The sequence below is a fragment of the Stegodyphus dumicola genome, chromosome 11 (genome assembly GCF_044657685.1).
Source record: "Stegodyphus dumicola isolate Sdum_Otavi_A_Nest chromosome 11, ASM4465768v1".
In the NCBI taxonomy this organism is placed as follows: Eukaryota; Metazoa; Arthropoda; class Arachnida; order Araneae; family Eresidae; genus Stegodyphus; species Stegodyphus dumicola.
The window spans coordinates 122,655,842-122,714,071 of NC_140778.1; the positions used below are offsets into that span (position 1 = coordinate 122,655,842).

A 58,230-nucleotide genomic window follows, 5' to 3' on the forward strand; every position below is an offset into this window, starting at 1 on the left:
ATTTAAGTTTTACTGCTCACAATTTTGGCGTGAGTCGTCAAAAAGAAAAAAAGGAGTTTATAAATTAATCTCAGCTATTTCAACGTAGAACTTTCATCTTCGGTAATGGCACGTGGTCGAGTTGATAATAACGCTTCAAAGCTTCCACTGCGAGATCTCGTAAAATTTCGTACTTCATTTCTGTGTATTTATTACAGCATTATAAGTCAAAAAGCACTTGCTATCACCTTAGACTGATTTCAGCTGATCACGTGACTGGCTGACGGATATTAGAATAAAAATGCTTTCGCACCTTTTTTTCAAAGTCACATAACCTTCCGGCATTTCTTTCGCGACTTTCCCCCAACAACCTGGATTTTCGTAAGCTGTTTTCACTAACTTTTATTATTGAATTATTATTTTACGTAACATTTTTGTGACGATCAACTTTCTTTTTATTATTGTTGAAAATACCTGACAAACAGTATATTACTTTGATTATGAATAACCACCCATGTAATTTAATTAAAAATTCTTTAACAATAACTATAAAATTAAAGTGCGAAAAATTTTTCAAGCGCTTTTTATATCATTTTTTTTTTTTTTTTTTTAAGAAGAAAAATTCTGAAAGGTTTCAGATTTTAACATTCTCACAAGAGTTTGTTAAGGTTTCTTACGCTCTCTCTGATCCCACGGTCTACCAGTCTGCTGTTACAATCCCTCCTTCTAACAATTTTTTTGTCTTTTTAGCTTTATTATTAGTCATTTTCTTCGCACTTACGTCATATGCAATTCAACAGCAAAATTACAAAAATTTTAAAAGCAGTACAGTAGTATATGCTTAGAATTCCTGATGTAGCGTTTAGTGTTGGCATATATTTTTCTGCTTTTTTTTCAATCTTTTCTCATTCATCATATCAATGTTCAGTTTTCTTACTAAAACTGCTACGCAAAACTTTTTTTATCTTTTTATTATTAACGTTTTGTGTGTTACGTTTACTTATTAATTATCATGTTCGGTACTTTTCCGTTTATCGCCTGCGCCGGCAAAACGGAAAAGTACCTCAATTTCTAAAAACCTTCCATAAAATTTAATCGATTACTTAGGAAATGCGTATTTTTTGCTATTCTTTGACATTTTTTAATTTACTTGTTCCGAAAATTGCGATTTTGCATTGGTTCACTATAAATGTCCGTTTCATTTTTCAAACTGTTGCCACCAAATGTTAGAGTCCTGCATTATATTTGAAGAAATTAAATGATGAAGAATCTGCATAAATGTATGTATATTTATCGCATTTTGATAAAACAACGGTACCTAGAGCCATCCAATTTTTGAATCACGTAATCCTACTTCGAATATGGACATATGGAAGCCCAATTTGAAATTTGTAATTTGTTTTATTGTCGGTTTTATATTTTGTGAAACTTTAACCAATTTTTGATTAACAAACTCAAGGATTTCAAAGCGAGCAGTGGCAACGTTGTACAGTAAAAACATTTTTATCTCCAACGCGCGAATCTCTGTATCGGAAATTTTAATGATATGCTCATTTTAAAACTATTTTGCGATATTGCTGTTCAACTGAATTTTATGGTTTAAGTGTGAAGAACATCATATTTAATAAATAAATGTAACACACAAAATGTTAAAAGAACGCCCCTTTAAACGTAATTTAAAATCTGAAACCTTTCAGAGTTTTATTTTATTATTATTAGTCCAAAGGGATTTGAATCCCGAAGGACTATTAGTTTCGTTTTGGCATTTTGCGTCGGACGGATAAATGTCGGTTCACTTTTCAAACTGTTGCCATAAAATGTTAGAATCCTGCATTATATTTGAAGAAATTAAATAATGAAAATCTGCGTAAATGTATATATATTTCTCACATTGTCATAAAATAACGGTACATAGAGTCATCGAATTTTGAATAACGTAATCCTCCAACGAATATGAGCATGTGGAAGACCAAATTTGAAATTTGAAATTTGTTTTATGATCGATTTCCTATTTTTTAAAACTTTGACGAATTTTTGATTAACAAACTCAAGGATTTCAAAGCGAGCAATGGCAACGTTGTGCAGAAAAAACATTTTTATCTCCAGCGCGTGAGTCTCTGTATCGGAAATTCTAAAGATATGCTCGTTTTAAAACTATTTTGCGATATTGCTGTTGCACTGGATCTTATGGTTTAAGTGCGAGGAACATGATATTTAATAAAGAAAGGTAACACACAAAATGTTAAAAAACGCCCCTTTGGACGTAATTTAAAATCTGAAACATTTCAGATTTTTTTTATTATTATTTAAATTTTTTTCCATTTTTTTTCTTTCAATAAAACCCCATATCATTTTAAGCTATGTGTGCCAAATTTTGCCACTTTACCTACATTATTCCATGAATTATTGAATTTTCAAATGTTAACGGACTTTTGGGTCACCCGGTATTTATTTATAGTGCATTTTGTGAGAGTGATAGTTCAAGAGTTTCATTAATTTCTTTTTCTATACTGCTCCGTTATTCCTGTCTTCAATTACCGCAGCTGCATGACTTCGGAATACTTATTTATTAGCCGGTTGCAAAATGATAATGGCCCCTCGTAACTATTAGAAATGGCCTAACAGCGGCAGATCAGATCAGCGTGTTAAACAAAAGCTTGATCTTAGTTCCAATTCCCGCAAACTGGTGATTAAATGGATGTTTTCGTGGTGAAAGGGGGGTTAGTAGAAGTGAATGTAACAACAGAATGGTAGACTGCGAGTTCAGTGAGAGCGTAAAAAACATTAATAAAGCCCTTTTGGGCGACACTTAAAATCTGAAGCCTTTCAGGGTTTTTTTTTTTTTTTTTTTTTTTTTTTCCTTTTACTTTTACTTTTATTTTTTTGGTTAAATCCCATGTTATCAATCAAATTATTTACTTGAAAAGTAATGCTTCTATAAGCATTATCGCTGCGTTATTTCCAACAATTTTGTGACGTCAAATAATCGAACGAAAATCCATTTACTTTGCCAAAAGTTAAGAAATTACGTTAAAATCTCATATAAACAAGAGGTTCCCCCCCCCCTCTCCATCTGATACAACTTTACTCCTGCAAAGAGTAAAGTTGTGAGAGTTTTAGTTTGTTTTTGAAACAAAGATACTTACGAAAACATATTTCAATACTTAAGTTTTAAAAAAAATTAAGCCAAATAAAAAAAAAATTCTTTTCACCATACTGCATGGTTATCCACAATGAATGAATGCGCACAATGCAGTTCGATAGCTTATCAGGAAATAGTTTTAAAATGAATTGCAAATTTTGGACCATAGAGACAAATACTGTGAGTTAAATAAAAAAACTTATAATCATTCTTGTTTTTTAAAAAAATGAAAGGTTTTCTTAATAATTTTTGAAAATATCCGACCTTCATAATAGAAACATTTTTAATATTAGAATTTTAAAGTCCCATAAAAGAATATGATATTACCTACCACAATAACTTTAAGAAAATAAACTCTTAAAACTAAAATCTGAGAAAAATGTATATAAACTTATCATGTATTTCTCCCACCTTCTTAGCATTCCTTCGCAATGTAGTGGTCATCACGCTCGGCGCCTATTCGAGAGGGCCCACCAGCGGCCGAGCGGTAAAGTCGCTGAACACTGGTAGTTCGGTCTGAGGTTCGAATCCCGCGAACGGGCTGGCTGCATGGGTGTTTTCGTGTTTTTCCCCATGTGTAACGTGTATACGAGCCAGTTTCCCTTAGAAAGTTCCTCCACGAAGGCATCCCTCCCCTTAGGCAAATAGCCCTAGTGTGCTTTGCCGTAATTAAATACACATACACACAGATCCTATTCGAGAGACGCGTGGTTCGAGTCCCGGGGAAGGCATTGCTCTTTTTTCATCTCTCCTGCCTTAAGGTTGATAAGATAAACAACCAAAAAAGGTTGCTGGTGTAACGGATCAGAATAACATGCCGGACCTATAGTGCCCATTGAGAGGTGAAACAGGCGGAATAATAAAAGTAATCCCTCCTGCTTCCAAATAACGTAATGTCTCTACAAACTTATGAAACGGAAAACCAAAAATGGCTTAATAGATCATGCCTCGAAGCTTTGTTTCCCAGCCAGTGCGGAAAGTAGAAGCGATATTTCCCTTTCTGTTTCACATCGCAGCTTCTTTTAAAAAAATACATAGAAAACCACCTATTTTAAACCATTCTTGTTTTAAAAGAGGCAAAGAGTTTGTTTTATAATCTGTGAAAATTTCAAAATTTTTTAGCCAATACATGTTTAGATGTGGAAATTTTTAAATAATGGGCATCAAATAGTCGACAAAATAGAGCAATTTTCGAAAAAAAAAAACAGTTTTAAACCATTTTTGTTTTAAAAGAGGCAAAGATTTTGTTTGATAATCCGTGAAAATTTCAAAGTTTTCTACCTAGTACATGTTAGGTGTGGAAATTTTAAAATAATGGGCATTAAATAGTGGAGAAAATGGAGCAATTTTCGAAAAAAAAACAGTTTTAAACCATTCTTGTTTTAAAAGAGGCAAAGAGTTTTTTTATAATGTATGAAAATTTAAGAATTTTTTAACCAATACATGTTTAAATGTGGAAATTTTAAAATAATGGGCATCAAATAGTCGACAAAATGGAGCAATTTTCGAAAAAAAGAAACAGTTTTAAACCATTGATTTAATAAGAGGCAAAGAATTTGTTTTATAATCGACGAAAAAGTCAAAGTTTTGTAGCTAATATATAGTTTTACATGTGGAAATTTTAAAATAATAGATATCAAATAGTCCAAAAAAATTTTCGAGAATTTGGCAAGTCAGAATTGATGCTGAAATTTTGACACAAATTTTATTCAAAAGTTTTTTTCGCTCTATCCGATGATGCAAACAGCAAATTTCTGAGTTTTATAGCTCGTGATTTAAACGAAAATATGTTCGAAAAATCATTTAAACATTAAATTTCTAATTCAAAGTGGCAATTTGCCCTGAAGGACTCTTAATTTTTTGGCATTTTGCGTTGAAAACTATGAACGGCGAATCATTTTTCATATTGTTGCCACCAAATATTACCGCCCTGTATTATATTTAAAGAAATTAAATAATGAAGAATCTGCATGATTGTATGTATGTTTCTCGTATTGTTATAAAACAACGACACCTAGAGCCCTTAAAATTTGAATAACGTAATCTTCCGTAGAATATGACCATGTGGAATCCCTAATTTGAATCTGAAATTTGTTTTATTATCGATTTCAGATTTTGTAACACTTTAACGAATTTTTGATTAAACAAGTAAACGATTTCAAAGCGAGAAATGGCAACACTGTACAGAAAAGAAAAAAAATTATCTCCACCGCGCGAGACACTGTGTCAGAAATTCTAAAGAAATGCTCCTTTTAAAATTATTTTGCGATATTGCTGTTGAACTGAATTTTATGGTTTGAGTACGTAGAACATGATATTTAATAAATGAAGGTAACATGCAAAACGTTAATAAAACACCCCTTTGGACGTATTTTAAAATCTTAAGCCTTTCAGATTTTTTAATTTTTAAAAAAGTTTTAATCTAGTTTTAAAAACCTCGCTTCACGGCATTGCATTGCATTCCATAAATATTATGTGTACAAAATTTGGACTCCGTGCTAATCAGAAAGCAATTTAAAATTCGATAACAAATTTTACGCCAACAGTGAGCTAAATAAAAATGTATAATACAATAAAAAGTAATTAAATACCAGCTTGTCGATTACAAACTTGTCGTTTTATTACCTTTTTGAGTTCTGCTTAACTTTCGGTTTAATTGTCTTTTTACTCAAACATATGAAAGAACATAAATCAAAATTTATGGCAAATGAATTTGGTTATCTTCAGAGATCTTCTGTTGGCGAAACACAGAAAGATTGCCAAAGATATGTGAAGATACTGAATTTTTCCTGGAGAATTTATTAAGCTTTTTAACAATACATTTTAACCGCATTCTTAAAAGTTCGAGGTAACAGAGAAGGAGCTATAAATCTTTGTCGACATTGAAAAATGTTACTGTGCGGCAGGAACCGGCCACGGAAGAAAAAAAAAGAGAAATATGCTTTTCTTCATATCTTTATTCTCTCTCTTACTGACAAGAAATGATAACGCTTACTATCTGTGTAAAAAATATGCAATTTAGTTAAACTAAAGTTCACGACCTTCGCATTCCAGGTTTTGCATGAGCTCTGCACAATTATAAAGATCTTAAAAAGAATATACTACCAAATGCCTAGCTTCACTTCTCAAAAACAAGACAAAAAAAAAAAAAAAAAAAGACTGAAAGGTTCAAATTTTAACGGTCCCTCCAAAGGTTTCGTTAAGGTTTTTTTATGCTTTTGCTTAGCCTTTATTTTTTATAGTCCAAAGGGGCAATTTGCCCTGAAGTAATATTATTTTTGTTTTGGCATGTTGCGTTGGTTCACGCGTTTTGCTATACAGCTTACTTTCGAGGATTTTACCTTCTTTCAGATACTCTTTATACCACGGTAATTCCACCAGATACAAAGCATGATCTTTTTGTTCGTCAAATGGCGCTTTGCGACGCTGCCGACGGGCTCATCGGGAGTAGTCCAACTCCCTTTTGGCCTGTGTTCTTGTAGTAAATCCACATTTCATCACAAGTGACGATCCGGTCCAGAATTTTGTTCTTGCGTTGATATTTGAGCATATTAGAGGCTCAAACACGTCTGTCCTTATCTGCTTGAGTCAGTCCATGCGGCACACAGCGATTGAACTTGTACGTCAAGTTTATGCTATGCATAGCGCGATTAATGTACGTGGCACTAACGTCTGTTGCGTTTTTCTTTTCTGACACCAGTTGTTGCGTTATTTTCTTCCTTCACGTTCGTACGGGTTTTGTAGATTTGGAGTGAATAACGATGAAGTATCGAAACACACTTTATTTAGCCAATACTGATCAGGACAGCTCCAAAGTCACGTTTCACTGTCGTCTCGTCGAAGATCTACTATAAACATGCTGACACGATCAGCGACACAGTCTTCAGGTTATCAGGCTATCACGATGGAGACAGCTTCACTGCAAAGCACCAGAGTACAGCTCCCGACTCTGCTGGGTCGTTCTCGGAACTCCACGTACTCTCGAGACTTCACGCTACAACTTGCAATGCACTTGACGACACACAGAGCACAGCTCCCGACTCTTCGGTTCAGTCGTTCTCGGAGCTCAATACGCTCTCTCGACGATGCACTAACCGCGATACACTAAGAGACTCATTCGGTACACGCGAATCAAATGCTATCAAATACAAATCAAATACTAAATACACATTTAGAAACAAAAAGGACCATGGTCTTACACTATTTACAATTATTTACACTACGTACTATGGCCATAGTAATGAGCTAACCTGTCGTAATGAACGACTTTAGGTTTAGAGTTCGAAGACTTACGGGTCCGAACCACAAAGTCATTCAGCCTGTTTAGGATTGCGTTGGTACCATCCCAAGGTGACTGTAATTTCGGACAGATTCCCTTCCGTCGAGTCGGATTCCACAACCACACACCTTGTCTTCTTCGTGGAATTGATGTTCAGTAGCTCTTGTGTCGTATCGGGTCTTCATCTTCTCCGTCGCCAAGTTGACTCGCTCTCGTGCAAAGTTGTGCATCACTTCAAACCGGGTCTGGAGATCTTGAATATATTCCTCAGGCGATGAAGGAGCATCCGGAGGGCGACCAAACAAGAGATCACAAGGCATGCGAAGGTCACGGCCGAAGAGCATTTGTGATGGGGAACAGCCTGTAGTCTCATGGACAGCACTGCGGTAAACCAGTAAAAACAGTGGTAATTTCTTGTCCCAGTCCTATTCGCTTGTGGAAACCACTAATGAGAGTTTATTAAGGTTGGTTCGATTGAACCTGGATGTAATGGCGTCGTTTGGCTTTTGTCAATGCCGAGTAGTTTGCATAGTTCTTTGATTACTGCCGAGGTAAAATTCATTCCCTGATCGGAATGTAACTGCAGAGGCACTCCGAACCTGGAAATCCAGTGCTGTACCATCACCTCAGCTATTGTGACAGCCTCTTGATCAGGAATAGGGTACGCTTCAGGTCACTTAGTGAAGTAATCAATGACAACGAGTATGTATTTGTTGCCATCAACAGTTCGTGGCAGAGGTCCCAAGATGTCAAAGGCGATACGTTCAAAAGGCGCACCTACGTTGTAACGTTTCAGCTTGCCTCGGCTGCGTCTCTTCGGTCCTTTCCGACCTGCACAGGCATCGCAAGATCGGCACCACTTCTGCACGTCATCCTTTGCATTATTCCAGTAAAAGCGCTCACGAACTCTCTGCAAGGTCTTCATTATTCCAAAGTGACCTCCTGTAGGGCTGTTATATAGTTCTTTAAGGACATCAGGAATACAGGATCTTGGAAGTATCAGTTGCCATCGGAACGTCTTCCCAGTATTGTTTTGTTGTAGGACTATAGATAGAAATGTCCTGCCATGTAAGTTTTCTGTTTGATGACTCCATCAAATCAATTATGGGTTTAATGTCACGGTCTTCCTGCTGGTCTTTCCTTACTACATTATCACTTCACGGGTCTGGATCAGCCGATGTTGATGTCGTAATTTGTCGTGCTACCGGACTCAGCAGCTAGTATTTCGCTTCGACCCTCGAACAATATCGGCAGCTTTCTGGGCAAGGTCTTCTAGACAGGGCGTCGGCGTTTCCGTGTGATGACCCCTTACGATGACGGATAGTGATGTCATATTTCTGGAGTCCCTGTATCCACCTGGCTATTTGACCCTCAGGATTCTTGAAATTTAAAAGCCAGGTCAATGATGCATGATCAGTGCGGAGCAGGAATTTCCTGCCGTATAGATAATGATGGAAACGCTCTACTGCTTTGACTATGGCGAGCAACTCTTTCCTGGTGACACAGTAATTCCTCTCCGGTTTAGAAAGGCACTTGCTCCAGTAAGCTACTACACGTTCTTGGCCGTCTATTTCTTGGGACGAAACAGCACCGACACTTTCATTGCTTGCGTCCATGTCGAGAATAAATTGTCTGTCAAGCTGAGGATACGTCAGGATTGGAGCAGATGTTAAAGCTTCCTTTAAGTTGTTAAATGCATCATCGCATTCTTTTGTCCATAAGAACTTTTACTTGCTCTCTGTCAGCTTGTGAAGGGGGACTTGCGATGGAAGAAAAGTCCTTCACGAATCTCCTATAGTAGGTGCAAAGCCCTAGGAAGCTTCCCAACTGGTGGACATTTTCAGGAATTAACCGCTGATACCTTTTCAGGATCCGTGTGCACACCTTCTTCAGAGATGACATGTCCTAGGTAAGTCCCTTCCTTTCGGACCAATTTGCACTTAGTGGGACTCGGCTTCAGATTGGCTTCTTTCAGTTTCTGAAGCACCTTTCTAAGATTTTCTAGATGTTCTTCAAAACTCTTTCTGACGATGATGATGTCGTCCAGGTATATCAGACAGGCTTCGTAGGAAAGACCTTTCAAAACAGTCTCCATGAGGCGTTCGAATGTTGCCGGAGCATTACACACTCCAAACGGCATCATTTTGAATTGCCAAAGCCCTTGTCACGTAGTAAATGCCGTCTTTTCTTGGTCATCGGGATGTATTTCTACCTGCCAATACCCACTCTTTAAATCAAGTGTTTAGAACCACTTGCTTCCAGAAAGAGTATCTAGAATGTCATCACTTCTAGGAAGAGAGTAACTGTCTTTCTTCGTAACTTCATTCAGCCGGCGATAGTCAACGCAAAATCTTGTTGAGCCGTCTTTCTTTCTGACAAGTACGATGAGAGATGCCCATGGACTTGCTGAAGGCTCGATGACATCGCCTTCTTCCATATCTTTTAACAGTGTTCACACCTCTTCCTGTTTAGCAAACGGTAGACGTCTTGGATGTTACTTGATCAGGGGATGATCGCCGGTATCGATTCTATGTTGTGTCAAACTGGTTCGACCCACGTCAGAAGACGAGCGGGAGAAAACAACTTGAAGATCTTTAATGACGCGATCGGCAGCATTCCTCTCTTGATCGTTTAATGGAGCATTCTGCAATAACTCCGATGTAATGCTCTCTGAGGACACGGAATCTGAGATATTACTCTTTCTTTCAGCGCTGGTTACTGAAGTACATGCTGCAACCACTTCACCTTTCCTAATAACTCTCGCCTTTTCAGTTACATTGGCGACTGTCACCGGGATAACCATTCTGGATAGGTCAACGAGTGTTGAGGCTACTAGTACTCCTTTCGGGCTATTACAGTTATTGGAATATTCTATGATGCCGTAGCGGAAATTTCTATTTTCGGCTATGGATCTAGGACAGTGCTCCGCAACCGGTGTGCCGCGGCACACTGGTGTGTCATGAGTAGGATATAGGTGTGCCGCAATCAAATACATGTATCTGACATTTGGCAATTTTTTATCATGTATTTAATACACAATGACAATTTTTTTCCTTAATGTCTATTTTAAATGTTTTTATATATTTCACTGTTGTGTGGTTGTGTGTGTGATTGTAAGTGTGTCAGCATTTGAATTTTTTCGACACTTCCTTGATAACTCGGAACTCAAAAACTTTTGTGTATAAATCAATACATATATACATTAGCTTTTTGTGTGCCACGAAATTCCAGAAAGATTTTTTGTGCGTCGCAGGTGAGAAAAGGTTGCGGAGCACTGATCTAGGAAGTAAAAGCTCGGTTCTCCATCATTAGTTCCGAATAGGGCTATGTCCTCAGATGTAGAATGCAATTCGTTATTTTTAAAGTCTAAGGAAAACCTGTATTTCCTTAGAAAGTCCAATCCGAGTATAAAAGAATAGTGATCTCTGCTACATATGCCGTGTGATGGTAAGCGGCATTTCCGAACGTGATGTTTTTAACGTTTACTTTTCCGTCGATGTCGATCTTCTCACCGGACACAGTCTGGAGGGTAACGCAGGGCGGCGTCCAGATAAGTTTGTTTCCTAGTTGTTGAGCCAAATCTTTTCGGATGATGGTGACGTTGGCTCCTGTATCTATAGTCATATTGCACGGAACTCCATTAATATATCCTATTACGAAAGGTCCATTACTGCCGCCTCTAACTGCAGAAATTTGAAGCGCTTTAAACTAGGGTTTTTAATTATCTGGCAACCTCCGCCCCGCGAGATGGCCACTAATTAGTTTCCCTGCTGCTTGCTAGGAGAGGTCATAATATCCTTACCATGTCCGGTCTTAACATCCGTACGTAACGACGGAACCTGCAGTTTCGTCGTATGTATCCTTCAGCACCGCAGTTCCAACACTTTACGGTCGGTTTCTTGTCACCAATATTCCGCTCAAGGCGTTCAATTGTCTAGTTAAATCGTCTAGACGAGCAGTGACTTGATCCCCTGGGTCCTGGACTTGAGCAGTTCTGATTGGATGGCGGTCTCTACGAGTGGCTTGCTGGGCTGCCTCGAATTTCATAGCGTACACTAGAGCGCTTTTCAAATCTTTAACATCCGCCATTCGCAGTGCTTTCTGTATTTCAGGGTCCCGGATGCCATTGATGAAGTATTGCAGGGGCAGGATTTCCCTTGTTTCTGTCAGGCACTCCGAAAAGGCGTGCTATAACAGCCTTTCAACATCCGTGGCGAGCTCCTGAAGTGTTTAGGTGGGCTGCTGTTGACGGGATTTTAGTTGAAGCCTGCTGTAGTCTTTCAAACACTTTTCCCCAAAGCGCCGGATAGAGCTTCAAAGTCTAGTCTGTGATTTTCGGAAAGCGTGTGCAGGATATCCGTTGCTTCTGCTCTCAGAGAAGACGCGAGATGACAGGCCTTAACTTGGGAATCCCATCCATTCACATCCGCAACTATAGAAAATTGGGTCTTACACACTTGCCAGGATGTCTTTCCATCATATATAGATAGCTTCAGAGATGAACGAGCAGGCATCGGTAAGAATTTAAATCCCTCAGAATTGCTTCCTTCTGTCGCTATTCTCTTCTTTAAAGTGGCAACTTCTTTGGCAACAGCAGCAGAAACCCTTTCCTCAATTTGTTGTTGGACGGCAGAAACTCTGTTCAATTTGTTGCTCTACCGCAAAAACTCTTTCTTGAATTTCTCCAACTTTGTCTTCAACTGTATCTATTCTTCCTTCCATAGCTTCGAACTTGTTTTCTATAATGCAAATAATTTCTTTCTTCAATTCCTCTTGACCTACTTTCACTTCCTCTTTAACAGATTTCATCTCTCTTCTAACGGATTCTTCCATCTTTTGCTGACTACCTTCCTTCTTTTCATGACCAGATATTATCTCCTCTTTAACGGAATCTTTCATCTCCTCTTTAAATGATGCTTGGCCAGCTTCCATCTTTTCTTGGAATGCAGCAAAAGCAGTAATTAGCTGCCTCAATTGTTCCTCCATCGCTCTAGTATGGCATTCAAATCCCACCGCTGCCACCAAAAATTGTTGCGTGCGTACGGGTTCGTTACGAAATGAATTCAAGTCCGATGAAAAGTGAACAAAAATTTATTATTATCACAACAAATATGCTTAAATTTCCTAAAATATTCGCGCAGTATTACAATATCTCACAGTAGTTATCTTTTAACTACTCAAACGTTCAACAGAACTTAAACAGCTAGAGAAAGCTAATCCGCGAATTCGCTACAGTCAACAAGAGCAGTTTTCTAAACAAACTCTTAAAACAATAACAAACTAACTAATCATCGAATTGAGAGGTTTTCCTCCTTTTTATGAGATTTCAAATCGCGCGCGAGAATTTTCTGGAACTTTCTCGAAAACAAAAAGAGATATATTTATTTATTAAATGTTAAATGCACGTGCTCTTGTATTTTTAATTTTCCGCCGTAGCTTTCCTATAATATTCGTCACGCGCTACAGTGCACGGGGAATAAAACAATTTAATTTATAATTCAACTAACATTAGCTATTTAAATACCAAATTCGTAACAATATGAATTTTTAAAGTCTACTGACTTTTGGATTTCTAAATTTGCTTGCAGAAGATGGTCGTGGCTTAGCTTTGTTGTGAGAACCTATCAAATAAAGCATCTGTATTCAAATGCTAGAATAAACACATTTCTATTACTTTATTTATACGTTCTTTTCAGAAAATTGAAATTTAAAAATATTTTTGAATGAAAAATAGTAAAAAGTGATCTGACACAAAGGTTTTAATTAAAATTGATTTCTGCTTACTTTGTCACAATTTACAGTGCTTTGCATTTAAGTTAATTTGCAATGAAAAGATATTTATCAAGTATTCAAAGTAAAAACTTTTTTGACATCATTCACTCTGTTTTTTAACTTCAAGATGAAGAAGAAATTTTTACTTTTTTCTAATTCTAATGTCTGATATGCATCAACATTGGCTCAAAAAAGAAGAAAATTCAGTTCTTGATGATTGATGAAAAAATTTGCTTTGATAGATTTGGCAATACCAGACCTATCATTTGTTTTCGTTTAAGAGAAAAGGACATTCGGATAAAAGCAGTTGGGACGTTATATGATAAATACGTTATTTGTAAACAACATGGTCCTAGTTAATGGTACATTATTTATCCATTTTGTTGATTCTAATGCAAAGTTTAAAAAAAAAAAAAATCTGAAAGGTTTCAGATTTTAAATGAAATCCAAAGGGGCGTTTTTTTTAACGTTTTGCGTGTTACCTTTATTTATTAAATATCATGTTTGCACTTAAACCATAAAATTCATTTCAATGGCAATGTAGCAAAATAATTTTAAAATGATCATATCTTTAGATTTTCCGATATACAGTTCCGCGCGCTGAAGATAAAAAGGTTTTTCCCCCCGTAGAGTGTTGCCATTGCTCGCTTTTAAGTCATTGAGTTTGTTACTCAAAAATTCGTTAAAGTTTTACAAAGTATGAAATCGATAATAAAAGAAATTCCAAATTTCAAATTTGGTCTTCTACATGGTACGCGTACCACCGGTTGAGAACCCCTGCCTCAGTATATCGTGAGTTAGTGAATCGTCGAATTTTATCTTAGAGTGTGTTGAGCTCTGAGAACGACCGAACCGAGTCGGGAGCTGTACTTTGGTGTATCGTCGAGTGCATCGGGAGTTGTAGCGTGGAGAGTTTCGAGAGTACGTAGAGTTCTGAGAACGGCCGAGCAGAGTCGGGAGCTGTACTCTGGAGTTTTGCCGTGAAGCTGTCTTCACTGTTATAGCCTGATAGCTTGAAGGCTGTGTCGCTGATTGTTTCAGCGTGTTTATAGTAGTTCTTCGACTACTGTAAAAGTGGTTATAGAGCTGTCTTTGAATAATACTGGGTAATAAATTTTGTTTCAATACGTCACCAAGTGTCGTCGTTATTCACTCCGAATCCACGAACCCTTAATGTGAGGAGAAAATTGTAACAATATTAAGACTAAATTTAAATTAGCGTTCTCATCTTACTTCTGTTAAGTAAAATACTTAAATCAATGTATCTCATAATGATAGGATGGCTCTGAACTTTTTTCATCACATACTATACTGTAATTATAGTTTCATATAGCACGTTAAATTTTATGTAACATTATTGTTCTTAATTAATTTAATGATTCATTCCGTTAAAGACTTTGATTTCTTTTATTTTATCTATATTTCCATGCTACCAAAACCAAATCATGATATTAATTTTTACTACGAAGTTTTTAGCTAATAAATTAATAATGTATATGTTTTCTTTTTGGAGCTGGAAACTGATAGAAACGGAGAAATGGAAAGTACTTGTAAATGAAATGTATGCCTCCTTGTTTTTTTAACTTCCATTTGTTCCGTGTATCATTTCAAAATATTGCACGCAAGGCTATTCAGAGTCCTTTCCAAATGAATAAATCAAAACATATATGCTGGCATTTCGTCGGCATTTTAAATTCAATATCCGTTTACGAGTATTTTTTTTTTTTTTTTTTTTATCTTTTTGAGATCATGTTTCGTGTCTTCATTAAAAAGATTTGTTCTTTCCTAATCTAACTCATTACATGCCAAATTTCCAAATGACAGCAGAAGTGCTAAAAATAACTTCTCGAAATTAGCAAGGGGGGATTCGCAGAACTAGATGTCATTGATTTGAAGTGACATGATTTGAAGTTCATAACAGACAGATGGCGTTCCAAACAAATGGGCGAAGTTGTCCGGAAACAAACAGTGATTGCAAATTGGTCTGATTCAGAGTGTTGGATCGCGATAGTAAAACTTAATCTTACAGAAACTTTATCATTAAATAAGTAAGATATTTGGATTAAATACACTGAAACATTCTGCGGAATTAAGGATTCATACAATGGATATACCCGAACTTCCGGTCACAGTTTCAGACTGCTAATGGATTTTCGCTGCCTTCAGCGTAAACACTGCAAAATAATTTCCGGTAATATATTTCCTTTTTTCTTATTTATGTCTTATAAATTAATATGTTTTTCCATATTCCCTGCTTTCTGAACAGTTTCTTGTTTTTATTAGAGATAACTTTACTTGGCAATCTAATCTTCTCCGTTATTTCGTACTTTTGTATATTATAGCTTATAAATTAGGTTAGTTTTGATACTGACACTCCAAGAAAATATTAATGTTTACTGCTTATGAATTTGATTTCATTAATAATAGTTTTTGCAGTATATCTGGGTCAGTTAATGTGCTTTTCCTAGTCACAGCCGGAGGAAATTTCATACTTAGTAAGTTGTAGAGACACTGTGTAATTTCTGAAAGCATGAAAGATGAAAAATGAGCAATGCCCTCGCCGAGACTCGAACCACGGACCTCTCGATTTGCGCCGAGCGTGCTGACTACTACACCACGAAGGCATGCTAAGAAGGCAGGAGAAATACTTTATGTATTTCCCCTTTTAAACGGCGATTGGAGATTAGGGGACCCAATCGCCAAATCCTGGTAGTCATCCACCACCTTTTATAGTTCGGGCGCCACTGTAGAGTCATTAGATATTTTTGAAGCAGGAGACGTGAAATATAAGCAATGCCCTGGCCAGGACTCAAAACACGGACCTATCGAATACGCGCCGAGTGTACTGACTACACCTCGAAGGCATACTAAGAAGGAGGGAGAAATACCTTATAAAGTAAGCTTTGTTTTTACAATTCTCAAACAGTGCTGACGATTTATACAATGGATAAATGAATGCTTGAGTCACTCGTTTATTACTACAAAGTGAGTCACTCATAAGGGATATAAGTCACTCATTTTGCCTTGTGAGTGAATCATTTCGCAAGGAGTAGAGGATGTAACTTGTTCAAAATGTATGAGAATATCATGGATTGAATTCCAAAATCCCTATGCTTTTCTACTTGAAATGATTAGGTTAGTAGATCTGAGGGACACGGAGCTGTTAGCACATCCCCTCCCCCTAGAATTCATCAAATACTGCAGATATTCCCAGAATTAATCAAATATTTAACTTTCATTGAACGCAACAATTGCCCAAAAGTTGCGGCTAGAAAATTGGCCAAAAGCTGCGTATAACCAGTACTAAGAGAAATGCATTTCTCGGAAAAGGTGCTTATTGCATTGTACACCGTTTGATCTTATAAGGCTAGTAGTGTATATTAAAAATGTTCTGTAATAAAAAAAACAATGAATTAATTCATATGATAGTTTCACATGACAGCTGATTCGTGTACTTATCATGACATAAAAATATTTCTTTTTCTTTTTGCAGATCAATCTTAAAAGAATTTTGCCTTTATCAGAAACTTACAATGGACTTCGAAGATATTCTAAGCGATGTTGGCAGTTTTGGACTGTATCAAAAAATTTTACTTATGGTAATTCTCGTCCCAGCCTTCATTCTAACTCCATGGTTCTCACTGGATATCATATTCTTATCCAATACTCCAGACCACTGGTGTTACGTACCAGAGGTGGCACATTCAAATTTGTCAATGGAATTCCAGAAGCTATTAATCCGGCCTCCTAGTGATAGGTTTTGTACAAGGTACGATGTCAATTATTCCCAAATTTTACAATCTGGCAACTGGTCTGTGAATCCTGATTGGCCCACAACAGAATGTGATCATGGATGGCAATACGATAAGTCTAATTACGATGCCACAGCCAGCACCAGAGTAAGCAACACATTTTGCATCTCTGAATATAAATGGTAAAAAAGCATTTTAGTTAATTAAGATACAATAGCACGCGAACAAATATTAATTTAGAAGTCAAACAACAAAAATCAGCGTTATATTTTCAAATTTTCACAGGACTACTTTCGATGGTTTTACCGAACCATCATCTTCAGCTGCAAAAGCGCAAATCATTTGCGCTTCTGGAAACTAGTCCTGTGAAAATTTGAAAATATAACGCTGATTTTTGTTGTTTGTCTCCTAAATTAAGCATTTTAGTTATTTTGAGATCTATTGACAGCTAAATAACATAACGATTCGTATAATAATCAGATATCGAATCTTATCTAATGCCATAAATCTACGTTTTCTATTACTCTGCATCTTTCTTTGACCTTCTATAATAGGTCAGTAATATTATGTTTAAAATGAAACATTTTTTCAAGAAGTATTTATATTATTATAAATTTATTTCTTACCAATCTTTATAATTAAATAACATAACGATTCGTATAATAATCAGATATCGAATCTTATCTTATGCCATAAATCTAGGTTTTCTATTACTCTGCACCTTTCACTGACCTTCTATAATATGTCAGTAATATTATGTTTAGAATGAAACATTTTTTTCGAGAAGTATTTATATTATTATAAATTTATTTCTTACCAATCTTTATAATTGGATGAAAAATTGCAAATACATTCCTTCAAATACAAAATTATTTTAGCGATGAGATAAACAGAGAGAAAATTACCTTAGAAAAAAGTCATCCTTTATTCAGTAGATATACATCTTTAGAATGATGAATAATAAGGGTTCGTGGTTGAGATTTACACTTAGAAGAGCAGAGATAAAAATGTATTTTAACCCTTGAGAGTAGTTGACGTTCTGTATGCTTCTATAAGTATCTTTAAAAAACAGAAATTCAGGGGGAGGAGGACATAAGTCTTATGAAAATATTATCAGTGGTGAGAAACTTTCCAAGGCCGCTTACTAAATGTATAGGTCTTCTTGTATATACTTTTTATTATTATTATTAGAATTACTACTTATTTCTGCAGAAGAAATAAAAAATATGTTCTTTTTTCGGTAAAATTAAAAAATAAATTACGTTTTATTTCCATAAACACACAATCCATTTCAATTTCAACTGAAATAAAATTATATGTAGTTATCTTTTATTTACTTGGGCTCTAAACCTAAGCATATTAGCTAAAAAAATATTAACTTCTTCATGGATAAAACGTTTTTGCTCCTGTAGAAAAGGAACCCAGATAATATCACCCTTCAAATTTATAACCCCTTAATTTTAAGCAGATAATCTTTTTATTTTTGCACCAAAATTTGCAAAGGAATATCTTTTTCATTAGCTTAAAACCAGCTGCATAACCTAGCTCTGTTCAACAAACAGTAAATTAATGTATTTGCGTAGAATGTAATGTTTTACGTAATAAAATACTAAAATTAGCACTAAAATAATATCTCATATTTTTAGAAGCAGAGTACTTGTTACAGCTGATAAAAGAATTAAGGAATAAGCAAAAAACCAATTTGCCATTGTAAAGCACAGTAACCTACTTTTACAGGTTACGTAATTGCTGTACATTTTTACCAATCCAAGTGTGATTACATTCCTCTAAAAAACAGCACTAGCTTCTCCTACATATCATACCTATTCATTTAAATATCAATATAAACCAATTTTCCATTTAGGAGCTCCTCTATGTAACACTGCATACGGTGCTTTTATTTAAATTAATAGCTTCTTAAAAGCACATTCTATTTTATTATTTAATGAATGTAAAAATTATTAACAACATAAATAAATTAATAATAGGCTATTGGCTGACGAACAACAACAAACTATTCGAATAACTATGATATAAATTGCAATATGTCGATGTAAAATATCGACATCTATCGACGCTTGAATCCGAGAGTATTAACATTTATCGATGTCTAAGGTAAAATATCGATACCTGAATCCAGATAATCGGAAGTGTATTGCTGATTTCTTTCCTATGCTTATGATTCAGCGTTCCATCAATTTCTGCCTCATATTTTGCGTGTCCAATGATGCGAAATCAGATTAATGTTCAAAAAGAGTTTCTTTATTATGCTAGTTTCTTACTGAGCGATAAATCAATTGTTAATATCATTGATCTTCCTGCAAATTATCTCCTATTTTTGAGTTAATAAATCCAAATTTTGATTGTAATAAATCAAATTCTGTTACTTGAATGTTACACGATTAATTACGCACAAAATAATTAGTGAATCTGTTGTCTGCAAACAAGATAACGGCTGTAAAAAAGTGCAAGTATACAATTAATTCAAGACCATATTATAACAATCTAATTCAAATTTATTACATTAACTAAAAGATGCATAGGATAAATTGTGTAAAAGGCATACAAAAAAAAACCACTGAAATTTTTTTAATTAGTAACATTTTGAGACTAATAACACTTAACAACTATAACATTTTTTTTAAGCTGCCATTCTGTAATTTCCTTAGGGTGAGGTTTTTTTTTAATCTTCAAAGAAAAAGTAGAATATTTATAGCGCTTAAGAAGAAAAAAAAAGGTAGTGTAACTATATAAATAATTTAATTTGCTATTACTTAACGTTGCTTTTTAACTGGCTGTTGCTTACGTGCTTAAGAATATTTTATATATGTTTGAAATCTGTCATTCTATAAAATGGTTAGGCATTGTGTATAACGCCTAAAACTAGTCAGCAATGTATGAAGCGCTTCATAATTCACACATTTTGTAGACTTTCTATAGAATGCCAAATGATAAACCGGCAAAGTAAGAAATACATTTCCGATTCATTTCGAAGAACCGAAACTACTTAGTGGAAGTTAGTAAATGATGTAAAAAAGCCGAAATGACTATACTAAGAAGGAACCACGGGACTACTGGCTGCTGAATTTCTAGGATGTGATGTTTGTGGAAAATAAAATTACATTCATTTAGCCTGTTAAAGAAAGCATCAGTACTATACAGTATTACGTCACGGACGTTGAGTTATTTCCCGTACTTCACGAAAACTCATTTGAGTGCCGGACAGAGACGACGTGACAGAATGTTGAAAGAACTTTCAACCAAATACAAAAACGTTACGGGTAATGATACTGAACTGTACAACTACCTTTGTAAGCCCTGCTAGAAAAAAACAAAAAGGTATTAAAAAGGGCATTGTTTTGTGAAACATATGAGTGTTTATGAATTCTATTTCCGTTGTCAGGTAGATCTTACCGATTCTCACTCTTAGCCAGATAGAAAATACAAATTTATTATGCTGTATCAAGATCATCTCACTATACTTTTTTATGTATTTAGAATAATAGTTTTTATTGGCACTCTTTTATTAATTTTTCAAAATAACTTTGAGGAATGAACGTCGTTTAAATAATAGCCTCATCATAACCTTTCTTTTCATACTATGCATAGACAGCATCTGTCAGTCTATAGAATTCCTCTATACAATGCCTAGACAGCATCTGTCAGTCTATAGAATTCCTCTATGCAATGCCTAGACAGCATCTGTCAATCTGTAGAATTCCTCTATACAGTGCCTAGAGAGCATCTGTCAGTCTGTAGAATTCCTCTATACAGTACCTAGACAGCATCTGTCAGTCTATAGAATTTCTCTATACAATGCCTAGACAGCATCTGTCAGTCTATAGAATTCCTCTATACAATGCCTAGACAGCATCTGTCAGTCTATAGAATTCCTCTATACAGTGCCTAGACAGCATCTGTCAGTCTATAGAATTCCTCTATGCAATGCCTAGACAGCATCTGTCAGTCTATAGATTTCCTCTATACAATGCCTAGACAGCATCTGTCAGTCTATAGAATTCCTCTATACAATGCCTATACAGCATCTGTCAGTCTATAGAATTCCTCTATATAATGCCTAGACAGCATCTGTCAATCTATAGAATTCCTGTATACAATGCCTAGACACCACCTGTCAGTCTATAGAATTCCTCTATACAATGCCTAGGGAAAGCATGCAATAATTCTCATGTTTCATATTTGCCTAAAAAACGTCCAGCATTATATACAATGCCTAGGATTCTACAGATTGCCGGCGTTTCATACTTTGCCGGTAACATATATACCAGTATTTTGATCACTAAAAGACAAATTTCTTGATACTTTATCAAGAATATTGAAAAATAATATATTTCGAATTGATAAGTTTAAAATTGTTACTCTGATAGATAACATTTCAATATTTGCTAAAGCATTCCTGATCATTTATTCAGTAAGCATAAATTAATTCCGATGCTTGATAAGGCATTTGTCATATTTAGCGTAGTAATCTTATCGCGGGGAAATAAAGGCGAAGTTCCTGCTATGGTAATGAGATAACGGTTGCAAAGCTGTCTTACTCTATTATCCTTTATGAGGCGCCTTTATGAGAATATGAGTCCCATCTTTTAGGAGATGCTTTTGAAGACGCATCCAGAATCCAATAATGATTCTCGTTATCAGGTTCATAATCTGAACTTGATAAGAGAGCAATTTATTTATTTTTTCTTTGCCTGAAGATATATTGTTCTTCAAATAAAGAGAAGAATTTTGAATACTTCGCTTGGAAAACTTTCTTTTTCACAGATTCCTTTAAATACCTGTTTTTCATTCTTTTAGCTAGAAATTTTCGGGAGACACTGAACAATTAAAAAAGGGAACAGATCAAATTTCAAAAATGGTTACAAAATTAAAATAAGCAAGAACTTATATATACACTAAGATAATAAGTTTCTCATGACAGAATTAACATTTCACTATACACACTGATAAAGGCAAGTGAATGCTAAGCAGCACAGCACATTAACTATATCCCTGTTATACCAGTTTAGTAAATAATATATGTTTTGTACTGGCTAATGCTATAATGCATATATTACCGTGAAAGACCGAAATTGGAGAATGTCGACATTCACCGGAGAATATCAACATTCACCAAATACGTCGGTGAAAGACCGAATATTTCACTACATTCTTGTATATTCGGACCCTCACCGGTGTATGCCGACCATCACAGATATGCTCTGGTCAAGTCGAAAAGAGAGGTCATAAAGTGCCATAATAGTTTAAGTTGTTGCAATAAATAAGATTAGAATCACATAATTTAGTAAGTTTTTAATTACTGTTATTTTATTTTCTCATTTAGAACGTACTGTATGCTTAAGTAAGTTTTTAACTTATTTTACTTTCTCATTTTGAATGCATTGTGCGTTTTAGGTTCTCATGTTCTTAAGTTCTTATTTCAAGTCTTAAGTGCGTTTATTCGCGACTGAATTACGGAGAAGAAAATATAATATTGTTATATGTTCAACATTCACCATTAGTACATAGTGAATGTCGACATTGACCGGTGTAAGTCAGAAATAAGAGTATTTGGAAAATATTTCAGACATTCACCAAGAGACTATGTGAATGTTGACATTCACCGGCGGTGAAAGTCGACATTCTCCAGATTTCGGTGTTTGACCGCAACACATGTTTATATACGCCTGTCATCAGTAATTAACAACTCTCCAAAGGCATATTTTTCGCCTTTCATAGCAAGGTATGGCACATTAGGTATGAAATTACAAACAAAAATGTTTTAGATAATTAACGAAATTAAATTCATTGATATAGGAAGGGTTTAGAAGGGAGAAAAGGCTGAAAATAAACTACCTCTGATCCTAGTATCATGTAGACTTTCGACGGGGCGGAACAAAATGCTAAAGATTGTAATACCCGGATTAGAATTTTGACATGCATAATATTCTTATACATGGGAAAAGGGTGTTAAAGAAATCTTAATTCGTTACCACTTTTTTCTAAGGCGTTGGGTTGTTTACGCGAGATAAAATTTCATTTTCTCTACTGTAATCTTTTCTAGAGAACAAGTCTAATCGTAAGGGCAGTAAGTAATGTGTTTTGAATCATACTTTCATTAGCTTCAGAAACTGTGTATTTTATAATGCTTTTTGTTCCTAGTGGAATATGGTTTGCAAAGACAGCCACTATAGCAGTCTTGTTCTGAGTCTAGTTTTCATTGGTGACTTGGTGGGAACGCCTATCTACGGATTTTTATCTGACAGGTATGCCAACTTATATTTTGGTGAACCATTTTCAGTTGTTACACTTTGATTTCATTTTTTACTTAAACTAACTCACGAAAATGCATTCTGTGCTCAAACGTTAAGTATTTCCAAATTTTAATGAAAATTTAAATCATTTAAAAAAATTATGTGAATACTGCTACCAAAACTTCTCTTTTACTTCTTTTTATTCAACATTTTTTTTCTGTTCTTTTGATTGCTTATTCGTCTCAGTTAAATCTGAAAATTAATTTTAGACCCGCTTCTAACGAATCATGAAAATTTTTGCAAATGCGTTTCTAGGGTAGTAATAAAATATCTCATTGGAATTTTTGTTTTCAAAATTAACTACAATATTTTCTTTTTAAGAGTATATTTTTTTTCCTTTTTCTATGTTTTTTTATGTTATTAATGATCTCAGAATTTGGACATCATCAGAAAAATAAAAAATAAAAAATATTTTAATAAATGAAGTTCTTTCAAAATTACACTAGCAACAATTTATCGAAATTTCGTAATTTTTCAAAACATTTTTATTTTTATAGCTATTTTTTCAGAACTTAAATTGGCCCTAGCCCGGCTCCGGCACTTCTTAGATTTTGGGATAAATCCTAATGGTAGCCGGAGCGCACCGGAGCCCTAAATAAGAAGACTCCGGCTCTTTCCTTATGTAACTGAAGAAGAAATTGAGCAAAAATTTTATGTCTAAAATTTTATTTTCAATAATAAATTTATATTAAAAACCCATTTGAACTTCTGAATGCGTGCCTCTCTTTCCTTGGGAAACAAAAACCTTGGACAGAGTTCGAGACTTTTAAAGAAAGAAAAGCCTCTACCTACATGTTAGTTACTCCCCAGAAAGTACAATAAATTTCGGAACGAAAAATTTCCAGCGTATTCGTCCTTCCACGGAAAAGAGCGCCTGCAGACGTTTCAACGATGGAACACTGGAGGATGACATTAGTCACTTGTTACTTTTTTCTCAATTAACCCTCAGATTAGGGAAAATTTATTGCCCTGTTACATTTTGCTTCTGAACTAGAATTAATTTGACAGTAGATCGTGGTTAGAAAATGTTGGATTCTTATCTTTTTGTTTTTATACCTGGACATCATCCCTTAAAATATCCTCTATATTCTGCTACTGTTTATAGAACTCTTGTCTAATATCATTAGTGATGCGTTCATTGGTGTGCTAGAAAAAGAATAGTTTTTATTTCTGTCATCCGTTGACGTACTATATTTTAATCAGAGATTAAATTCAACCGAAGACCAGTTATGTTACATCTTAGTTTTTGAGTGAAATTTATATTCCATACGGAACCAAAAATAAGGTTCATTGTTTTGTTTTATTATTTAACTATTTACTATTTATTTAATCTTTTCTTTTCTGTTTCTTTTATATTTTATTAAATTTTAACTTTAATTATATTTAAATGTTCTATTTATTAATTATTAGTCCAAAAGGGCTTTGTCCCTGAAGGACTATGAGATGCATTCCGATGACCTCATTGATCACGTGATACCTTTTGTAAACAAGCAGTGCAGATGACCTCAGAGATCACGTGACTTATGTACAGGTAATGCAAACAAGCAGGGTCATTCTTTCTCTTTTTCTCTTGCGGAATGTATCTCGTTGTTTGCATTTTGCGATTTTGCGTTGAATCACTATAAACGGCGAATCACTTTTCAAACTGTTACCATCAAATGTTAGTCTTGCATTATATTTGAAGAAATTAAATATAAATGAAAAATCTTCATAAATGCATAAATGTATGTATATTTCTCGCATTGTGATAAAGCAACGGTACATAGAGCCCTCGAATTTTGAATGACGTAATCCTCCTATGAATATGGGCATGTGGAAGACCAAATTTGAAATTTGGAATTTGCTTCATAATCGATTTCATATTTTGTAAAACTTTAACGAATTTTTGAGTAACAAACTCAACGATTTAAAAGCGAGCAATGGCAACCCTCTACGGGGGAAAAAATTTTTTTATCTCCAGCGCGCGGAACTGTGTATCGAAAATTCTAAAGATATCTCATTTTTTATTATTTTGCGACATTACTATTGAATTGAATTTTATGCTTTAAGTGCAAAGAACATGATATAGTATAAATAAAGGTAACACACGAAACGTTAAAAAAACGCCCCTTTGGATGTAAATTAAAATCTGAAACCTTTCAGATTTTTTAAATTTTTTTCTTTCTTCCTTATTTTTTAATTATTAATTATTTTATTAGTCATTAATTTATCTATTTTTCTTATTCCTTTGGTTCTTGTTTTACTTTCGCCTTCCTTAGCCCTCGGGCACTTCTAATTTTAAAAGTTAAGCTCTGCATTATATGGTTTCTATTAATAATGGTTTTTTATGTCAAAGATGTAATGCGTCATGTTGAAAGCTTCACAAATTCAAAGGATGACAAGACTGGAGCTCAAAACCAACTGAAAATGTAAATGAATTGAATGTAAATTTACGCCATTGGGTAAATTGAAACTCGTCGAGGGGAGGGGAGATGACGTAGGGAATACTTGATAGCACGTTGATTAGAAGAAATAATTTTCTTACGGTGAAAATCAATCTATTTTCTTTCTTTATTTTTTTAATTATTTATTTTCATGCAGGATAAAAAGTATAAAATGAAATTTACAAAACTTTTAATTTATGCAGTTCTAAATTACATAGTTTTATTAATTATTTTTAAATTTTTAAAGCTAAGTGCCATAAAAATAATGCTATAGCTACTATAAACTATCAGTTACATATGACTATAAATAAAATTACGGATTGAATTTATAGCAAGACATTAACTGAATTTCAAGGAACGCTAGAAATGGCATGCAGAAGAAGCATGCACTAATTTACATTTCTTTTCAACTGACTTAAATTTCTATTCAAACCACACTGTTGTTAGCACCTATACAATTTTATTTTTAGCTACATTTTATCAAATATATTTTACAAGCTATTAAAAAAAATTCTTACTATTTTATTTTTTAGTGAATTTAACTAAAACCGTGTAACTTGGAAAGGTTTTTAATGTAATTTATTTAAATTTAAAAAATAAATAAATAAAATTCAGTCTTTAATTCTATTGACTTAGTTTTTACATTCAAAACTGGTTTCAGGTCATATAAATATTCAGGCTACCCGAAACAGATATTAGATATCGAGGTTTCAGTGTTAGTCAGATTGCAGTCACTACTCCTAATAGTGACTATTAGGTACTTTCATTCTTCGATAGAAAGTGATGTAGCGCATCACTTTCTATTGAAGGATATGTGAATTAAGTATTTACTTCGGCTGAATTACATTGTCACCCTACAATACATTTACTTGTACACCTCACTCTTTCACACCAATTTGTTAAATTCGTAGAAGTTATTAAAATCTTTACGAACTCTTGACCACCATATACGTAAGGTAAACTTTCTTAATTGTTATAATTTACGGAATGTGTTTTCTGTTTCAGATGCGGTAGGAAGCCTACGTTTTTCTTCTTGGCCTTCTTGATTGCTGTCACAGAGATCGGGTCGGTACTAAGCCCATATTTTTGGTTATTTTTAGTACTGCGAGCAATCAACGGTAGTGCCATGACCACCATATACGCAGCTGTTTATATCATAAGTAAGTATCCTCACTAACTAATATTTTGAAAAAAATAATGTTTTGTGTTTGTGAAGTTACAAAATTGTTTAGAAAATGACTTTCCTTATAAATATTTACTATCATATATAAGTAGTAAATTTAACAATATTTTTAATAACATTCAAATAGCAAAGAGATGTAACTGTTTATGCATGATACCTTATATAAAACACATTTTATACTTTAGCGTTAAGTCTATTTGAGAGAAAAATATTAAAAACGTGCATAAAAATACATGGAAAGGAAATTTAAAATAAATATTGTTACTTTTTTTACTGACACCAATTGTTACGTTATTTTCTTCCTTCACGTTCGTATGGGTTTGTGAGGATTTGGAGTGAATAACGACGACAGCACTTGATGGAATATCGAAACACACTCTGTTTAGCCAATATTAATCAGGACAGCTCCAAAACACTTTTACAGTCTTCGAAGATCTACTAAAAATACGCTGGAACAATCAGCGACACAGCGTTCACACTATCAGGCAATAACGGTAGAGACAGCTTCACTGCAAAGCACCAGAGTACAACTCCCGACTCTGCTCGGTCGTTCTCGGAACTCGACGTACTCTCGAAACTCTCCACGCTACAACTCGCGATGCACTCGACGACACACAGAGCACAACTCCCGACTCTTCGGTTCAGTCGTTCCCGGAGCTTAACACACACTCTCGACGATGCACTAACCGCGATACACTAAGGCCCATATCACACGGCGTTTGTTTCATACGAACAACTGTTTCGGACAATTTTTCTGCCTGGTTTACTATTGAAAGAAAGACGTGCGACTTTTTCCTTCCTTTCGAAAAAAGTTGCAAGTTGTTCGTTTTCAACCAATCAGCTATCAGCGCCGAATGCTGTTAGCTTGTTTGTAATGGACAACCAGTTTTCCCTGTGTTAACCCCAAAGCGAGCTATGGTGATTGGCTGTTGTGACAAAGCAGAAAAATTGTTCCAAACAGTTGTTCTTTCGAAACAAACCGACGTGTGATAGCAGCCTTAGAGACTCTTCGATGCACTCGACGACCCACTCGGCACTCGCTACCCATCAAGTCGATCGACTCCTCACGAACTGACTATCTCGCCCTCTACGAGGCACACTAACTAACTGCGGACCAGCAGGGTTTATATAGCTTTTGGCTTGTGTTCGCGAACATTCTGTGGGAAACCGGTAAGAATTCGTTCCAGAAGGTTCTCCATCCGGCCATGGTATATCGCCAATTTGTCGCCAAATATCGCCAAATAGGCGATTTTTCGCCAAATGTGGCAATTTTGCCTTCTCTTGCCATTTATGGCAACCCTAAACTGCTTTGCGGGAAAGCTATCTTACGGCGCCTGTACATTTCGTAACAATATACACGCAGACTGCTAGAGTATATAACAGACTTGATTGGTCACGATCATTAAACACAAGCCTCTATCCTTCTCGCACTACATGGTCCACCAGCGGCCGAGCGGTAAGCATATCTCACAAGTGCACATCAGCGTAGCCACTGAGGGAGGAGTTTCGAAAATGGACCATGAGCTTCTATTGCTCTTGTGAGCGTATGTTGTTTAAGTTTTAATTTTCGTTTGCTTCGCAGTTATAAATGTATTGCGTAACATTAGAAAATCTCGCTGTGCTTTCGTTTTATGAGTTTAATTAGTCGCTGACATTTCACTTTCGCGATTTTTGTCACTCATTGATATTTGGATTGATGTTCACTGCATATTATCGTTCTTTACATCAAGAAAATTACTCAGGTTACAATTAGCCTCGAATATAATGCATTTACTAACAAATGTAGATTAAGAGAATTCATGTGTATGTTATTTTGAGCTGAAACAGACTGCAAGTGTTACAATGAATCTATTGTTTTCTTATTTCAGTGCTTGCATTGTTTTGATTTTGAAAGTGCAAGACTCAGAATACATATTGTGTATGATCTGATTATATCCATTGTTAACATTAAAAGTTATATGTGAATAAATTGAATATATTCGTTGTGAATAGATAAATTCATTCTGTTTCATGAGTATTTCTTGTGTAGACAGTAGTGAGCAGTTATTAAATGTGAAATTTAACACACTAAATGCAAATTAGTGAAGTTCACTTTGAATAAAATTCTGCATTGGCTATTATTATAGAACATCTTTTTCATATAGACTGCAATAACAAGTGCTGACTTCTATTTACATATATAACTGGTGTAAATATTTTTCTCATATGCATAGCATTATGTAAAGATAGCATTTGGGCTCAGATGTTTATCACATATTTCTTTCATCTTATTTATCACTTATTAAGTAATATTTCGCATGAATATTTTTGCGGAGTATCCAACATGTGTTTGTATTTATTTCAAATTATTTCAACCAGGTATTGAAATCTTCACAATTGCTTATATTTGATCTAACTTCACTACGAAAGTTTTCAGAAGAAATAGACGATTACAGAAATTTGTACAGAAAATTGCGTGGCAAAATATTTTCAACCATCTTATTTAAATCTTAAAGCGTGCGAAAGGTCATGTGACATGACAGAAAAATGACTGGATGCTCATTGGTCCATCCTAGAAGCCTCGCCCTCGGTGGCTACACAGATGTGCACTTGTGAAATATGCGAGCGGTAATGTTGCTGAACACTGGTAGTTCGGTCCGAGGCTCGAATCCTGCTAACGGGATGGCTGCATGGGCGTTTTCGTGGTTTTCCCTATATGCAATGTGTATACGAGCCAGTTTCCCTTAGAAAGTTCTCCACGAAGGCATCCCTTCCTTTAGGCAGATAAACCCTCGAGGTTTTGTCGTTGTCACGTAAACCAAAACCGAAATCTTCTCGCACTACGATTGTTCAGTGATTTGAGTTTGACCCGGATTCGATCCCTGGCGAATAGACTTGCCGGCATGACTGGTTTTTGTAGTTGTCTCTGGTGTGAGCATTCGTGGAGATTTGCCATATATTCAGGTAGCCTAACCTCACTTTCCCACGTTGCATCTTTTTATATTTTTCAACGTTCATGTTCACACTTTCTTCATTGCTTGTATTTAGTTTAATAGGTTAATTATTGCAAGCTTTTTCTTTAAAGTAAACTATGCAAGGAAAAATCTGACTGATGGTAGATATTCATTAGTAAAACTTATAATGTAACCGCCAGAGAAAATTTATGTACGAAAGTACTGATTATGTTCGTATTGTCCTGTTGCCCATATGTGTTCTGATCAATGGTAGAAGTAATGTACAAAAAACTGCCTTAAAATACAATATTCTAATGTAAAATTCTAACATAAAATCCTAAAAATAGTCTATTATTAGAAAAAATCTTTTCTGCTGTGGCACCAGGAACTGAAGAAATCAATTATAAGTATGCTTACTATATTAAATAATACCAAAATTCTCGAAGTGCTAGTTACGCTTTCAGGTAGATTAAAAATTACTCAAATGTTGAGAGAGGAATTTATTACTTTTAATATAAAAATGTAGTACCGCAGATTTCATTGAGACTTTAAATGGTAATGAAGCGTTCAAATCCAAGTATCATCATTCTTATATTTAGTTAGCACATATTGTTTAATTATATATGTATAAAAAAATTTTTAGTATAATGCAAACCTAAGAAGATATAATTTAAAGCGGTTAATGTATTAATAACAGCTCATATTATTTTATCACTATTTTGCATAGTTTTAGAAGTAATTTTTCTTTTTCAAACAAGATGGCTTTGAGCATATTTTATTTTCATACAGTTTTGAAGATTTCTTCGTTCTGCAGATTGATCATCCTAATATTGCCTTTATATTTTGATGTTTATGCGTTTCAAAAATAGATGCATGAAAGCTATAAAAGTGATTCTTCTGCATAACCCTCAAAATGAATAAGTAGAACAGACTGCAAAATTGCAGCTGCTTTTATTCTTAATGAAACTAAATCCCTTATATTAGCATCAGTTTTTTCGTCATCAGTTTCGCTTACAAATTGCTGCACTGTAGATAAGAAATAGGCTGGGGTATAAGTGTTTTCCAAGTATAGTGCTTTAAAACAGTTGATCAAAAATTCAGCTGATAATAACCATTTTTTAGGTAAAAAAAGGTTTAAAAGGTAGTAACAGCATTTCTCTTCTGCATTCTTATCAATCTGTTCACTATTTAATCAGATTATGCCCGCTGCCCTGGATATTTCTTCGTGAAAATTTAATCTTTACTTCGCTATGATTAGTGCCATATGCAAATGAACCTGTTAATCTGTAAAATCTTTCCTTTCCGCTTTAGTGTCGTATTTATGTGCTATAAAATAAAATTAAAAAAAAAAAAACCATGAAATTAAAAAATACAAAAAAAAAGTTTAAAATCATAAAACTTCCAAAAAAATCAAAACTTTATTTTTCCTACCCCTAAACTTTCTCGAGCTAATGTAGCTCCCTCTAATGTGCATCGTGATAACCAATTAGGCAATTTTCCTATTTCTGCTCACTACTTAGATATTTTTCTGATGTGGAGGTACATGGTTTTCAACCATAGGCACTCCGTAACTTATAATCATTGGCATTGGCATCTTAGTATTCTCCAAATGCTTTCGCCCACCAGCGGCCGAGCGGTAAAGTCGCTGAACACTGGTAGTTCGGTCCGAGGTTCGAATCCCGCGAACGGGCTGGCTGCATGGGTGTTTTCGTGGTTTTCCCCATGTGTAACGTGTATACGAGCCAGTTTCCCTTAGAAAGTCCTCCACGAAGGCATCCCTCCCCTTAGGCAGATAGCCCTAGTGTGCTTTGCCATAATTAAATACACCACACCACACCACCAAATGCTTTCATTACCTCATTCTGAAAGGCCCAAAAATGGCCGAGGGGTAAATTCGCTGAACACTGGTAATTCGGTTCGGGGCTCGAATCCCGGCGAACGGGCTTGCTGCATGGATGTTTTTACAGTTTTCCGCATGTGTAACGTATATACGAGGGAGTTTCCCTTCGAAAGTCTTCCATGAAGGGTACTTAATCTTAGGCAGATAGCCCTCGAGTGCTTTGCCATGCCTAAATAAACCAAACCCAACCTCATTCTGAAGCTTTCGCGTTATGCTTTTCTTCCGAGGAATTGCGACACATTGTTCCACAACGAGGTGTGGAAGGAGGTACAAGTAAATGTTCAATTTTAAAGATGAAAAATAATGTCTGGCATATGTCACCAACAACTTTCTCTGCAGCTGCACACAGTCTCAATGAAATTCTTAATCACTTTTGACATATCTGCTTGTCGAGGTATTTAACAGCTCTTTTCATTTTCGTTTTTAAGTTATTTTCTTGCTTCTTTTTAAGTTCGGATTTTTGTGACGTGCAGTAACAATGCCAAGCATAAAAGTGGTGTTTTCAACAGAGCGGCTGGATCGAGGGGTAGTGATTGAATGTCTGCTATCGAACCAGCATCCTCGAATTCCTTTATCAATTTGAGAATTGTTGTTTCACTGGGTGCACTTTCACGTCCAAAGATTGCAGTCACGTTCTTAGCAGTTTGTACATATCACGCGCCCTTGTAATGAATGATCAAAATCAAACTCGTTGTACTTCTGTGCAGCCCTGTATGTCGACTAAGCTGCAACGAAACTGCAAAATCGACTGATATTGCTAAAATACGAGCACAGTCAGGTAAAATCAAATTCTACATACTTAAATCGGACCATATGTATGCAAGAATATTTTCATTATCTAAAAACAAAGCACTTTTTTGTGGGTAGGCACGTTAAATGTAGTGCTTTTGGTAGGACACCCTATACCTGCATTGGCATAAAGATCAGAACTTTTAATAGAAATGTCTTATTGCTAAATCAAATGACGTAGTCTAATATCTGCTGTTCATGTAGTTTGTGATGTTTGAATTTTTCTTAGAGGAAAACAAAAAGTACGTTATTTTTCAACCTTTTCACTCATCGCGTCGCTGTTTAGTAGGTTTATCGCGGACGCAAGCGAAAGCACTTAGTCATGGAAGAATATGGTGATATGCACTTCACTGTGAATGCTCAGGTCATGTGACGTTATTTCTTAGTATAACTACTGAAAATATTGAACTGCTTCCCAAGAGGCTTTCGTATCTCATTTCATGGTTTAATGCCGTATCATTATTTGACAACGAAGCTCTGTTTATGACAACTGAAGTACGTAAGCCATGTGTGAATGTAGATTAGAGGATCAGCTGACAAATTTAATTTTTTTCATTAATTTATTTTCCTAGTTCTGGAGCTCGTAGATCCTCGTATACGGGCTCGGATAAACGGAATCTCCATCACGTCGTGGACAGTGGGTCTTTGCATGCTGCCTTTAGTTGCATGGCTAACGAGGAACTGGGTTTACTTAAGCATAGTCACATCCTCTACAGCGGCATCACTTCTTCTGCTCTGGAAGTAAGAAATAGTTATATATTATAAGTTTATTTTTGTATAAATGCATTGAGACTGTAAGAGATAATTCTGGACGGGAGATTAAAATCAAGTAAAGAAGTTAATCTGCTAATGTAATCTGCACTATATGAATTTCAAAAATCCGGGTCTTTTACACTTTTATCTCAATAAAAATTTGTCTTCTCTTCTCCCCTGAAAAATCATTTCTCTGTCTTTCATTTCATTTCTCTATTTTCAAGCTTTCGTTCTTTTATCATTTTTCTTGTTATTGTGCATATTATCGAGAAATAAAAGGCAATGGAAAAAGTAAACCAAATGGTGTAAATTAATGCAACATTACTAAATCAGTTATTAAAGCATATTCTTGAATCCATTGAGAAATAATTAGACCGACCAATCACTGAGCGGTAAAGCCATTGGTAATTCGACTGAGGCACGAATCCCCGCGAGCGGATTAACTAAATGGGCTTTTTCTTGATTTTCTGTATGTGTAACTTGGTTGCAAGGCAGTTCGCCTTAGAAAATCCTCCACGAAGGTATCCCCTTCTCTTAGGCAGATAGCCATCACGTGCTTTGCTGTAAACCAAATCAAAATTTTTTTTTGATTACTTCTATGTGATACTTCTAATGGATGAGTCTACGTATTTTCGCAGAGTGCTAAGAGTGATCTCTCTTCCCAGACTTGAATAGTACCGATTTTGTTTTTCTTTTTTATCCAATGGAGAGCTCTTAGCCGATTTCAGCTGCCAGACGTGATGGTCACTTTATTATGGAGGCACCTAACAAATGGGCATAAAGGGACCTCCTGTGAAGGGACGTTACTCCTACTACTACTACTATGAAAAGGACCGACAGTTACAACCATGCCTTCTCCTGGATTCGAACCCGGGTTGTATCGCATTTGACTCCCGCAGCCACCATACCGTTTGGGCGGCGTACTGGAAAATAATAAACTCTGCAATCTTACTTACAAATGAATATACTTGTAGAGTACATACTTACAAACTGAAATGCCTCAAAGGCAGCATTTTAAATTTGAAAGAAAGTGCATAAATATAACTCACAGGTTCATGCTCTTTTCTGACTCCTAATGAAGAAAATTCTTGTGTGTTAAGAGAACTTGCATATCAAGGTTCAGTTTTCAGCTCCCCAAAAATGAAGATTTTTACTCCTCTTGCCCTGAGTATAGATAAATTTACACACTAAATATATTTCTGGATAATACAGCTTGTCGAAATCTTAATAATTTAAAGATTTCTTAATGTAAATCAGCGGTTTTACTTTGTGGCTCGTTTATCCCTGGAAGTACGCGAAGGCTTAGTCAGGGGTATGCAAAAATTTATCAGTAATAGCGAAAGATAACAAAATATTATTATTAATGCTATATTCAAGTTAAAAAATGTTGTTGAATGAAGGGAATGCAACTGGCAAGGTTCCCAGTGTGACCATTACTGACCGAAATATGTAGAAACACAAAGGAATTAGTTGTAATTAGTCCCTCTCATGCTTGTCATATTACTCGACTCCTTAGTATGTAGCCACGCTTTTTCCTCGCTCTGTCGTGACGTACCACATAAAATTATGTTCATTTAAAGCGCGGTTACAGCCGAAAACATCGCGGAGAGAACAACGCAAGGCGAAAACGTCGTGGTACAAAAAATCGTGGGAGAAAATAAAGCAAAGAGAAAACATTGCAGTTCTAAAAAAACATCGTGGTACAAAATATCGTCGTCGAAAATAAAGTGGTTCAAAAACTTCGCAGTTTAAAATTTCCGTCGTCGAAAATATGGTGGTAAAAAATAAAGTATCTAGAAACCATCGCATGACGATAACATCGCAGACATGGGTTTTTCAGGCTTTAATAATTTTAAATACATATTCGCATAATGATTTGTGAGCGCAAAGCAATTTTTTGAAAAACAAGAAATTTAAACAAAACAAGAAATAATTTTCATTGTCAGAATATCAGATTAACAAAAGTGAAGAAAATAATCTTAACGTAGCAATTTTTTTTTATAGATTAGGTCATGCTGTTACTTATCGCTCTTTTCCTATTCTTTCTTAGGTTATACTTTTCATGAAAAATTATCAGTAAAACTTTATAAAAAATAATTTATTAATGACCTTTGTTAGTTAATGATGTCAGTTTAAAATAATGTTAAGCGCTATAAGTTGCATTCATTTTCTATGCTTAAGTTTCCATTTTACATTTTCAGCAAATATTTATTAGTTAATAAAAAATTATCCTTCTTCCGCTCACAAATCATTATGCGAATTTTTTACAATTTTTAAACAATTATTAAATTTTACAATTATTAAAACCTGAAAAATGCACGCCTGCGATGTTATCGTCATGCGATGATTTGTAGACACTTTATTTTTACCACGATATTTTCGATGACGATGTTATTAAACTGCGAAGTTTTTGATCCGCTTTATTTTCGACGACGATGTTTTGTACCACGATGTTTTAGAACTGTGATGTTTTCTGTTTGCTTCATTTTCTCCCACGATGTTTTTTACCTCGATGTTTTCCCCTTGCGTTGTTTTCTCCGCGACGTTTTCGCAAGCGATGTTTTTGCCTCAATGTTTTCGGCGGACACCCAAAGCGCAGTTGAACTGAGAATATAGCAGCCACCCAAATAGCATTCAGTATTAAGGATATCATCAAATCAGTTATGCAGTTCTGTATCTTTACCCAGCGACACGCAAATCAGTTTGAATGCGAATTTTGTTTTAAACTAATCTGTGTTCTTTGGAAGTTGTTAAATCCAAAGTGATAATCATATGAAAATGGATAAGCAATTAAAGTCAATCTCCTTCGACAACATTTCTTTAAAGCAGCCTCAACATTAGTTTATTGGTTACATTTTTCAGGCATTATTCGTTATAAAGTTTATTAATTTATAGAATTCAGATAATACAATAGTCAGATACATTGCATGAATACTGGAAATCGTCGTTAGAATGACAGTTTCTGAAAGGAGATATTAGGAGCACTCGATAATTATAAAGACTTATTAAGGGGTACTCCAGAGGGCAAGTTTAGGAATCCCTGAGGTAAATTATTCAAGTCTGGGACTCAAGCTTTAACGAGGAGTGACATAATTAAAATGCGATGAAAATCCATGAAATATTGTGCTAGAGGTGGGAAGAGCCATAAATTTCCTCGAATCTATTGGATCCTTCATATAAGAAAAGAGAGGAACACATATTCATATTAAATGTTTTTAATTAAAACAAAATTTGAAATATTGAAAACACAAATTTAAGAAAATAATTTTCAAAAATACACCAATATTTATTACGAAGATACAAATAAAACACATAATTTAAATTCTGAGATAAAGTTTTAAACATGATTTGAAATATATACTTATTTGTAGCTTTTCAACTCCTTTTTAACTAAATCAACTAAAGCACGTGTAGAGGGAGAAGGATTATTTCAAGAATCCAAGGAGAAGAAACAACAAGATTTTCATGAAGCAAAACACAATAAACGGGCATGATGTGGGAAAAAAAACCAATAAGGGACCGGACCTTTTTCCTCTAGCTATTGTTCCCATGTGATTACAAGTCAAATCAAGCGGGAGGTAACCTAGAAATGTATGTTTTAAAGGAACAGACTATAACATTGGCCATTTATCCATTAGGGTAGTTTCCAACTGTCTGAATCTGTTGGAGGAGGTAAACGGGTAGAGATAGCACGCTCGAGGGCATCTCAAAGACTTTCAATAGGATTAAAGTCTGGGGAATATGGCGGCCACGCCACACGAGAAATGCTCTCACTCTCCAGGTACTTGTTAATGATGCTTGCTCGATAGGGCCAGGCATTATTGTCCATAAGGAGGAAATCAAGGCAAACTGCTACAGCGTATAGTCACAAAACTGGTTGTAGAGATTCGTACTGATAAGGGACAACCATCATAGATAATGTTTAAAGATGTACAACTGGATGCGACATCCCATCCAATTTGCTGCCCACACTATTATGCTACCACCTCTGAATGCCTGATCCCGTGTTCTGTGCAGACACTTATCATCTGATTCCAAGAAAATCTGGAATGGACCGTAAACAGGACGTTGGGCAAATTTTGCATCGTCCAATTGAAATGTTGAAGACACCACTTATCTTGCCTCTCTAGACTGGGTAATTAGAAGAGCACAAATATTTGGTATTCTAGAGTACAGTCCCTTTACGTGAAGCCCTAGAGTACAGTCCCTTTAAAACTTGTAAAGCCCTCGCTACACAAGAGCTGACAGATATTGTCTTATCAAGTGACGCTGCAGCCGTGAATGTAACAATTTGTGGAGGTCACTCGTCAATTTCGCTTAGCTATTATAGCGATATACCATTCTTCAGAAGAGGTAGTGACCCTTTAATCGACACAGGTCTCTAGACAACTGTTGACTTGTTTGGAATTCTTTTCACCTTCAAGAAATTACCTAAAAATCAAGGGGAGGGGAAGCTACATCTTTAATTGATCATCCTGCTCCAATGCGTCTGACAGCATGCCAGTAGTTACCATTAGGGTATTTTCCAGCTGTCACAGACTGTTGAAAAACGTGCAGACACGACACCTTCGAGGGCATCGTAAACAACAACAGCAGTAAGTCTCTTGACCACATTACGGGTTCACTCCCTCTTTAGGATAAGTCACAGAGGTTCAACCTCCGCTATTGCCTCTCCAGGAGAGCGGCGCACCACCTGGTATTCCCCAGGCAGCACTGGTCGTTTGATTTGCTACCTGCCAGTCCCTCGGGCTGCCCATCGCAGCGAACCGGGGGCGCTACGCCCCGGGTACTAGAGCCGTACCGCTCAGGACTTGCCAGACCTCGGGCTGGCCAGCAAGTGACCTTTCCCAGGGCCTTTAGAACCACCAAGTTCATAAATTTTATACCCCCGTGGCCGAGACTGCCTAGGTACAGATCCTGGCCAGTAGCTTCACAGAATTCTCTACGTCGACCCCTGGGGAGGGGAGAGGGCATCGTTAAGATTTTCAATGGGATTAATGTCGAAGAATACGACCATTTGCTTTCTTTCAGCCATAGAAACACGAATATCATCAAAAATTATCCTGCAGAAATTATAAATACTCCTCATCAGCATTTAAATGAACCTCTTCAAATCCTTCAGACTGCTGGCATCTTCAGAGTCTGCTTAATTAGTATACGTTTAGACACTTAATCGTGATTGGCTGTAATATACGGTATTTGTGTATCGCCATCTGCATCCGCGTCAGTTTTCAGCCACTCATTCATCTACGCTTTCGGAAAGTGTAATTTGCATTACGTGCTTTACGAATGGGAGCCACTGTACATTATTATATTAATCTTATAATCTTAAGCATTTGTTCCAAAGATAACACAACATTTTTAAATTGCATTAAAAATTATTAAATTCTGTTTTAGACTGTATATTATTTTGATGTTAAATCATGTTGCTAATAATCATGCTGCTAAAAATCATGTTGCTAAAAAAAATAAATATCTGGCCAAAGTTATGTATTTTTAAAACCAAATGCTTAAAGGAAGAATTACAAATTTAATTTTAAATGCTTAATATTTAGGATATTTTCTGTATTCGTAATGGTGTACGTTATATACTTATGTGATATATACTTTAAGATTTTAAATGTCTGAAATAGAATTCAGCGTGCCAGATTAACATAAAAATCTTAGTTAAGATTTTCTATTTCTGAAATAGAATTAAATGTGCCAGATTAACATAAGAAAGATTTTAGATATTCAGTTTCTAAAATAGAATTTAGGGTGCTAAATTAACATAAGAAAGATCTTAGTTAAGATTTTTCAGTTTCTGAAATAGAATTTGGGGTACCAGATTAACATAGGAAAGATCTTGGTATTTCTTTCTTTACAAAACTTTAGAAATGTTATTCCTTTAGGATAATTAGGTGTTAACTAAAATTTCCTTCACTCCAGATTAATACCTGAATCTCCCAGTTGGTTAATATCCCAAGAAAAATATGCAGAAGCAACAGAAGCTATGAAGAAAATAAGCAAAATAAATGGAAAACAAGCACACGAAGGAACCGAACTATACCAGAAAATCCAGGTTCGTTAAATATTACGAATTATTGCAAAATATGAAATGCCAAATATGTAAAACTAGCTTCAGTTTTAAATACTCAAAATTTTAACTTATAATTTTATTACTTTGTATTGCTTGTTATAGTTATATATTTGTTGTTTTATAAGATTACTTCTATAAGATGTTTCAAACCGATAATAAATATCTTTTGAATGACTTATCGTAAACTTATGGTTCCATTTTAAAAAATGAAACAAATAAAGCAGACTTTTGGATATTATAATCTTTTGAGCATCTGAGATATTTTAATAAAAATATATAAAACTTAAATTTTTTAACACGTATAGCCGAAAATAATATTGAAAAGAAATCAGAGCATAATTAGCAAGAAAAAATAAACTGTGAGATTTTCTTTAATTTAAATAACCAGTTGTTTTATCTTTCGAATCTTTACTGTTATTTATCTCGTTTCGTTTTCACACTTGAATTCAAATGTGTGCATTTAAGTTAGGTTTTGAGACTGTTAAATTCACACTAGTGAAATCGAGCCAACTTTAAATTTCTCTGGGAGTCTTTGTTTATTAGTTATTTAAATTTAGCTCTATATTTGAATTTCTGCTTTGCGTTTCTCACCATAAATGCTGACAGACTTGTAAGTACCATGTTTGCCTTCTGTTCATCTTATTAAGTTTTAAATAAAGGGTCTTCTACACACTTCTCAGGTTCTTGTTGTACTTCAGACATAAAGATAAGTCGCCAAAAAGTTTGTCATGAAATACTTAAAACCTTACAACACTCTTGCCATGTGATCAAAATTACTCTAGCTACCACTAATTAAAGTTTTGAATGTGTACTTAGCAAATACACTCTTTTGCAAAAAAATCGAAGCACCAAGAACGGCTTTTGCGATCGTGATGGAATTTAGTATGCAAAAACATTTTGATCGAACATGCAAATGGTCGGATTCGAGTTCGAATTCGATCCATATTCGAGTGGAAGACTACTTATCAATGACTGTACGTGACGAGTGGAGGACTATGTCATGCAGATTCTTTATTATTTTAATTTCATTAACTATAATACAGGACGAAAATATTTGGTGGCAACAATCTGAAAAGTGATTCCACGCTTTTAGTAATTCGATGCAAAATGGCGTTTCGAGTGTAGTAGCACTTTGGGACTGACTTACTTTTGGGCTAAAAAACATTATTGCTGGTGTTACTGCAATAGATATATAAAAACTATTCTTAATATGTTTTAATGTTTTATTTATCTAGGAACTTGGGGAGAAAATCAAAAAGCAAAAAATTGGAGAGGACCAGCATTCGCCACTGGACTTCTTTAGATATCCGACTCTTCGGAAACGATTTCTCCTAGTTACCATGTGCTGGTAAGTTCTTGTGCAAACTATTTAACTCCAGAAATCCACTTGAATCCAATATATACAATTATGTTCCCGTATCCATTGATTCAGTATTCATAGTTTTAATAATTTGTATGAAAAGAAGATTTTGAATATTAAAGCAATTCATTACGCCAAGGAAGAAAATCAGAAATAGCAAGCCTATTTTCCTATGAAAGTCTTGACCTGTAACATGAATATGCTGGCAAGATTCGAACTGACTAGAAATCATTGAATTCCATGGGTGTTGAAGTAGATTCAAGATTAAAAAACTCCAATCTTCGCACCTTTTTCTTTATTCGGATCCTTTTAATCCTAACCTTAAGATCCATTAAATATTTTAACCCCAAATCTGATCTTTTTAACCCTAACCAATAAATATTTTAACCCCAAATCTGATATTTTTAACCGTAAACACCAAATATTCTAACTCAAAATTTTGGATAGATTAACTTTAGGGGATTAAGGTTTTATTGAGGTCTTCATTTTAATTCTTCTATTTCCCTTTTCTGTTTCAAAAGTACGAATTGTTTTTTTACTAATTTTCCTGTACCGATTAAGCCAGTTCAAAATTAAGCCTTTTCATACTTTCTTACGGGGCCCCACCAGCGGCAGAGCGGTAATGTCGCTGAACACTGGTAGTTCGGTCCGAGGTTCGAATCCCGCGAACGGGCTGGCTGCATGGGTGTTTTCGTGGTTTTCCCCATGTGTAACGTGTATACGAGCCAGTTTCCCTTAGAAAGTCCTCCACGAAAGGCATCCCTCCCCTTAGGCAGATAGCCCTAGTGTGCTTTGCCATAATTAAATACACCACACACCATACTTTCTTACGTAATCCTGCAATACGGATAGCTCTTATCTAATCACAGATCAAGACACTTTTCAACTATCTCATTTTTCTAAATGCGTAATTACTTCTTTCCCCTTTTTTTACTTCGCCTTGTTTTTGATAAGACGCGTCATGTTTCGGCGGTTATGTTTCGGCTAACCTAAAGATGTACTGAGCTATACAAAATTATGAGGTGTGTATTGCACCCATAATGATGTGTGAATGAGAATGTGAATCCACAATTAAGTATCGCGATTCCTAAAATCCATTACAACTCTTACCCAATCCTCAATCTATTTATAAATTTTATACACACACATATACGAGTATAATGCAGTAACACAATTTTTTTAAAACAAAAATATTCCAATATTATTTCTGCGCAATACGCTGCTGAAATATTAATCAATTATACATAAAATAGTATGAAATTTAGAACCAAAAGCACAAAGACATGAAAGAAATTAAATTTAAAATTAGTGAAATCCCTTAATCTTCCAATAAAAATATTAAAAAAAACATCAAATCAGTGTTTTTAAACCAGAAGAAATCTGGAAAACCACAGAAATACATAAAATAGGAAAGGGAATGCTATTTAAACCTGATTAAACGTTATCAACGTTATCAGATTCAAATGAACACCTCCCTTGTAGGAAAACTACCATGTTTCTATTCATCCAAAATTAGCTGATAAACCATTTTAAATTATTTAATTATAATAATTCTTCTGAAAAACTCCGAATGCCTCCTCTACACAGTCGCTTTCCTTTCAAAAGAAATTAAAATACACAAAAACAAATTTAAATTCAACAAATTCAATGCCTAATAAAGTAAAACTGAAATATATACCATTTACTAATATTAAAATTCAAATTAAAAGGTAATAATTTACAAAATATATTAATAATTAACAGAGAAGAAAAATTTTGAGCTTACTATTGGAAGAACAAAGGACAGTAATTCAAAAGGAAAAAGTTTGGTTGCCTGTTTGGCGTTACTGGCGACACAATAGGCATTGATAGGCATTGAATTTATTTCACTTAAATTTGTTTTTGTGTATTTTTATTTCATGTGAAAGGAAGCCAACTGTGTAGAGGATACATTAGAAATTTTCGGGTGTGCTATTAAAATTAAATAATTTAAAATGATTCATCAGCTAATTTTGGATAAACAGAAACGTGGTAGTTTTCCTAAGAGGAGGGGTGCAATTGAATATAATCTACCGCCTCTTGATAACGTTCAGTTGTTTTAATTGTAATTTTTTCCTATTATATGTATTTTTGTGTATTTCTGTTGTTTTGGAGATTTCTTCTGGTTTAGAAACACCGAGATAATTGGGTTCTTTTATATTTTTTATTGGAAGATTTAGGGATTGTACTGGTTTTTAATTTCATTTCTTTCATGCCTGTGTGCTTTTGGTTCTAAATTTCTTACTGTTTTACCTCTGTCTACATATGTATATTTTTGATGGCAACAATTTGAAAAGTGACTCGCCATTTATAGTGGATGACGCAAAATCCCGTTTCGAGACTTTACGTTCGAAAGGGCGAGAAATAGGCTGACAATAACATTTTTTGTTTGATTACAAATTTGCTATAATGAACATGGATTTTTAAAACTTGTATCGCAATTTCAAGCAGAAATCGATACATTTGGCAACGCCGATTCGTAACCCATAATTCCAAAACACTGGTTTTACCGTTTTGTCTGCATTGGATTCAACTTGTAAATGCGAACAAATATTTTCACCCATAAAATTAGGAGCAGCCTAACTACTAAAAATTCAGATGCTTGTACTGATGTTTGTACTATCTTAAGACGACTAATTATAAGCCAGACGTGACTAAGTTGTCCTCCCAAATTCAGCATCAAGAAAGCTATTGATATCAAAGACGAAAATAAAGTTCATTCAAGTATATTTGTTTTTATAATAATTAGAATTCTAATAATAATTTTTATGTTTGTAGTTTAAAGCATACTGTAATTATTTTCTCAATAAAATTTATCTCATTGTTCACCAAAACAGACTATTCTAAAATGAAAATCCCACTGACCCGAAACTTCTTCTTAATACACACCGTTTGGCTGATTTTGACCCGCAGCCAGAAAAGATTGTCAACGCCTGTTTTAGATTAGCAGTCCAGTCCTTCTTTGAACCCATACCTGACACTTTCTTTATTTTCTTCCCATAGGGTAGGAGATTCTATTCCTTATTATGGGCTCCAGATGAATGTAAAAAACCTGGCAGGTAGCGAATTCTTGAATTTCTTCCTGGTGTCCTTAGTAGAAATACCTGCACACTTAAGCACGTGGCTGTTCATGGAACGTATTGGTAGAAGATGGTGCTCAGTTTGCGCATTTGGATTGTCTTCTGTAGCCTGTCTCCTTCCGGTTTTTTTCCCTCCAGGTAAGTTGTTTTTTTTTTTTTTTTTTTTTTTTTTTTTTTTTTCCTTCAAATAACGAGACAGTTCTCCGAACGCAAGCCAAGAAAATGTGACTTTAAAATATAAATCCCGATAAAAATTCAAACAATTCATTTTAAAGATGATTTAATTTTAAAATCTAAATTTACTATCCTCCAGCACACCGTTGATTTATGGTTAGAAAGTTAGAGTGACCTGGTTAAGTGTCCAGTGACCAACACAGATGCTCAACAATTTGTTTCATTCTTTCATTCGCCCTATGCTTTTAACTTATGACTTGAGCTCTAGTGACAGACAACTTGTAGCCTGTAAATGCTGTTGGCAACAAAATGAACCAAACATAACAATCAAGGCCGTTGGTCGCAAGTTACCTTCAAGTTGACAGAAATTTATACTCAATAGGTCACCACAGTGAACTGGTTAAGTGTCCAGTGAGCAACACAGATGCTCATCAATTTGTTTCATTCTTTCAATCGCCCTTAATTTTAAAATCTAAATTTACTATCCTACGGCACACCGTTGATTTATGGTTAGAAAGTTACAGTCAACTGGTGTCCAGTGACCAACACAGATGCTCATCAATTTGTTTCATTCTTTCAATCGCCCTATGCTTTTAACTTATGAATTGAGCTCCAGTGACAGACCACTTGTAGCTTGTAAATGCTGTTGGCAACAAAATGAACCAAACATAATAATCAAGGTCGCTGGTCGCAAGTTACCTTCAAGTTGACAGAAATTTATACTCAATAGGTCACCGACGGCATTTTACTAAAGTCCAACCGAGTACACAGATGCACATTAAACTTGTTGGTCGCTAGTGATCTTTATATTGAGGGTCACTCGGGGTCAACCCAAAGTCACCAACATGGAGCAATGAGGTAACTTTAGATACATTAATTTTAATTTTAAACACTATCTAAGCTCTGGCGATCTATCGGTTGTATGGCTATCTAAGCTGTCAGATTGTAGGTTTTTTTAACCCGTAACCTTGATCTTTTTATTTTTTTAGTTTATAAGGTATTTCTCCCGCCTTCTTAGCATGCCTTCGTAGTGTGGTGGTCTGCGCGCTGGGCGCGTATTCCAGAGGTCCGTGGCTTATTTTTCATCTATCCTGCTTCCAGAATACCTAATGTCTCTACAGTGGAACTAAAAGGGTGGTGGATGATGACTCTCCACACCCAGGATTTGGCGATCGGGTACCCTAAAAAAACCCCAATCGCCCTTTAAAAGGGGGAGTATATAACGTATTTCTCGCGCCTTCTTGGCATGCCTTCGTAGAGATCGTTTTAGATTTATTATGGTATTTGAATAGAACATGTGGCAACGATTATATAATTCTTCAGATGATATAAATTTCCTGCATTCTGAGTTATAAAATGAATCAAATGTAACGCTGGCTTTTAAATGAATCTAGCGCCAGAGAGTCACTATGATAAACAAATATAGTGAATTTTAAAGAGTGCATTTATTCTATTGTAGCTTATGCGCTATCGACGAACTAGATTTAATTCAATCCCAATAAGTTTAAATGAAATGCAAGAAAAAATGTGTATAATTTAACGTTTCGTACAAGGAAGTCATGTGGTGTACACATCAGATTTTTTTCTTAACAATTCAAGGTCTGTACAGAAAATACTTAAAAAGCGTCTTCGCAAGAAATTCTGTTGCGTGTCTTCATAGTTTATTTTTTGTGTAAGCCAAGTATGAACCATTTTCCCTTAAAAAGTACTCGAGAAATACATTTCTCCTTTTAAGTAGAGAAATCTCTCTCATTTAACAAACTAATCTTATTGGCTTGAATAACCCACGGTATTTTTCTTCCATAATACCCTTCTGAAAATCATACCAGATTCACATATATAACCTGATATATAAAGAAACAAACCCGAAATATTTGTAGAGATCACGCGAAATTCAAGAGGAAGATACGCTTGCAAATACACTGGTTATCACAAATTAAGGAAAAATCACAAAAATCACGATTACTGAAAATGTTACATGTAAAATTTTATGAAACTTACCCACAATATACAACACATAGTAAGGTATCAAATAACATAAAAAAAAATTACCAGACAATTATGGTAGTATAGAAATTAGCACATGTATAAAATGAACAAATCGAAGATGTCAGTTTGCTATAGTAAAAGTAACTTCTATATGAAATATAATCGCCTCTAGAAGCAATACAGCACATTCAGCGATGTGTGATGCTTTCAATTATGCGTCTATCAGTTCCACAGGAAGCGAGAGCAATTGCCCTTGCAAAGCAATTGCAAACACGGCAAGGGTCTAAGAGGGCGGATCGAGAGCAGCTAGACGTTTCCCTAAAGCATCCCAAACGTGCTCGATAGGATTCAATTCCGGTGATCGAGCTGGCCACTCCATGCGCATAATTGTTTTCCTGTTGAAAATAATCATATACGATGCGAGCCCTGTGTGGTCTTGCATTGTGGTCCTGTAACAGGAAAGCATCACCTATTGCCCCGGCATATGGGCGCACATAAGCATCAAGGATGTCATCTCTATAAACATGAGCATTCACGGTTCCCCTTGGAAAAACATGGAGGTCTGTGCGTGCACCCAAAGAGATGCAACGAAAACACAGACACTGCCTCTTCCGTATGCATCTCTTTCACGGATGTTTGACAGATGATAACGTGTTCCAGGTTCTCTCCATATCAAACAACGCCTACTATCGCTTTCTAGACTAAACCTGGACTCATCCGTAAAGAGAACAGCCCTCCATTGATCAGGCGTCCAGTGGACATGTTGTCGTGTCCACTGAAAACGGTCCCTCCTATGGCGTGACGTGAGCAGCACGCAAATGGTTGTTCGCCTCGCATACAGACCACCTTTGTGAAGCCTTCTATGCACATCAACCTTCCGGTGGCTGCAGCAAGGGAGGATCTAAGAAGAGTCGGAGTAGCGTTTCTATTCCTGCGTGCACATAATGTCAAATATCGGTCGTCGGCGCTCGTCGTAGCATTTGGCCGTCCTTGGCTGAACCTCCTAGGTGCCGAATCTGTGATTTGAAATTGCCTCCAAAGTCTATGAACCACAGAAGGACTCTCATTTAGCCATCTGGCCACTTCTGTTTGACTTTGTCCTACGTCTAGTCTCCCAATGGCTTTCTATCGTAGTTCTGCAGGCAAATGATGCCTGGAGATCATTGTTACGAATCGGCTATCTCAGATTTCTGATGTCACTATACAGTGAAATATGTGGGCTTGCTCTCAAACATGGACTTTTATGCTCCTCGCAGATTACGTATTCGGAGTGCAGCGCCACTAATTTGCATATTGGAGTTTTACTCAGCTACTCTTACTTGGCAACATATTCAAATTTTACACGGTTTGGCTTATTTTTGAGGGAGTTATTTTTGTGAGTTTTCCTTAATTTATGATAACCAGTGTATAATAGACCCGTCATTTGAAGAATATAGAATCTTCGGTATGTCTCAAAAAATATGCTAACCATTGCTGTAAGATAATATATTTCAGCATCAGGAAGATATAGATTAGTCTGGACACCTCAGAGGCAGCGATTAATGTTTAACTTTACGTTAGAATGAGTTGTCAAAGGTTACACTACTGGAGATAGTTAAGACTGGAATGCAGCAGACACAGGAACAGGATCGTCTATTAGTATTTTATTTCTCATTTGAATCCATCCATCGGGGCGAGTAATGGCAAACCGCACATTGAGTTGATCAATGTTAACGAGTTTCGCTTACTGCGCGTGCTCAATGGTCTACCGTTGGCGTGGGAGGAAATGCTGGCGACTAAGCATAAGCAACCCTACACAAGCCTGTTCATCATGTAGATTTTATCGACTGATTTTATCGACTACCGAAATTTGTTTGTGCTCAATGCATCTGCTTCTGTTTCATTTCATTTTGGTTTATTTTGTTCATAAACATTATATTTAGTATCAGTTATTTATAATAATTTCCTTGACTTTAATTAAAGAATTTAAACTGAATTTATTCTTTAATTTGTTGAAGTATATACGAATGGAACGTTTGGTAAATACGCAATTGCTTTTATTCCTCAGAAGTATGATCAATAAAGATTCAACTAATAATATCCTATCATGTTTCCTATTTTCTAATCATTCTTAAACGAAAATTTGCTTATTTTACAATCGATATTTACACTATAAGTAATGAAGCAACTTACAACCTAACAAGTTTTAAAACTCCGAACAACAGAATATCAACCACACACCGTATTTATCTTCTTTTAAAATCATACCAAAGCCATAATTGCGCCAAATTCTCTTCTGGGCATGCGCGCTATGCGAAATTCGTTCAGCATTGATCAACTGAATGTGCAGTTTGCCATTACGCCATCGGGGCAGGCAAGTGCATTATATACGTTATATACTATTGTTACGAAATGTACAGGCGCGCTAAGATGTCTTCCCTGCAAAGCAGTTTTAGGGTTGCCATAAAATAGCAAGGGAAGCGACAAAATTGGCGATATACTATGGACGGATGGAGAACCATTTGGAACGAATTCTTACTGGTTTAGCCCAGAATGTTCTCGAACACAAGCCGAAAGCTATATAAACCCTGCTGGTCCGCAGTCAGTGTGTGTGCCTTGTCTAGCGAGCTGATAGTCAGTGATTGAGCGACTGTCTCGAAATCTAGCGCCGAGGGGGTCGTCGAGTGCATCGAGAGAGTCTTTTAGTGCATCGCGAATTAGTGCATCGTAGAGTTTTGTCTTAGACTGTTCTGAGTCGAGAGCTATTCTCTTGTGTATCGTCGAGTGTATCGCGTGGAGAGTCTCGAGAGTACGTTGATTTCCTAGAACGACCAAACAGAGTCGGAAGCTGTACTCTGGTGCTTTGCGGTGAAGCTGTCTCCACCGTTATTGCCTGACAGTGTGAAGGCTGTATCGCTGAACGTGTCAGCGTATTTATAACAGTTCGTCGACTGAAAAAGTGATTTTGGAGCTGTCCTGAAAATATTGGTAAATAAAGTGTGTTTCGATACTTCATCAAGTGTCGTCGTTATTAACTCCAAATCTACGAACCCCGTACAAACTTGAATGAAGAAAATAACGTAACACTACATACATTATATATATATTATAATCATATACGTTAGGACTTATATGATTTCTATGCATACCTCCAATAGTTTCGGAGGTCGAAATGTATCATCTACTGTAGCTTACAAAATAATATGTTTGACAGCTCTTTTCTTGCTATGCTGTTTTCTTGCAATTCTCTTTTCTTGCTGCATAAACCTTCCTAGGACTTCAGAGACATATCCAGGACTATTATTTCTTCTAATTGCTTTGGCAAACATGCTGGAGTCTTGAGTAAGAATAGAGTTTATTAAAAGCTATATTCTTGAAAGTGTAGAAGATACAACACAAGGGGGAAGGGTTTAACTACCTTTTATTCTGTACATTTTACAGCTGTTCTCGCACTTCGGGATACAAAGACCAGCACTTATGGTCTGAAACGTAAAAATTAAGAACAATCTAACTAAATTAAGTAAGAACTAAACTCAAATGCTTCACAAAGACTAGTAACACTAAGATTGGCCTTTTATATCTTTACGTATGCAGTACACAGAATGCGGGCAAAACTACAATACGTCTTCAATATCAAGAGGACTAAACCTCTGGTCTTAAAGGCGGACAGCAACTGACTGAAAAGCGCGTTTGAAGTAAGGTGGCGAGAAGTCTCACTCTCTAACTTTTTCTTGGCTAAAAGCCATAACTTAAATACTTAGAGAATTACATACTAAACCGCGTTTACTCTGGCCAGAAGTGGAAAATAAGAGGGGACAGTAAAATGTTAAAATAAAATAAACGCTAGTAAAACTTAAAATCCTTACATATAGATCTGTCATATAACTATTTACCTTTTTTAAAATAATTATACTGATCTGTCATTATAACGCAAAGAAACATCTGTTGTTTTTGCCTTTATTTGTAAAATTCAAAATAACTTTCGGTTTACCTTTTACAGGTATTAATGTACTTAACGTTCAGAGTTGTGTCCGAATTCAACATGTAACTCAAAGAATTATGATATTATTCAAAATGAAAAAAAAAAATTTTTTTCCCCCACAGAATATGAGATAGTGGGAATTGTGGCATCCCTACTTGCAAAAGCTGGCACCAGCGCCGCTTTCATGACCCTGTATCAACAAAGTCCCGAGTTGTTTCCCACCTCACTTAGAGCGGTCGGCATAGGTATGAGCTGCACCATTGGCACTGGATCGACGCTGATTGTGCCCTACATAGTCTACCTGGTAAGAGCACTAAAAGAGTAAATTTATACTGGTCTTATCTTCCGACTGATGCACTGACTATTTTAAATAACCTTTTTTTGTTCTATTCAGTCTTTAAGTTCTGTGACACCACGCTCTTCCTTCAAAGCATTATACGGTATCACTAATGGTTTTGGAATAGACGCTACTCCACGAATGTTTACAGCATACAGTGTCCTGAACAGTTCTGAAGGATATGCGGTTTTAGAGATACATGTTCATCTCGATAGTTATTTGGGACACTTTCGATCATCATTCGCTTCATTATCCTTCTATCCTTGAAGATTATCTTCCAATATCGTCCGTTAATTTGTTTTGAAAATGAAATTTTGCCATTTTTTTTAAATGTTTATAAACTATGTGTACTTTTGCAACATCCCCAAGCTATTCTTGTCGCTGAGATTCCAACGAGACGACCTCCCATGATTCTTGCAAGTAAAGCAGGTCAAACATAATGATGTTTGCTTGCAGAATATTCACATACAGCCTGTGCAACATCGTTATATGGTCCCAAATGGGGTCGAATTATGACCAATTTTATATATCGGTGTTCATATTTATTTTGTCCATCGTCTGCATAATTAGAGACGTCGTCTATTAAACGTAGAATAGTATAAAGTTCATAAAATTTACAAAAACATTTACTTAACAATTAGCTTAGATTACAAGAACAATACGTTTATTTAAAATTGCTTAGTTCTAAAGAGTATCTATATTACTTGAGGTTCTCGTGACATCCCAGTTACGCGAGCTGTTAAAATATCTTACACATATTTTATTACGTATTCGCATTTATAAAAAACACTATTATTATATTAGAATTTGGTTTACTAAACATAATAGCACCTAGTTATCAGTATGTATATAATTTATCATCCCACCCGAATCTATATCAGAATCTGATCTCCTGATCCATTGATTGATTACCCACGTGTTAATCAATATTAGAGTCTGCGATGTCTTCATTGTCCATAATACTAATATATCATCATCAGAAACATCAATAACATACTTTAATGTGCGGAAATATTCAAAAGCAAATTGAAGCCAAAGGGTGGAAATTCAAAGTGCCAAATGAAAGTGCTTAAATACTCGAAACAATTCGATTCTAAGATACATTCCGTTTTTAAAGAAGCTCATATGGGTAAAAAGATATTTCTAGAATAAAACACATACTGTTCTTTTTCTAATGTCCCGCGCAATTCTCAGTCTTTTGAATTTAATTAAGGTGAGTTTCAGTTGATCGTGAAATGCATGTTTTCCTTTTGCAGGCTAAGTATGGGACATACATACCATTCCTGATCTTTGCAATGATAAGCATGATTTCTGGAGTGGGCGCATCTTTTCTACCCGAGACGTTGAACAAGAAACTTCCGCAGACTGTGGCTGACGCGGAGAATTTCGAAAGAGATTTCAAGTTTTGCTCATGTGCAACGTAAGTTAACAGTTTCTTTTGTTTATTAACTTTCGTGTATGACTTTAAATATTCATGTTTCATAAGGCTGTTACTTATTCACCGAAAATATACCGTATGCACATATTTTAGAAAAGTAGTAAACATAAAAGCTCAAATGTGGGTAAAACACAACCCTTCCCTGTCATACAAGCTTTGTTGCAAAATTACAAGGAATATTTTAACAAAATTAAAAATATAAATAATTACAAATTTATCTGATTAACGGTGAGGTAATATTATCGTTTAAAATTTATAAATTAATTTAGAATAAACATCAAGTTTTTTTTAATGTAGATATACAGGGTGTTTATAAATGAATGGTACGGTTTTAAAAATTAATAATAAATCGATGTATTATCTTAACCGTGTAAAACTAAACAGTAAACTTAGGCAACTGGACAAATTTCTCATATGCTACCTGCTGTTTGCTTGTAATGCTTACTGCGCAGTTTTGCTTGTAATGCTTACTGTCAGTTTCCAAGATGGCGCAGTAACAGGCATATTCACAAAACCTACAGACCGTTTTTTCTTCTGTTTGCTCCAATTGGTTTAAACAGGAAGCGTATGGTTACAGAATCTTGTGCTTGACGACTTTCGCTTCATTGCCTTTGCTATTTGTATATAAGTGTGGTGTACCGAAAAATTCCACACAATTCCCCTTAGCTTTCATTCATAAAATAAAAATTATCGAATGAAATAAACGCTATTTCTCCTCGCTTTACTGAAAGCCCACAAGGTATGTTTGTCGTTAATTACCTAGTCTATAAGGCGATAAGTCTCCATTTTAAATATGACCTCCAAAGCAGATGTTTCATCCATTGAGGGCATACCGTAGAATAAAAGGTCTGTAGGCTTTGTGAATATACCAGTAACAGGGAAAGGCTTTCTGTGTACTCCGTTTTGAGGGTTCCACACCTGTGGTTTCAGTGTAGGCGTGAGTTTCGTGCTTATATGGGTAAAAAGATATGGTGCACAGTTTTTGTGCATCATATCTTTTTACCCATATAAGCACTTAATTCAGATATAAGTGCACTTAATTCAGATATAAGTGCACTTAATTCAGGTATAAGTGCACAGTTTTTGTGCGGTGTCTCGCGAGAACGTTCACAGCCCATTTATCTTCGAACAAGAAACTGTGATCGGTGTCTCAATTCTAGGTATGGTGGAAACCTGATTGTTACCCTAGTTCAGGGGTTCCCAACCCTATGTTCGCGGGCATCATGGCGCTCGCCGATAGTTTAACGTGTGCCCTTCGCTGTGCGATCATTAAAAATGTTTTATTTTAAATAAAATACTATGTGAAAGTTTTCTCATTTTTAATGAAACAGAAATTGCGTACAACACAGATATTAACACAAATGGAAATGCAACAAGTCTGTTATTTATGTGCATGTATTATTAACTCTATTCAAATATAAATCCACCTTGGAAAAATCCTAGTTGAATACCACTTGTGATGATTACATTTTGAAACTGGACGGTGCTCCGCCCCATTTACAAAGGAATGTATGAGAGCTTCTTAATCGTGTTCTTCACCAACGTTGATTGGACGGGGTGCAACAGCAGACAACAACCTTCTCCCCTGGCCACCCCGTTCGCCGAATTTAACACCATGCTGTTTCTTTCTTTAGGCGATTTTTAAAGACCGAGTTTATGCACCTCCAATGCTCGTGTCTCTTACGGAAGTATGTGGTCGGATTTATAATTTTGTTACATTTGGTATGCAGAAAGAATTTTCACAGAAGTAATTTATAAGTTTTCAAAAGCTAAAAATATGTAACTAATATTCTCGCGCAGTTTTATTACTTTAGAATCATAATTTAATAACTAGAAAAATCCATTAAATGAGAAATATTTTTTAATTTATAAAAATCAGGTTGCGAACTGGGTAGGTGCCAATACTGAAGCCCCGTATTATTTTCTAGCACGCGAATTCTGTAAGTTTCTGTGAATAACATCTTCTTTTGGAAAAAAAAATTGATCAATAATTTTCACATCAGTCTACATGGAAATGCCAGTCACTGTTTTATGACCATTCAAATCTTTTCTCAAAGCTGATATTTTGTTTTTCGTTACTTACAAATGCAAACATTTTCCTTTCCAATTTGTATATGGCCCCTGATTATAATTTCCAATTTTAAAACTAAAATCTTTGCCAGTTTTTGAGGTATGGAAATCAAACATTTTCCATTTTAATTTTTATCATGAACACAAAACTTCCTAAATATAAATGTAAGACCTAGAAAAGCATATAAAAAGTTAGATTTCTTAATTTTTAGAATTTATTTCCCTTTAATTTTGAAGTGGAAAGCACGAATATTGGCATCCTTTAAAACATTTTTGTAAGTGGACGTATATGTCTATGACCAGAAGTTGCGAAAATATAGGGCGATAGAGGACATTTCTGGACCAGATGTATAATGCATTGCATATACAGGGCGATTCTAAATTGTTTTTACAAATTAAGAGGGGTGATAGTACTCATTCAGATGAGCAATAATTACCATAGAACATAGGTTCGCATTCCACTCTGAGAGGCAGAAAAGAAGAATATTAGAATTCCAACCTCAACTTACAACATGTTGTTACAACATTACAACATTACAACAATGTCGGAAAGCGAATGAACGAGACCAAAAGTTGCGCAATCAGTTTAGTGAAAAACTCACAGAGAGTGCACAAAACGGATAAAACCGAAAACTTGACGTTAGAGTGTTAATTCGAGCTCAGACTGTGATGGCAAACACTCAAAGGCACATCTTTGGTTCGCAAGGTCTCAACCTCGCAAACGATTGCAGCAAGTTAATTATCTAATCAAGGGCTGAATATTATCAACTACAACAGTTCATGCTGCGTTCCAGCTGTGAGAACTTCGTGTCTCATAGAACGGCGCTTCAAGTAGAATGAGCACAGCACAGTAAGGCCAGGAAAACAGGATAGAAGATGGCGAAGGGGAAAAAAACTGCTCCGTTGATAATATCAAACGTACCTTGAGTTGGAGTTAGTTGATAATATTCAGCTGTTAATTAGATAATTAACTTGTTACAATCGTTTGCGAGGTTGAGACCTTGCGAACCAAAGATGTGCATTTGAGTGTTTTCCCATCAAATTCTGAGCTCGAATGAACACTCGAAGATCAAGTTTTTGGTTTTATCCGTTTTGTGCACTTTCTGTGAGTTTTTCACTAAACTGACGCAACTTTTGGTCTCGCTCATTCGCTCTTCCAACACTGTTGTAAGTTCAGGTTGTAATTCTAAAATTCCTCTTTTCTGCCTCTCAGAGTGGAATGCGACCCTATGTTCTATGGTAATTATTGCTCATCTGGATGAGTACTATCACCCCTTTTAATTTGTAAAAACAATTTAGAATCATCCTTTATAGTAGTATTTTACTCTGCATGTAACACGCCAATGCTTTTTAAGCACCTAAAATGAAAAATTTCTTCGATATATCTATCAACCATTCTTTGTCCAAAACTTAAACATGGCATTTTTTAATTAGAAGCTGAATGTGCTGAGGACATGCGACATGCGACGGGGGACGTGGGCACCACCCCTTTACCGTCGGTTAATTGGTGTAGCGCCACGTCCACCAATATCTAGAGTTGAACCTTGAGTCTTTCAAAAGAGCAATTACATGGCCATACAAGGGCTGTTAATATTTAGTATTACATTCTTGTTTGCTGGTTAACATATTCTATGGATAACGTGATTTACAGAGTTACATACTGACTTTGTCTCTCATTTCCGGCATACAATGCATATGCATTACCTGAATTACATTAATCTTACATTGCGTTGGATTACTTTTGTGTACAGTTACAGTTTTTAGCTGTACATTTCAATAAATATAACTACATTACTTGTAGATTGCATATAAATACAGTTTGCATGTACAGTTACATATGCCAATATTACATGTGCCTTGCGTTACATTATTTTTATATACATACATAGTCAGGCACGCCTGCTTCACATATTACTTAATTTTACCTACACTGCTTAACCTTAGGTTACATATACTTGCAGTTGCATATAGATACATGCAGATACATTCTGATTAATTTTTTAGATACAAATATTTACAAACATAATAGTCTTACAGGTTACTTACATTACATGTTATTTGGGTACTTATTGCAGAATTTTCCAGTACATGAAACATTTAATTCCTCGCACAGCTCGGTCTTCTTCTTCAATGGCTCGACAGCCCTGGGTGGGTCCTGGCCTTCTCCAATAACCTTCTCCAGGCATCTCTACTTTTGTGGCAACTATTTTGCAGTTTTTAACCTTTAAAATATTAAGATGTTTCTCGACACAATCAATCCAACTTAGCGGGGGTCTGCTCCGAGGTCCCATGGGATTTGCCAGAAAGATTTTTTTGCAGCAGCGATCTTAATTCATTCTAGCCAGATGGCCAGCTCTGGAATTGTAAGTCTCTGTAATTTGACGAATTTATCAATATCAGATTGTTTGTAAATTTTATAGCGTTCTAAATTGGATCTTCCCTACCAAAAATAAAATAATTTGACAGCGACGAAGATATTGCAGTTATTTTGACATAATAGTTTTTAAGTAAGTAACACGTAATATTTTTCAAAATAAATTTGGAAATTTTGGCTCCTAAAAATTAGATGATGGAAAATACAGGATCACAACAAGACAAAAGCACCAACCATAAGCAGAACAGTGTGGATAATTATTCCATATATTGATAAAAGCTGTAATTTTAAATTCATAACACTTTTTTAAACATTATGCAATATTGAAATAGTATAGCTTTTAGTTTAAAAATTTAGTTACCGTATTTGCCGGCGTATAAGACGCACTTTTTTTTTCTTTGAAAATAGGTCTGAAAAACGGGGTGCGTCTTATACGTCGATACTCAGTTTTTGATTACATTCATTTCTGGAAGTTTCCTCTATTCGGAATTATGCAATTTTTTTTTCTTGTTTCCTTTCGGAGTGCGTGAATAGTACAGTTACGTAGAAATCAGTGAAGAAACCTGCCATACTAGTATGGGAATAAGCCTCGTTCTCACAGAACAGAAGGTATTAAAAATGAAGTGTCTGGGTTTTTACGAAGAAGATTAAAGTCTCTAATCGATTGGGTATTTGCAGAAAATATTGCTTTGTATTTGTAATACTTTATATTTAAAATACTGTAAACTCATTATCATAAGTTTTAGCCTTCAAAAATGTGTTTAAAAAATGGGTGAGTCATATACGCCGGCAAATGCGGTAATTTAATTTCCTTATACGTAAATTTAGCTAACGCTCATACTGTGGCGTATTAAGAAGAAGAAAACGAGAATATTTTCTTATATATGAAAATTGTTTTATAGGACTTGTGATCCAGATCAAGAAGCCGAACAATCAACCTGGACACCAGCTATGCTATCAGCTGCAGATCTCTCCAATTCAATGAAACATTTCTCGGAGCATATACCAGTGAAAGATCCACCCGTGTTATTAGTTAAGCGAAATTCTGCTTCATCTGTTACAGATATTCCTCCCGCAACAATTTCTACATGATAAAGAGTTCAAGTATTAAGACAATGTTTACCAAAACTTGGACAGACTATGATGAACTGTCGCTTGACATACATTTAGAGAAAGACTTTGGAAAAGTAGCACAAATCAGAGGACATACAGACTTTTATGGAAACTTGTTGAATTATTGTTTGTATCATGTAATAAACAAGGAGAACAGATAGTATAACTGGAAACTCAAGTTTTCTAGCCTGAAGAGCAGTATATAACAAAATCACCCACGCTCACTTCATTGCCTGAATTGCCTGAATTGCTTGCTGTTCATTGCCTGAATTGCTTGCTGTTTGGAACCATAATTCTTAATGATATTGCTGCGTCGATACTACTCAAGAAACCTTTTTTTTTTTTTTTTTTAATATTTTTCTAAAAGTATGTTTTTGAAAGTAGTCGTTTTCCTATTTTTTTAGTAATCGACGGTAACAATGTTCTATTAAAATCTATTCTGCTCTATCTCAGGACTTGCAGTTATTCTGATATGCACTCACTCATGCTGCACTTATCTTACTGCTGCTATGTTCAGCTCCATTTTCGCTAATCAAAGTTCAATCACGTGACTTATTTCAAATGGAGTATGAAGTTTAGTATACCATTCACTATTTCCTTCGATATTGTAATTCAAACGTGTAACCATTTTCCTGTTTCACACTGTACAAATCTTCGAAAGCAATTTGTATTGGAAGAAGATGTGTAAACTGAATCTCCAATAAAAACATTTTAGTCTTTTTATACGTAATTTCTTTTCAGAATTCAAGTACAGCCACCTAACCGGTATAGTGGTTAGCGCCGCTGGCTGCCGTGGGGGCCGAAGGGACCGGCCTCGAATCCCGGAGAAGGCAGGGATGTTTGTAAATATATAGTGTCGGTGTGGTATAGTGGCAATTAATAAACATAAAAATACATCTTTGCAAGTGGACTGTAGTACAATTTTTATTTAGCGCTTTCAACTTTAGAACAACAACACAGCAAAAAGTAAAGCGAGAAAGTTACAATCAAAGCTGTTTCAAAAGCTGTTTCATTATAT

The 58,230-nt window shown here is 35.4% G+C and overlaps 1 protein-coding gene across 2 annotated transcripts; it reads left to right on the top strand.

Moving 5' to 3' along the window:
* The first annotated feature begins 210 nt into the window (after positions 1-210).
* LOC118192196 (carcinine transporter-like) lies at positions 211-57,933 on the top strand. Of its 2 annotated transcripts, none has more exons than XM_035363101.2 (11): positions 211-360; positions 16,666-17,071; positions 23,087-23,190; positions 26,667-26,821; positions 33,039-33,207; positions 39,148-39,280; positions 40,534-40,646; positions 43,680-43,894; positions 50,003-50,184; positions 51,474-51,637; positions 57,002-57,933. In XM_035363101.2, the coding sequence occupies exons 2-11, from the start codon at positions 16,706-16,708 to the stop codon at positions 57,189-57,191; spliced, it is 1,791 nt and encodes a 596-aa protein (XP_035218992.1). In that variant the 5' UTR covers positions 211-360; positions 16,666-16,705; the 3' UTR covers positions 57,192-57,933. The 2 variants fall into 2 exon arrangements, with proteins under 2 accessions (XP_035218992.1, XP_035218993.1); XM_035363102.2 differs by lacking the exon at positions 211-360 and adding an exon at positions 15,346-15,363.
* The last annotated feature ends 297 nt before the right edge of the window (positions 57,934-58,230 follow it).

Bases quoted from the DNA above. Each gene is read 5' to 3' on its own strand.
- LOC118192196 (XM_035363101.2), top strand. From the start codon at position 16,706: ATGGACTTCGAAGATATTCTAAGCGATGTTGGCAGTTTTGGACTGTAT. The intron at 17,072-23,086 runs GTAAGCAACACA...TTTTGTTCCTAG, and splicing joins ATGCCACAGCCAGCACCAGA to TGGAATATGGTTTGCAAAGA. The intron at 43,895-50,002 runs GTAAGTTGTTTT...TTTCCCCCACAG, and splicing joins TCCGGTTTTTTTCCCTCCAG to AATATGAGATAGTGGGAATT.